This window comes from Camelus ferus, chromosome X (assembly GCF_009834535.1).
Source record: "Camelus ferus isolate YT-003-E chromosome X, BCGSAC_Cfer_1.0, whole genome shotgun sequence".
NCBI classification, from domain to species: Eukaryota; Metazoa; Chordata; class Mammalia; order Artiodactyla; family Camelidae; genus Camelus; species Camelus ferus.
Window position 1 is genome coordinate 91,810,925 of NC_045732.1, and position 54,129 is coordinate 91,865,053.

Here is a 54,129-nt window from a genome sequence, read left to right on the forward strand (position 1 = left end):
TATCCCCAGCATCTATAATAGACACACAATGAATGTTTGTCAAACAAATGAATGAATGGATAAAGATGAAGAACTAAACTATTCATTTCACAAATATTTGCCTACAATATGGTAGTCACTGTTCTAGTACAAGAAAGTAGCCAGAACTTTTTGCCTGTAAGACAATTAGAACCCTGGACACAGGATTCTATTTTAAGCCTCTTTCAGCATTTCATCTGTGGAAACTTCCAAATGTGCCTAGTTTGTTTATTCATTCTTTAGGAAAGAACCACTTGTCTGATGTTTACGAGCAAGTGGCACTGTGACAACGAATGGCAGTGGGAAAGCACAATGTACTTAGTCTATTCCCATAAATGCGCTTCAAGAGTCCAAACTCAATTTCATAGTCACCTTCTTTTTTCCCAGTAAATATTTGTTGAATGAATGAACAACTCAATCTAAAGCAAAAACTTATTATAAATTTGATAAAAATTGAAGAAATAGTGACGGTAGTTGTTCAAAATATCATTCAAAGTGTAGGCAGACCAATAAGGCAAAAGAGAAACATTGATGGAAGTTTAAAATAATATAATTATTGTAAATGATAATATTCCTTTGCAGATACCTTTAATTCTTTCATTCCCCCCCTTTTTTTAATGTATTTACCCAAAACAACCACACATGGCATTTTCACGTGCTCTTTTGAATGAAGTTTGTAAGAATACTGTATAATGAATAAATTAATATAATAAATTGATACAAATTAAATATTTTACTTTGCAAGAAAAGTATATATTTATAAACATTTACCAGGCTAAACTTATTGAATACTTCAGTAAGCTCCTAAAATCATAGTCACCTTCTCTATTGCTTTCCAGAGAACATAACGTAAATTAAAGAGTTGGCAAATGAGAAAATAGTAAATGAAGACAAAGCCAAAGTGATTTTGGCAATAAATACTTTAATGAGAACCGATGTCTGTAACATACATATCAGTAACTGCTCTGGCTTATGCCTTCTGCTCTAGCCCAAGTCTGGGGCTAACAAACTACATTTAACCCACATTTGAAGAGAAGGCCATTTTGAGTGTCATCCATCAGTATCCATCTTCACAGAAGATACCAATCTGGGGCCAGAGTCTCAATGTTAATACCTCCTCTCAGGGAAAAGTTCCCATGGCAACACAAACACATGAGCAATTTTGAACCATCCTATCATTCTTTCATCAGGAGGGCCTTGGGAGACCAGTGGTTCAGTAAACACTTACAACTTTGTCAAAATACATTAGAACACAGAAAAAGGGAAAAGAAACAAGTAGAAAGGTTGGAAGAACTTGGCTCACATATAATTCAGTCCTTAGATTTGAAGCCTCTTGAGCTGCTCGTATGTAATGAAAAACTGAGGTGTAAGTCATGGAAGATCACGGGGTTGATACTGAAAGCCACATTCAGTTCTAAAATTGTACATTGCATTCTCTTAAACTGAGGTACTTAGTCTGTGCTATTCTAAGTTGCACTTGCTTAAAATCTTTTTAAAAATATATCTGGCAGATCACACACTGAGTACTCATTTTGATCATTGGCATTTAGCAATATAAACAGATTAAAACTCTAACATACTTATAGTCTTCAGGGGCAAAGAGCACACACACACACACACACACACACACACACACACACATCCAAGAACATCAACAACATATAATTCAATGCTAGAGTAACTGTTACAGACATTAGGTGATCAGAGCAATCCCAAAGAGGGAGAGAGATATTATCTCCCTCAACTTTTAGACTCCAGAAGGGTAGGGAATTACTCAACCCTGCAGTACTCAGGGTTACAAATGCCACCACACGCTACCCAACTCATGGTTCTCCATAGAGGAGGCTCTCAAACACAGCTAAAGGGAAGAGATTCACCTATGAGGAAATGGCCCTACTTGGCTCTGGATTCCATTACCCTAAGAGTGTTTTCTGTCTTATTATTTCCCAAGTTATTTTGGTCCTATAGTCAGGAGTGGGAAATACGGACCACCTCACCATGGACCTTCCTGTGGGCATCTCCCAGCAGGGTTTCCAAAAACTTCCTAGCCCCTTCCAGATTAGGCTGTTTGTTGCTGTTTTGTTTTGAAGAAGAAACGTTGGCATATCTTTTCTACTCCCTTTAGTTTGTATTAGACTCCAACTGAAAGCCATTTCTGTACTTAGTTCTTATGGTCACCATGAGAACACCTGAGTAGATTCTTACCTGCCTAAAGGCTTTAATAATCAAAATTTCCTTCCCACAGCCTACAGTTACCTGGGAGATTTGCTTTCATTCTCATGTTCTAAAAGGATACAATGATGTTCCAGGGTCCAAGTCGAAGCCAGTTGGGCCAAAATCCTTTATAGAGTGCAAAAAACCCCTCATGTTTCCACATCTAAGGGAAAGATAAAATGAAAAATAGAGTGAATTCCTCTTACACTTTACAGCTGACAATTACTTTTATCTTAGTACTCATCTTCCATGCCCCTCCCCAACAACTTAGGCTCCATGAATGGTCCTTTTTTTCTAAAGACATACATTTTGAATTCATATGTATTCTAAATCCATTACCCCACTCATTCAACTCAAAATATTTACTATGCACCTACAATATGTAAGGTACTTTTCTCAATGTTGGGATAATACTAATAATAATAAACAAGAGAGACAAAGTGTCTACGGTAGCCAGCCTCCAAGATGGCCCCCTATGAAAGCCACCTCCCACCACTCACACCCTTGTGTAGCCCCTCCCAACACATATCAAGATCAGTCTGTGTCACCAATAGAGTACGGCAGTAGTGAATGTATGTCACCTCCAGTGCTGTGCTATAAAGGACATTTTGTATATAATAAGGCTTTGACTTATGCTCTCTTGGATCTTTCGCTCTGGAGGAAGCCAGCTGCCATGTCATGAAGAGAGGCCCATGTGTTGAGAAACTAAGCCCTCCAGCCAACAGTCAGAGAGGAACAGAGGCTTCCTGCTAACAACCACGTGAGTGATCTTTGAAGCAGATGCCCCAGCCCCAGTCAAGTCTTCAGATGATTACAGCCCTAGCTGACATCTGGACTACTACCCCATGAGGTTAGGAATTAGGTCTACAATCTCCACCTGGAAGCCAAAGCAATCTTTTAAAATTATAAATTGGATAGTGTCACTTTCCTGTTTAAAGCTCTCCAATGGGGTCCCAGTGAATTTCCTTTTAATTGCAAAATTTCCTCCATGATCTACAGGATCCTACATGATTTAGCCCCTGCCTCCCTCTCCAGTTCCATTTCCTACTACTTTTTCCTTCTACTTTTTCACCACACTCAGCCACACCAGCTTTGTTTTTAACCCCTGAACATGTGTAGCTCATTCCCAATTCAGGGCCTTTATATCTGTTCCCTCTTTCCGAAATGTTTTTCTCTTAGATCTTCATGTGGCTACCTTCTCATCATCCAGACCTCTTCTCAAATGTCACCTCCTCACAGCCTTTTCCTGGCCATCCTAGCTGAAGTAGTTCCCCACCACCATCACCAAGCCACTGTCTCATTATGCTGTGTTATGTAGCATTTACTTCCATCTGAAATTACACTGTTTATTATCTCTGTGTTTGCCTGTCTCTCTCAACTAGAATGTAACCTCCAGGAGAGCAGGGACCACGTTAGTCTTCTTCACCATTATATCCCACTACCTAACACTGTCTAGCAGAGTAAAGTTTCTACTAGTATCTATATAAATATTTATTGAGTAAATGAACACAAACTTTTACACACACACACACACACACACACACACACACAGGGTCTCTGACACTCTCATGAGCCATCTGAATCCTTATAAAGCTCCAAAACAGGGACCAACTTCTTCAGAACATTAGAAGTGGGAGGTACACTTTTTGGCTGGAGGCAGTTGAGTGAAAACAAACAGGAACTTCTATAGATAAACAGAGATAACAGGCTACTTCATGAAGTTATACATTCATTCAATAAATGATTTGCTGTGGATAAAGTGATAAGCAAGATGCACATCATGACCCTGCCTTCATGGAACTTATAGTCTACTGGGACATACAAGTATTAAAAGCAATTACAGTTGACTCTTGAATGACATTAGTGTTAGGGACACTGACCCTCCATGCAGTCAAAATCTATGTATAACTTATGTTGGCCCTCCACATCCTCAGATTCAACCAACTGCAGGTTGTGTAGTACCATACTATTAACCACTAAAAAAATCTGCATATAAGTGGACCCATTCAAACTTGCATTGTTCAAGGGTCAACTGTACAATAAAATGTAACAAATGTGAATAAATTTGATACAGCCATACAACAGAATGTTATCCAGCCATAAAAAGGAGTGAAGTACAGGCATACCTCGTTTAATTGCACTTCACCTTACTACACTTTGCAGATACTGTGTTTTTCACAAATTGAAGATTTGTGGCAACCCTGCATTGAGCAAGTCTATCAGCACCATTTTCCCAACAGCATTTGCTCATTTGTTTCTGTCACTTTTGGTAATTCTCATCATATTTAAAACTTCTTCATTACCATTATATTTGTTATGGTGATCTGTGATCAGTGATCTTTGATGCTACTATTGCAAAGAGATTAGGACTCACTCAAGGCTCAGATGATGGTTAGCATTTTTAGCAATCATACCTTGATTTTTTTAATCAAGGTCTGTACGTTGCTTTTTTAGACAATACTATTATACATTTCATAGACTACAGTATAGTGCAAACATAATTTTTATATGCACTGGAAAATTAAAAATTCATGTGGCTCGCTTTATTGTGATATTTGCATTATTGTGGTGGTCTGGAACCAAACCTGCAATATCTCCGAGGTATGCCTGTACTGATATACGCCACAGCATGGAGGAACCTTGAAACATTATGGTAAGTGAAAGGAGCTAGTCAAAAAGGTCACATATTGTATAATTCCATTTATATGAGATGTCCAGAATAGGCAAATCTATACAGATAAAAAGCAAATTTGTGGTTTCTTAGGGCTGGGGGGCTAAGGAAGTTATAGCTTAAAGAGCATAGGATTTCTTTCTGAGGTCATGAAAATGTTCTAAAATTGACTGTAGTGATAATGGTTGCACATGTCTGTTAATATACCAAAAACCACTTTGACTAGGTGAATTTTATGATACATGAATTAGTCATAAAAAAGACGTTTTTAAAAGTATAATAAATGCTATGACAGAGTAAGTACACGAAATCATGCATACATAACATAGTTTAACAGTCAAGAAGTCCTTTATGAAAAAAATAACATGATCTGAAGAATGGGTAGGAACCAAGAGAAAAGGATATTGGGGGTGGGGTGTCTAACAAAGTATATGGCACAGGTGAAAACTTGGGAATGAAAGACAATCTAGTACTAGAAATTGTTCAGTATATTTGGAATGTAGAATAAAGGTAGCAGAGATAAGGCTGTAGAATTAAAAAGGGGTCAAATATGGAGCCTTGAGTCAATGAGAAGACACTCAAGGGTTTTAAATGGAGGTAAAAGGATGGGTTTGCAGCTTTTCATTTCTATGTCAGAGATGAATGCACAATTCCATTCACCAAAGTGTTTTGGCACTCTGAAAATGAAATAATAAAGTATAATGACAATATAGAACAAAGTTGTTCTAAAGAACTTTAACAGCAAGTAAGTGAATGAGTGAGTAAATGTAAGTACTAAGAGGTTACTGCCAACATGAAAATATGTTTCTGACAATATCACACAACACAGTGGCTATGAGCATAAACTGCAATCAGACAGACCCTGGTTTAAATCCCAGATCTCCCACTATACACTTGGGTAAGTACGTAGCTACTCTGAACCTAAGTTCTCTCATCTAAGTTTCCCCATCTTTTGAACTGTTATCTTTTAGTGTCTTTCCTGGGTTCCTTATCTGCCAAGTCCTTAAAAACTGGTATTTCCCCAGAGTTCTTTCCTTGGGTCTACTCTTCTCTCTACACCACTCAAGCGGAAGGGTTAGCATGTCAGAAATAGCAAGAGGGGTGCTTTTGCCATCTCCTCTCCACAGAGGATGAGAATCACCACTTCTGTGAATCACCATTAATGGAAAGAGCTTTATAATACTCCAGTGTGCTAGGAAAGCAAAAAAGTTGTGAACACCTCTACCTGCTCTCCCTGGTCCCCTGCTCCACAGTTATGTAACACCTGTACTCTACTGCTTCCCCAGGTTCTTATCTACACCCCCGAACTCATCCCTGAGTTAAGACTAAGATATCCAAATATATTCACTGGGTGTTCCTCATGCACCTCAAACTAAGTATCCCAAACTGTGATGTCTCCCATAAAGCCTGTTCTTCTTCCTGTAATGCCTCCATCAATGAATGTCACCACATAATCACCAAGACCAAAAACTGGTAAGTTATCTTTGATACCTCCTTTCTCTCACACCTCTCCACACCCAGTCAACCGATCCTGTTGACTTTATCAACGAAATTACTCTCAACTCTATCCCCACTATCCATGCTCAGGTTCAGGCTCTTATCACCTCTTGCTCAGATTACTGTAAGAGCCTTCTAACTACTAACTACTATATATAAAATAAACAGCAAGGTGATACAATATAGTACAAGAAACTATATTCAATACCTTGTAATAGCCTATAATAACAAAGAGTATGAAAAGGAATATATATATACGTATAACTGAATCACTATGCTGTACACCAGAAATTGACACAACATTGTAAACTGACTATATTTCAATTAAAAAAAAAGAGCCTTCTAATCAGTTTCCCTATCTTTAGATCAGTGGTTCTCAAAGTGTGGTCTAAAACTAACCTGGGAACTGATTAGAAATGCAAATTCTCAGGTCCTACTCCAAACTTATTGAATCAGAATCTGGTGATGGGCCTAGCCACCGGATTTTAACAAGTGCTCCAGGTGATTCAGGTGCATATTAAAGTTTTAAGAACCATTGTTCCAGGCTCATCCCCTTATATTAATGGTTTTCAATATTATGTGAACATTGCAATCACCTGAGGAGTTTTAAAAATACTGACAACCTGGCCCCTACCTCAGACGTTCTGAGATCATTTGTCTAAGGAGGATGCAGAAGCTGTGAAAGTTCCCCAGGTGATTACAATGTGCACCTAAGATTGAGAACCACTGTCTTAGATCCATTCTCCACAAAGCCATAGTGACCTATTTAAAATGCAAATCTGACCTGATTAAAATCTTTCAATAGCTCCTCATCAAGTGAAAAAAAAAAAGAGTCCAAACATCTCAGCATAGCATTCAATATCCTTTATAACCTAACTAACCCTCCACCAACATGAGGAAGGCACCATAGTGTAGAGTTAAGAATGTTGGTTTGAAGCCAATGGTCTGAGTTGAAATCCCAGCTCTCCCACTTACTAGCTGTGAAACCTTGGAAAGGTTAATCTCTCAGTGTTCCAGTATGTTTTAATAGTGAAGATTAAATGAATGAATACATATGTCTCATTACGACAGTTCCTGATACACAATAAAGCACTCAACTGATTTGAGTTATTATTATTCAAGATGCCTCCATCTCCAGGAAATCTACCCCAAATTTCCAAATTGGACTAAAATTTCCTCCCATAGATCCCTGAGTTTATCACTTACCAAGATGTGTTGATTATCTGTTTATATATCTGCAGTATGCTGTAATTTCTCTGTACCTGCTAAAATGGTTCCTGATAGATAAGTTAACTAAACTGATAACAGCAGAGAAACCATATGGTATTATCATATTTTAGCCTCAAATTTGTTTTTTGTAGAAGTATTATCACCAGTGATTATATAATACATAATACATGTATGATATTCAGCTTCCAACAAACATAACATAGCAGAAACTTTCAAAGTGTGAACAATAGCACAATGCTGAACTGAAATTGAGTACCAGATTTTCTATTAAAACATCTCTGCCTTGTCTGAAATGAGCAAGTGTGGGATATGCTAAGTCCTTTCTATCAGTAATTCTACATGGTGCTATTGATAAAAGTATCCTACAGTCTTAAGCATTCAAATTGGAATAATAATCTTAAGGACCATGGTGCACCAGCAGATTGCCAAGGAGACAGCACTCCTATCTGGGAATTACTCTGAGAGATTACTAAAAATAGACATAATGACTCTTCCATCTTCAGAATGAAATGTACCAACTAAGAATAAGCACTGCAGGAAGGTTTAAGACATCAAAGAAAATTAAAAATATAATCCAAGTTCATAGTGTGCATACCTTTAAAATGCCATCCAAAGTGCCCTTGTAGAGGTCCACATGTCCCACAATTGCCCTTTGGTTCATCATGCGAGTTCGAACCACATCAACTGGATTGGAAGCCAGAGCCCCAGCCAAGCCACAGGTAAAGCTAGAACTACAGGTGAAAACTTTAAGAAGATAGTCTGCCCCACTTCCACCTCTGCCCACTTAAACAGAAATTAGGCTAAACATAAATGTACAATGAGTCAGACTCATCAGATAAAACCTGGCCTTTCATTACAATCTAAAGAGAAAGGAAATCTTAAGAGACATAATTCAAAAGCTGTCCGCTTTACTTTTCAATCTAAAACTCAGACAGTCTTTTTTTTTTTTAAAGGAAATAGTTTAAAAGTCTAGTAAGTTCCCTAAGCAGGAAGTACTACACATTATATATTGGTTATGTAAATTTTTCAAACCACAGCATCATATGTCAAATGTATTTGAGCAGTAAAGTATCATAAAAGGTGCAAGATGAAGAAAATGCAGAATGAGACTAGCAACAGTCTTTAGCCCCAAACTGTGGTTTCGTTTCATAGGCCCTAAAATTTCACACTTTTTTTTCTGTTTTTCCTTGAGAAAATCTGCTTTCTGATCCAAAATTGACCAAAGCAAATAACACAAGCTTATCAGATACAGAGGCTGTGTATGAACAAATGCAAATCCTGCAGACATCTGATAGGCTACTGTATTAGACACTGCCCCCAAGTACCAAAGTGCCCATAGTATCTGGAATCTCTATACATGTGTCAGAAGTCTTGAAGTTCTGGTGATGAGAGAGAAAAAGGTATTTAGGCCATATGTACCTGTTATCAATTCTACATGAGGACTGCAGTGAAAGATGCTTTCTGTGCTTTAAGTATTAAAACTATGGAATGAATACAACCTATCATACTTACACAAAGTGAGTCAAGATTGTGTCTCCCATCACCCCTGACAATATTAAGTGCTTCTTCGTAATATCATAGACTGGTAGCTCTACACCCACAACAATGGCAGCCCGCTGAGCAGTTGGGACAACACCCTGTAAAACATAAGCGACATTAGACACCAAGGAAATACACTGGTAGTGACATAAGTCTAAAAGTGAATAAAATAGACTGAGAGTTTTAAAAATCACAGAAAAATCCAAGTTTAAAGTACAGAGGTCACTCCTTCAAATCAATGGCTAATGCTGGAACACTTATAAATTCCCAATTCACTTACTACACTAAAAATAAAATCATTGATATGACACCCAAAGTACAAGCAACAAAAGAAAAAATAGATAAAGGGACTTCATCACAATTAAACATTTTTGTGATTCAAAGGGTACCATCAAGAAAGTAAAAAGACAGCCCACACAATGAGAGAAAGTATTTGCAAAATCATGTCTGGACTAGTATATACCATATATCATATATGGACTAGTATCCAAAATACATAAAGAACCTTACAACACAAGAATAAAAAGACAAACAACCAAATTTAAAAATGGGCAAATCTAAATAGACATTTCCCCAAAGAAGATATATACTTATAGACTGCTGGTGGGAATGTAATATAGGGCAGCCACTGTGATAAACACTGGCAGTCCCTCAAAAAGTTAAACATAGAATTACTATATGACACAGCGATTTCACATCTAGATATATACCCAAGAGAATTATAAACACATATTTATGCAAAAACCTGTACATGAATGCTCATAACAGCATTATTCATAACAGCCAAAAAGTACAAACAACCCAAATGCTTATTAACTGATGAAGGGATAAACAAAATGTGATATGTACATACAATGGAATTATTATTCAGCCACAAATAGAAAAGAAGTACTGATAAATGCTAAAACATTTAGATGAAACTAAACAGTATGCTAAACCAAAGAAGCCAGTCACAGATGCCACATATTATATAATTCCATTTACATGAAATGCCAGAATTGGTAAATCTATAGAGACAAAAAGTAAATTAGGGATTGTCTAGATTTGGGAGGGTTAGTAGTCACGGGAAGTGACTGTTAATGAGTATGGGGTTTCTTTTTGTAGTGATGAAAATGTTCTAAACTGAGATAAGTGGTGACGGTTGCACAAGTCTATGGATATCCAAAAACATTAAATTGCATACTTTAAGACAGTAAATTTTATAGTATATATATTATCTCAATAAAGATGCTATTAAAAATAAAATAAACCCATGAAGCAAAGTCAAGTTTAATTCACAGAATTTAGGCTGTGCTTGCTGGAAGGACACACTAGGATGACAGCAAAGGTATGATGCAGCTAGGGAGAAAGCCAAGTCAAAGTCCTCCTGGGGTAACACTACCAGCTTTTCACTCACTAGCACAACAGTCCTATCCCAGCTCACGTTACAACATAGGACTGTTAGAGCACCAAAAGTCATGTTTTTGAAGAATATTAATGACACAAGAAAATGCCTATAACATTAAAGAAGGCAAGACATAAAATTACATATAGTATTATTCTAACTTTAGGAGAAAAGGTATAAACACATGTGCCAAATTTTTATTTAAAAAATTCATAATCAATGTTTTACTTTTATCATTGTGTTTAAATATCATTTAAAATTGAAAATAACATACCATGGGGACAACCGCTTTCTGGGATACCTGTTATAATAAAGAGTTTGATCATGTCTTAATTCCCAAACTCAGTTTATAAAGTGGAACTGATGTACCTGTGCTGTCATCAGGAAATGTTTGATTCTGCTGATCAGGCTGGCTGGCCCAGCAGTGCCTTCTGACCCTTCTACCTGCTTGACTCTGTTAGAAGATGGCCTCAGAAGACTAACTTGGTGAACAGTAAGGACCCACGGGCTGAATTCAGGTTGTAGACATGTTTTGTGTGGCCTACACAGTGTTTCTTAGAAGGCCGAACTAGCTGTCAACATACTAAAACAAACAAAAAACCACAGGAATGGACACTTCACACAGGGATGCAGATTTTCAGCTTCTCTTAAACGTCCAGAAAATTTGGCCAAACTGGACTCATGTGGTGCATGGCAGCAATGAACAGGGCAAGTGCTCTCCAGTTCACCACAGTCCCCACCATTCTATTGTCTCTCCAACTCTGACATTAAGTGCCAGTTACTCTCTGCTACAATACTTGTGCTGCCATTTCTTACAATGGAGTTAGCAAGAAAGTGAAATATTTCCAGGACCCATGTTATAATCAAAGCAGGAAAGAGGACCACGTGTTTAAAGAAAAATGCAAACATATTTCCTTGTTGAAATAAAAGAAATATTCCTATATTTTAATATATAAAAAATACATGTCTGTGTCAAAGGAATATGTAACACAATGTACTTCACGTCTCTACCTTACATGTCTAGATGAAGTAAATAGCTTGGATCATAAAAGTAGCTATGTCCAGTTCCTCAAAACATTAAACACAGAATTACCATACAATCCAGCAATCCCACTTCTGGGTACATACACAAAAGAACTGAAATCAGTCTTGAAGAGATGCCTGCACATCTATGTTCACAGCAGCATTATTCACAAGAGCCCAGATACAGAAAAAACCTAATTGTCCATTAAAGGATGAATGGATTAACAAAATGTGGTATATGCATATAATGGAATATTATCAGCCTTAAAAAGGAAATTCTGACACATGTGACAGCATGAATGAATTGAGGACATTATGCTAAGGGAAATAAACCAGTAATAAAAAGATACTGTATGATTCCACTTATATGAGTTACCCAAAACTGTCAAATTTATAGAGACAGAACATAAAATATTGGTTGCCAGGGGCTGGTGGGAGGAGGAAATGGGAAGTTGTTGTTTAATGGGTACAGAGTTCTAGTTTTGCAAGATGAGAAGAATTCTGGAGACTGGTTGTACAACAACATAAATGCACTTAACACTACTAAACTGTACATTTAAAAATAGGTAAGCTGGTAAATTTTATGTTATGTGTATTTTACCACAATTTAAAAATTATTTTAATTAAAAATAAAATAGCTATTATAAAGTACCCTGACAAAATCTCCAATTCTATACATCGCTTTGTCTTTGTCTTTCCCTTAGCATTAGTCTGTGAAAAAGTTCTAGTTAGTCCCATTTTCTGGTTTTAAATTCAACTAATCAAGAAAGTGTACCTCAAAGTACCTTTTATCAAAAAGCAAACCTCAAGGATCATTAATGGATGCTAAGACCATTTGGTGAAAGGTCATTAATAGGATATGTGCGTGTTGTTAGAAGAATATCACTCTACAACTTACTTACTATTCATCAAATTGTATATCTGAAATATGTGTAGTTGACTGTACAGGAACCATACCACAATAAAGGTGTTTTAAAAAATAAATAAATAAAATCTAAAAAAAAATTACTTGCTAATTGCAAAGGGGAAAAAACTTATCTTTTATGACGGTAAGATCTGGTGGACATCATCTTACTAAGTAATCAAACTTGGTGTCACTAATTGTGGGACAACCTAACAGTTTGTGCCTCTTCCTGTGATGCAATATGAAACACACAGTGTCATCTTTTAAATTCTCTTACCAAAAATGTTTAACATGAATCTAATCAAGCTAACATACCTAACTTCCAGCTTACAGGAACTACAGGGGAAATACAAGGAAACATTCTTTAAGAAAACTCACCTCAGCTCATCAATAAAGGAAATTTGAATATGGACTAGATGTTAGCTCTTAGGGACTTGTTATTAATTTTCTTAGGTGTGTGTGACAATGGAATTGTTACGTAGGAGAATGTCCTTATTCTTAGGAGAGACATAATGAAGTACTTAGGAGAGTTACCATGATGTCTGCAACTTCCTTTCAAATAGTTTAGCAGAAAAAGAAAAGAAGCAGTGTGTGTATGTATGTGTATGTGTGTATATACACATAAATAGGTAAAGAAAATATGGCCAAACTTCAAGAGTTATTTAATCCAGGTATGTAGGTGTTCGTTGTTCTGTTATTTCAACCTTTCTGTATGTTTGAAATTTTTTTACAGTAAGTAGTTAGGGAAAATTATAAAGAAAGGAGAAAAGCAAAACTTTCTTTTTTAAGAGTCTATTAATGGAGTTCCCATTCTACTCTCCTCTACTAGTAGTCTTATTTAATATTACAAACTTAAGTGATTAAAATAGGATTAAAAAGTTATAGGAACAAAAAAAAACCCCAAAGTATAGCTAGAAGACTAACAGTGATTATGTCTAGCTAGTGGACTACTGGATGTTTTTCTCTTTTATATATTGTCCCAATATTTTACAGTACACTATCTTTTACCTTTTATAGTATTTTAAAAAGTTGTTTTAGGTAACAACTTTTGATCATAAGCACTACAGAGACCATAAACATACACTGCTGTGTTAGTGCAAAACTGGCAAAAATATACATTGAAGAACTAAATTCACTGTGAATTTGAACAAACCAAAATGACTATCTCAAATAATGTAATAATGTCTCTCACACATACAATCCCCAAACATTAAGCAGAAATAAAGACAACTGATAAATTTTGGTCCTTTCATAGGTGATAAGGAGCCTCTTACCTTATTTTTTGGGTTATCAAGCATCTTATATAGTATAAGATGACAATTCACAATTTTATGGCTTTATACAAAAGGCATTCTTTGCAAATTCTAGGAACTGTGTATAGAACAATACCAGGAAAAGAATACTCACCCTCCAGAGACCCCTGGTACCTTCTTGTTGGTATATATCAATGAAGCTGCCAATCATGCTGCCTTGGAACAAGCTTCCTTGAGCCTGCATTCGAATCTAAAATCGGAAGAGGTAAGCATTTTGTTTTGACAGAGAGAACCAAAATGAGATGTTTCACTCATTTAAAATTAAGAACAGTATTTGGGAATTATCAGAAAAATCAGCCTGCTATTATGATGAAATTAATGACAAACTACATACAGAAAGAATGTAATTTGTGTCAAAGTATATTTTATAAAGGTGATTTTCACCAGCCTCACATTCCTCATATTAAGTCCATCATTTCTGGAGTTGGAAGAAAATTTGGGAAAAAGAAAGAACAAGTAATCAGTGGGGGTAGAAAATAATCCATTTAAAATATGACTAGTGTAGTGAAAAATTAGAAATAACCTATATGTCCAAAACAACAACAAAGAATTCGTTACATAAATTATGATACATCCATTTAAGGGAATACTATGCAGCCATGTAATTTTTTTGTAGAATAATATCTGTGGATATTAGAAATTGTCAACAATTAAATTGTTAAATAGAAAAAGCAGGTTGCAAAGCAGTATGTATGGTGTATCATTTTAATTAAAAATATGTAAACTTAAAAATAATCATACGCACAGCAAAGAAACTGGATGAACATATACACCCAAGTGTTGCCAGTGGCTTAAGTCTAAGTGCTGAAGCTGCAAGTGAGCATTTTTATTTTTTGTGTTTTTTCCTGCCTTCCATTTTTCTACATTGAACATGCATTGCTTATGTAATTATAAAAAGAAAAAAATGTTTAAAATATAATTTTTTGTTTATGAGACTTTAAATTGAGTTTTGTCATTTGTAAGAAGAAGTTGTGAGGCAAGTGTGGCACTTTCCTCAGGCACAAAATGTAGTAGGGGGAATGTAAAAAGTCTCAGTAATCCAGATAAATATTATCTTAGTGCAAAATTTTTTAAAATCAAAATTAATGCATAAAAATCCACAATGAACCAAGTATCAAAATTGAAACTGAAGACAGGATCCAACAGGGCAGAATTAGGGTGAGTGAGATGATTGTACAACAACACAACTATTTTGCTCATCAAGAATTTTTTATATTCATTTTAATTTTTGAAAAACATTACATAAAAATGTTATCTCTCTTGATTACTGAGCTTTTGCTATACCCTTACATTTTGCACCCAGGGGGAATACCTCATTCCTCGGGTCCTAGTCCTGGTCCTATTCCTGGGTAGTTTTGAAGAATAAATTCATGAGGGAAGGGGGAAAAGGCACTGCAGGCAAAAAGAAAACTATATGCACAAAGGCAAGGAAGCAGCACATAGTTCAGAGAAAGAGCTATCCAAGGCTAAGTAAAAGGATTAAACAGCCCAATTGTGATTAAAAATCCTACATAAGATTGTGACTACCCCCGGCTCCCTAACACCACTCATCACTCAGCCCTACCTAAGTGTAAGAAAGGAAAAGGTAGATTATAGCATTGGTCAATGGTTGTAATCATCTAGTCAGAGGGATGGGAAAGTGAAGCAAATCACCCAGGTGATTAAGTCTAGGATCCACCAGGATAACAAAAGAAGTTTTTGGGAGTTAAGTATTATTTTTCTTGACAAGCACATTCTAATAAGTGTGATTATACTGAAAATATTTTAGAGTTTTAGGATACAGTCAATTCTCTTCATAAATACTTTTTCTGTAAATCTAAAATGATATAAAATTTCTGTAGCTAAGTTATTATCAATTTAATCCAGAAATAACATTTCATATCTTTTCTTCATCAACCACCACTGGTTTCTCTCGTATGTTATTTTTCAAGTCACTCTCTCAGTTCTCAAAACTCTCTTAATTGCAACAGATCTCCCCTTCACTAACCTAGCCACCTGTGGTTTCAATAAATAAAGCATATGTTCTCTCACTTTTTTTGGTCATATTCCCCCTAAAATAATTTTTAAAAACTTGGGATCCTCTTACACATTTTAATCATATATTTAGTGCTTTTAACTAATCGTAAGTTTAAATAAATTAATAAGGAGGAAATATTTACTATTCTGAGATAAAATAAGCTGAAGATTGGTATTATTGTTTCATTCTGTGTTTTAATAAAATCTGAAAGAAATCTAATTATATTTTAAAAACTCAGCACCACTAACCCATATTGTTCTGGTTTTGAATTCAGAATATTCCAACGCAGGCTAAAATATACCACTTTAAGGCCAAATCTCATTCTTAATAGAAATATGGATAAGACAGGAAAAGACAGAGACATTATAGACATAATCAGTTATTAAAGGAGGCTTCTCCAAAAACTGTATTTCAATTTACCCCTTTGATACTTCAAGTTACACCACAGGTCAATATACCATACTAAGATTTGAAATGCATGGGGGAATATACCTTTCTTTTGTAAAGTGGGGAAAGGGCTATTATAAAGACAAGTTCATTCTCAGATCTGTTTCTGAAGAGAGTACAAATGAAAGTAAGGGATCTGGAAATTGATTCCCTTAACATTGTACAGCACTTGGGAAGAAACAAAGAGGTTGGCATACTCTAGTTTGAAGACCAATGGATTAATGCACATCCTAATACATTTACTATTTATTGAACATCAACTACCTACCAAGTATAATGATAGACAGTTTACATATATTATCTTTAATCCTTAACAATCCTATGGGATAAATACTAAATTATCTTCATTTCATACATGAGGAAACTGAGAATTAAAGCAGTTAAGTGATTTGCCCAAGTTTTTATATCTGGCAAGTGACAGAGTAGGGATCTGAACCCAAATCTGACTCAAAGCTCTTCACTTCACACTGGATATATCCAACGCTGCCAGATTTCTCTTACCTTTAGCACGTCGGTGGGATTGGCTATAGTGGAAGATATCACCCCTGACACTACCCCACATATCATATTAATTAAAAGCGTTTCATCTGTAAAAAGGAACAAAAAAGAAAGAAAGAAAGAAAGGTCTGCTTGTATGAGGTATCAGTTTCTGAGAACACGGTACTGAGTTATCAGAGGAAAGGAAGCTTGTTCAGAAAAATGACTATAGAAATGAACTACATCACAGTGAAAAAGAATGTGACAATGAATATATGTATGTTCATGTATAACTGAAAAAATGTGCTCTACACTGGAAATTGACACAAGATTGTAAACTGATTGTAACTCAATAAAAAATGAACTACAAAGCTTATAAAAATAAAGAAACTCAAATATTTCAAGATCCCAAATCAGTGCTGAAATATATAAAATTTGTAAAACATAAATCATTATTTTAAATACTTCTAAGAGACACTGGAACATATCTTATTTTTTGATATAACTGCCAATACTCCACATAAATTCAGAATGTGCTATTTCCCCTTCAATCACTTCAAACATGTAGAGAAGTTTTAAAGTCTTTTTCTGGAGAATCATCAACTCTAAAGACACAAGAACTGAATGTTAAAAGATAAAATCTCATCACTAATAGAAAAAAATTATCTAAGCATTAAATTTAACTGGCCTTGATATCTACTAGCCTCTATTTATATAAGACTTCTACTGTTAAATGTGAAAAACTAGACATTTGGAAATAAATCCTCTCAGGTAGGAAAAAGAAAACAAAGAAAACACAGAGCATATGTATTGTCCTAAAACTCAATTTTCACCACACCTCCTCACCATGAAAAGCCTGCAAATAGTAACCAGGTAAACCCAAGTGAAGAATCTGTAAAAAGAAACTATTTTAGGAAGAGAATCCTTCAGGATCCTCAAAGAAGAGGCTCCAGAAAAAGTTGATTTAGGACAATAAAGTGATTCAAAAGACATTTCCAACCGAAAGGCTCTCCAGCTGTCCCTAACTATGCAGTAGTCTCAAGCCTGAGGTAAATTTTTAGCACACTATCCAGTTGGAAATGCTGCAGCCACAAGCAGAGAGACATACAATAATGCTGAATATGAGTTAAGGTGGACATATGTACACTAGAATCCAGGTTATAACAACCTAAAACTACACCACCTAACAAAATCTTATCAAAATTGGCAGCTAGAGGATTCCTTACAATTGAAGTCCTCTTCTCGATGAGGACAGCATTAATTTTCTCAAGAAACTTGTTCCATGTTCCCTCTGTGATGACCAGAAGCCTTTTTCGTTTGTTTGATAGTAAAAGGGACAAACTTGAAAAGCAGGTCCCTCTAACCTATATATCATCTCTGCAAGGATTAACCCCAAATCAGTATAAGCTCATTTTGCCCTTGCAATGACTGTCACCCACTCTTAGGCACCCTGTGAGGAGCACTTCTCACTAAGCATGATTTCAACAATCTCTTTGAGTATTACCCCAAAAGAGAATGAGGAGTTGATACTGACCTTCTAAACGTTCTACAAATAATCTCTTCAAGCTTTGGTAAATGCCAATTTTAATGGTGCCATATGATGCCTGTCTTAGTAAAGCAGGAGCGATTCTGAAAAAAAAAAAGAAAGAAAAATTAAGTCAATTATACTCAACATGCACTTGCAGATTATACATATCTAGACAGCCTACTCCCTTCCATTACCTACCTCACGCCACAAAAACAGCAAAATATGCATTTTTTTAAGCACCTATGGAACATTTGCCAAGAGAGAGTGCATTTGAGTCATAAAACAAACCTCAACAAATTTAAAATAATTGAAATCACATAGTGTGTCTTCTCTGACCATAACGGACTTTAACTAGAAATCAATAAGGAAAATCTGCAAACACTTGGAAATTAAATAACACACTTCTATACAATCCATAGCTCCCAGGAAGTCGCAAAATATTTTTTAGATACATAGAACTGAGTGAAAATGAAAATTAAACCCATTAAAATATGTGGGATGCAACCAAAGCAGTGTTGAGAGGGAAATTTATAGCACAAAATACTTACATTAGAAAAGAGAGAAAGTCTCAAAATCAATAATCTAAGTTCGTACCTCAAGAAACTAGAAAAAGATGAGCAAAATGAACCCAAAGCAAGTAGAAGGAAATAAATAATAAAGAGCATAAATTAATAAAATTAAAAACAGGAAAATACAGAAAAACCAATGAAACAAAAAGTCAGCTATTTTGAAAAAAATAAAATTAATAAAACTCTAGCAAGGCTCATAGTAGCAAAAAGAGAGAAGATATAAGTCACTAATATCAGGAATGCAACAGGGACTAGCACTACAATTCTGCAGTCATTAAAAGGATAATAAAGGAATACTATAAACAACTTTATGCTCATAAATTCAACAACTTAGAAGAAATGAATAGTTACTTAAAAACAACAAACTGCCAAAACTTAAGATGAAATAGATAGTACAAAAAGAAATAAATGAATTAAAATTAATTAATTTTTAAAAATTTTTAAAAAGATGAAATAGATAATCTGAGTAGTCTCATAACCACTGAATTTTTTAAATTTATAATTTAAAAGTTCCCAAAAAGGAACTCTTCAGGCCCAGATAATTTCACTGGGGAATTCTAGCAAATACTTAATAAATTAACACCAGTTTTACACAATCTCTTCCAGAAAACAGAAGAGGGAACAGTTATCAACTCATTTTATAAAACTAGTATTACTCTGATAACAAAACCAGACAAAAACAGTTACAAAAAAGGAAAACTAACTGTATAGGCCAATATCTCTCATGAACTTAGATGAAAAAATCCTTCACAAAATATGAGCAAATTGAATCAGTAATGTAGAAAAAGCATGCATCATAACCCACTTCACAGATTTAAGAAAAAAATCAACCTTACTTCCCAGAAATTGTTGATACATCTTTAATCCTATCAAGAAGGAGGTACCAGAGTCAAAATTTTACCCTATTTAAGTTCTGCTTATGAACTGGAGACATTCTCACTCATACCTCCTTTGAGATTCTTTCAAATCGCAGAACTATACTTTAGTAGTTATAAATAGAAAGACAGCAGCAGCTCAGATGGTTAAGATTAAAAAATGATGACAAAACATGCATATTTCTGAGTTTATTGCTTGCTATCAGAAAAAAAATCTTGTGATTATCCATGTTGATGTAAGAACAAGGTGTAACATGATCCATGATTTACTTGCTTCAGGATGTAATACTTGATTCTTTCCCCAAGTAAATTATCTTTGAAATTAAGTTTAACATAGGTTAATAATAAAATGATGTCCATTCTCTAAGCAATAAACTGGTACACTAGATGCAGATGTGAACTAGTAAAATGACAAAATGGACAATAAACCACCAACCTATGGCTAATCAAAAGTTGACCCCCCAAAAAGATGGGTCTCCTTCTCCCTTATTCTGCATTTTCTGTTTAAACTACCAGAATAATATTTCTATAAAGAGGAAAATTCTTTTAGAAGTCAGTATTTGGCAACTCAGGAAGAATATCACAGAAATATATTGTGTTAATTGGCATGACTATTCATGGTAGCTATAGATGACTCTCGGGAAAAAAGGAGAAAGCCAATGCTGCAATGAGATATCCATTTTAAACTGTATCACTTATAGCCAAATGAACACAAAATCCAAAGCTCAAGACTACAAGCAAATGAAATATAAACTGGCACATCAATACTGAATTATAAGTTAAAATGGTGACTATGAAGGGCACAAACCATCCGACAGCCTGAAATACATGGCTTCTTGAAAAAGTATTTGTATTTGTGATGTAAGGAAAGAATCCAGTCTTACCCTGAATACAGAGCCAATATGCCTTCTTCTTTATAGATTCGGAACAAGGCATGAAACATTCCTCGGTATTTTATCTCTTTGAAACGGACATCAATGCTTTGGCCTTGAACTTGAAGTCGCGTTTTGGTCAGGTCCACAGGGAACGTTCCTGTGAAGGAATACACTCATTTCTAAATTTTTCCAAAGAATCACAGTTAAATTTTGGCTGAATTTAAGGCAATGATAATTTCTAAGACGTAAGACAAAGTCCTTTTTGTAGCACCTAGATCTCTACTAAAATATCATGACTAGAGGACAAGAGTTGTATGTGATAAAGTGAAATGCACTGTAGGTAGCAGGATTTGACCCATAGTATAGTTGAAACTGTGATACAATAAAATGCTTTAAGATAGTCCTAATATACTGTAAATGCAAGATAATTTAAATGTTGTTTTAATTTTATCTGTAACACACAATCTGGCTTTTGTCTCTTCTTTCTGTCCCCTGCCACTTCAAGTCTCCCCATATTTCCCTTATAAAAATCTTTGCAAATTTTCACAAAGAAGATAGGAAAACATGGGGTTGCTGCTCCACATACTCTTATATAGTATTACAAAGTTTTGTGGGTTTTCTTTCTTTTATCTGTTTGTAAGAAACAGTTTCCTAGTATTAAGAAAGATAATGGGAAAGTCCTATTTGGTGTACTTATCTGGTTCCTTAGGTAATTCAGGACCAATAGCAGCACAGTGTTGGGTGGAAAAATTTCTTCAACCAAATTTATTATATCAACACACAGAAGTGGTCATTACATTGACAATATATGTTTCGAGGACTATTTCAAGGTCTAAAACTAACAAGGTGATTATACAGCTCTGGTCACTGACAACCTTGAAATCACACCACCAGAATATATGCCAATAAAGTCAACAAATTGACTGGATTCAGGTCACTTATGAATAGTTTAGGAAAGAGAAAATTTGGAAGATAATAAAAACATAATCTAAAAGTATTTCAAAATTAAAATTAAATAGAGAAGAATCTAGTTTGACCTTTTAGTCAATTTTCTTCTAAAATGGGAAAGAGGTTTGAAAAAAAAGAAGTCTAGATACTTACTAAGAAATTCATAAACAATTTAGCATAAAGGAAAGACCATTAGTATAGGAATAGAGCAGAAACCCCTATCTTATCTAACTCCCTCTATATTTTCATGTATATTTCTTATGCCAAGCAAATTAACAAATCATTAAACTATCAAAAAAGCTTCCTAAATTTGACTTTTCTTAACTTTACTTGCCATACCATTAGCGGTACTTTCTCAGAAAATATTACTTGATGGCTTTGAGACAAGTTTTTAAAAAAAATAGAGCAAGCTTCTTTTACCAAAAATAATGCTGCCATCTATACCATAAGGAGCAGAGCTCTCAGTTTTGACACTCTTACCAAACTCAGCAACGATAGAGGCAAGGCCGCCATATACAAAGGGTTTCCAGTTCAGACCAGACATCTCATGACTTACAGTGGCACTTTTCTGGTGCTAAAAATAAACACAAATCAGAACAAGGCACAAGAGTGAGGAGCATTTGTTAGTGTATGATCACATAATTTATATCAACAAAATTTGCAAATAAAACAGATGGAGAGAAAAAAACCTACAAAGTGGAATGACACAAAATGAAGTATCCTGTTTCATGTGACAGATGATCATGAACATGTTCTTTACTGCCACTCTGTAGGGGTAATTGTGCAATTCGCTCAAAGATCAACCCGTGCCCTTCATTTTCTCTAGTTTCTTTAATGTTACCCCCATCCCCACCCAAAGAAAAGGCTTCAGTACATTCAGCACACCCAACTTAGATATTGAACCAGACAATTATAAGTGAAGGAACCCAGAGTTTAAATTGTATAGGCTGAGGCATCTCATAAAAGCAGTTCATGGTATTCAGCTAGCTTGAATCAGGTACAAAGGATACATTGACATTGCTACCGTCTCATATTCTTAGCCTTCTCATCTCTCCACTAAACTTTAGGGTTTTATTTCACCTAGCTACTTTTCAGCTACACACAACCTCCTCCTACTAGGCCTAGGCTGAGTTAAGCACCTTTTCACTTTCCTTCTGGTTCCCAGAGAAATGACAGCAAATGGATGATGTCCCTCTTCTCTCTGACATTCCATCTATTGACTCTGCTTTTCCCTGGCCTTTTAAAGCACATACATACAAATATTTTTTGTATGTTTTCTTTGATGATTGGGTTCTTTAACCATGTATTCTACTCCCCGCCCCCCTTTCCTTCTTCCCCATCCCACCCCCATTAGACCTGTCATTTTCAATCTTTTCAGCCTTTTTTTTCTTGCCACTCCCAGCTATTTCTCTCTCAGATTTTATTTTTGTACAGTTCTGCCCTCAAGGTTGGTGGTTTTCAAATTTTAATGTACACTAGAATCATCTAGAAGCCAGATTAAAACATAGATTGCTGGACCTTTCCCTCAGAGTTTCTGACTGGTGGTTTGGGTCTGACTTGAGAATTTGCAAATCTGCAAACAATGATAATAACACCCACACTTTAAGAACTACTGCTCTAAGCACTGCCTACTAAATCCTAGTCCAGCTGGAAGCAATCTCTTTTCTCAGGATGGACTCTCAGATTTCTTTTAAATATTCCTTTTTCAGTTCTTCATGGTATGTATACTATTGAATTTCAAAAGCAACTTCAAGTGGTTTATGGTCAGGAATGACGACTCTAAAGTCAGGTTGCCTAGGTTTAAATCCTGATACCACCACTTACTAGTTCTATGAGCTTGGGCAAGTTATTTAACCACTCTGTCCCTGGGTCTTCTGAACTGTAAAATGGGTTAATAAATATTATACTAAGGGTTGTTGTGAAAATTAAATAATACATGTAAAACACTTAGAAAAGTATCTGGCACTTAGTCCAACAACTAATAGCTATTATTATATTTTGAAAAGTTAAGTAGTCAAATTTACATTTTAACAGATAATACTTACTGCCCACCTCCCCCACTGCCCAGTCTGGGGTTAATATCATTGAATCAGTCTCTTTTTAAGGGAGACAAAATTCTGCTTTGCTTCCACATAAGGAATTCTCTGTAACTAAGCAGAGAACAATTTTCCAGAAAGGACATCAAACATGCAGACCAATGTTTTAGTTAGAGGCCACAAAAATAATTATGGACCCTTTCCAGCATAGTGTGATCAGTCAGTCCATCTGACATAGTCTGCAGTAGATAGCTCCTTTGGAGGAAAATTGTTGAAGAGAATTCTAAAAAGCAAAGTAGGAATAAGCACTTCAATTATCAGCTGCAGCTTGAAATAGGAGTCTTGAGTACTAAATACTACCTCATCATCATTTTCACCTATGCCCTCATTTTAAGATTACAATTGATAGTAAAATATGACACACACGGTGAGAGGGTAGGCATGGAAAACAAGGACCACAGCATATCCCTTCTCTAAGTTTGTTGGGGGGGAAATGCCCTCTCCATGGGTATGGAGAAAAGGGAATCCTCCTACACTGTTGGTGGGAATGAAGTTTGGTGCAGCCACTATGGAAAACAGTATGGAGAGTCCTTGAAAACTAAAAACAGTTACCATATGATCCAGTAATCCCACTCCTGGGCATATATCCAGAGAAAACTCTAATTCAAAAAGATACATGCACCCCAATGTTCATAGCAGCACTATTTACAATAGTCAAGACATGGAAGCAACCTAAATGTCCATCAACGATGACTCGATAAAGAAGCTGTGGTATATATATATATATACATACATACATACATACATACATACATATATATATATATAAATGGAATATATAATATATATAACGAAATACTACTCAGCCATAAAAAAATAATAAAATAATGCCATTTGCAGCAACATGGATGGACCTAGAGATTATCATACTAAGTGAAGTCAGACAGAGAAAGACAAGTGTCATATGATATCACTTATATGTGGCAGCTAAAAAATGATAAATGTAGTTATTTACAAAACAGAAACAGACTCATAGACATTGAAAACAAACTTACGGTTACCAAAGGGGAAAAGGGGAGGGGAGGGATAAATTAGGAGTTTGGGATCAGCAGATATAAACTACTACATATAAAATAGACAAACAACAAGGTCCTACTGTATAGCACAGGGAACTATATTCAATATCTTGTAATAACCTATAATGAAAAAGAATGTGAAAAAGAATATATATATGTATAATGAATCACTATGCTGTACACCAGAAACTAACACAGCACTGTAAATCAACTATACTTCAGTTTTTAAAAAAGCCCTCTCCATTCACCAATTTAGAGCATTCCCCAAATAGTGAAACATTTCAAATGGCTGCTATGCTTCTCTCCAAAGCTTTCTCTTTGCAACTTCTTTCGACTCCTTTCAGTACAGAAGCCTGACTTTCCTACGTGCTAACCAGGCTTTTAATAAAGATGTGCTCAGGGTTCAGGGAGCAATAATAAGCAGTTAAAGGCAGGGGGCAAAGCCACAGTAGGGAGCAGAAAGATCAGTCACAATCTTAGATCAGTTAGCCCAGTAGTTCCTTAATGAAATTTTCACAATTCTGAGTTGAAATGAAGAAAATAAGGGTACCTAGTACCTTTTTCTCAGCTAGATGTATTTAATTTAAAGAACCATTAGAAGATCATGTTCTTCCTACTCTTGGAGCATTTTTTAAAAATCACCTTTCTTGTATGGAATGATAATAGTAGTTGATAGTTGATTCTGTTCAGTGTTCTTATTTGGCAAAATAAGATTGGCTACCCTAATTTGTGCCCTGTCCCCACACTTTCACTTAAATTTTATCGGCCCATGAAATCTAGAAGTCTGGGGACCACTGGCTGAGTTCAACCCCTATTTCCATCTAACAGTAAAATCCCTTTCCCTCTAATGTTAGGAAAGAATCTTGTTTGTTATGAAGTCCTGTATCATCTTTGATTAAGTCTGATTTTAGATATTCCTACCTCATACTGAACCAAAAAGTATGCCTTCCTCTAGTTCTCACCCATATTTTGAAGGTAATATTGAACAATTTATTCTCTTTCCCTAAGGGACTCCATCAAATATTTAAAGACAGCTATCACGTTCTCCTACATCTTATCTTCTTTAAGTTAAATATTTATGTTCATTTTTGTCATTCTCTGTATTATACTTCAATTACTACAACTGAAAACTGCAGTTTCTTTTGTGGGGGCCATCTCACACTACTGAATCTTTAAAATGTCAGCTAATATCTGCAAGTCTTTTACATAAGGCTGTATATACACATGCATGTTATGTCATACCTATTCTACAGCTGTGTAATGGTCTTTTAGCCTTTATTTATGTCTTCTATACCTTAAATCTCAGGCATACAAATAATGGCTAGCATGAGGTTTATCTTCTCATTGCCTCCATGTTATCTCTCTTAACTAGGTAAGATCCCTGAAGGCAGATACTATGCCTCACATTACTTTTTATAACTCCTAGCATATTTTGCAGAATTGGGTTCACATCCACTAAATGCCTGGTTGGTTCCAGTTTGATGTCTTTTATCTATGTATACAGCCTGTATGTAAAAGGTTACAGGGAAAATCAGACAGTTAACTTGATGGACCTGACCAGTGCTAGACACTCTGTACATAACACTTCGCTGATTCTCAGAGGTTCTCTCCATACTAATTCTCTTCCCTGGCTTCTATTGCAGAAAATTACTTGTGTAAAATACCCCAGGCACCCTAAAAATGATTTATGATTTGTTGGGGCTATCCCCAGATATGGGTAAAAGAAGAGAAGTCATATCTGAGTTAAAATAGAAATACAGTACCTTAAATATTTTTATTGTATAAAGAAGCCAATGAAAAATGTCTTCAAAATGCAGGCATGTATTTTGAAGTCTGACTAGGGAAAATCTGATAGCCTAAACAGCGAGAAGAACGTCCCAGAATACAAGTTACATAACCCTGTTACACTACTCCAAAGATCTGGTCAGAAAAATCTAGGTGCCTTTCTTGCTTTCTCCTTTAAGAAAGAGTACACATTAGAGATTCTCAGATTCAGAAGGTAATAATGGAGACTCAAACAAATGTTTATCGAAGGCACTAAATGCCCAAATCTGTAATGTGCTATGGGTATAAATGTCACGTCAAAAAAAACCACACACATAACATATGCTCTAACACCATGACAATATTTGTATTTCCTGGATAATCTAGGAGATGGGCGTGGGGATACAAGTTGTATGAAATACAGTATTTGCCTTTCAAGAGCTTATAATCTGGTAGAAGTAGTCAAACTAGTTCATTTAGAAAAAAATAAGTGCTAAATTATATAGTACAAACTATAAGAGCAGGAGAAGCATGGAAAAGGAGACAATCCACATGGGCTGGAATAATCTGAAAAGATTTATGGAGGTGAGAGAACTTAGAGTGGGACTTGACAGAGGGCAGGTAGACTCTGGACAGGTGTAGGTAAGGGAGAGGGTACGAGGAAAATAGGATGGACAGACACAAATGTAGGGGAAAGCACAGCATGTAGATGCAAGCATTAGTGTGGTTTGTTCTGAGACAGAATATGCAACCTAACTGGAACAGAGAATTATCGTATCTGGTCGAAATAATATCAGACAAGAAGTATGACATGGAACACGTTAAGTTGAAAAGCTTGAAACCAAAGTGTGTGTGGCAGGGTGGGAGGGATACTGTAAATTTCTCAATAGGAAAGTGACTTGGGGAAATCCACCACATTTAGTTAACTTGCTAGATCTGCAGCAGCAGTGAATTACAATAGGGAGAGGCAGGGAAAGTAGCTTAGGATGATGTGAAGTAAAGCAGACAAGATGTTTGTTGGCAGCGAGATTAGAGATAAACTTCTAAAATGGAGATACAAAGGAACTTGATGATGTAGGGAGTGAAGGCGAAGGAAGAGTTCATGATGACTCTAAGAATCCCTAACCTGAGAAAAAAAAAAAGAGGAAACACTGACAGAAAACTACAAATGTCCCCTCTGTTACCTTGTCTGATAAACTAATTCATGTTGATAATGGCTGTCATCCCAATTAGTTAGCTGAACTGCATTTTAATAGATGCCTTCAAGGCCTTGACCTCAAGGAGTGGCAGGGGCTAGAAACTGAATGGGGAGCATCTTTCAACAGCATCCCTCACACTAATACAATGGAGGTGTTTGCTTACTCCGCTTACAATCACGGCCGCCGTTGCAAACTTCACCCTTAGAAAAATTAGGATTATTCCGGGAAAGATACCCATTCACCCTCTGGGTAGCAGGATCTTGCCAGTTCCTCAGCTGTCAGAGCGAGTTCGTGGAGAGAAGGGAGGCGCCTGAAGGAGGCGGCCTCCCAGGGGGGTCGAGGAAGCAGGGTTCAATCGAAGAAGAAGTAAAACCACCGATGCCAGAAGAGTGAAAGACAGGGAAGGGACTCAGCTGAGGGGAGAGAGAGACCAAAGGACCGTTAAGCCCCTCCCAGGCCGGGAACCAGGCCAGCCCGGCCCCGCGCGGCCTGGCGCGGCCCAGCCCCGCTCCCCAGCCTGGAAGTCCAGGAGCTCCCCCTCACCTGCTCAGGCTCATCGGACGACTGGGAAGCCGAGGCTCCCACTTTCGGAAACAACACCGCAGCGCCAACCCGGAAGCATTGAGACCAACGGAAGTAACCAAGTCGTCGCCTCGGCAACGGTGGTGGCGCAGACATTCCAACCCCGCCCCCTTCAAGCCTAAAAAAGAAGGCGCGAAATAAGAGGCGGAAACAATGGGGGTCCTAACACGGGAGTCAGGCGGGCTGCAGGCTCAAAGGCCCAGAGGGGGCAACCTGACTTTAGGGAGGGCAGGGAGAGGGAGCTAAGGTGTGAGAATCTGGCCGCTTCTGCAGCTAACGCGGGCGCAGAGATGTCGCCCCGTCACCGCGTCAACCCCCATCTCACGCGTACCACGGCTAGGGTAAGGAGGGGGCGGGGGGAGAGGGGCGGGGCCAGCGGAGTGAAGGGGCGGAGCGGGGCGCGTGCGCGATAAGCACCAAAAGGGAGGGAAAGTGGGGGGGGTGCCAAAGGACTTAAAAGTGGGAAAATGAGGGAAAGACGGTGAGCAGTAGTATTTCCAGAGGTGTCTGAGCTCAAGGGGGTAAAAAAAAAAGACTGATCTTTGATTGTAAGCAAATAAACCTCAGCCCCTCCTGGGCGCCAGACGCTGAAAGCACACGGTTGAGAAAAACCAAGTTGGAAACAGAAAAGGGGACCATAGAAAGTTGCAGATAAACAATCTGAAGAGTAGAAATACCAACTAGGGGGTCTGAGTTAATCTGTACCTCACAATCAGCCAGCAAATGACGAGAGGGCCCGGTGCCCGGCTTCCAGCTCTAGCCCCCGAGAGCGGAGAGCCGGAAAGGATAACTGAAAAGCACCCTGGGTGATTACTTTAGCCAATGGGCTACACGTAATTTTTAAGCCTCTCGCGTGAAGTTTCCGTAATCACGCAAGAATACAGACTATTATGGTTTATATGTTGAGTATAAGTAAAAGTAACTCAATGCAAAGCATACGGCCCTAAATGATTATTCGTTAAATGAATTAATGCTCGGAATACCTTTGTTCCGAAAGGATCTTTCCCATTTTAGTTCACATCTTAGTTTTTTCCCCCATTAAAAAATTTCTTCAGGCGGCACAAATAATGTTAGCTGACGTTATGGAATACTTACCAAGGGTGTCCGGAGCTTCATGTGCGCACAACTACTCTATGAGACAGGCGCTGTAGCACTGTTTTGTTTTTGTTTTTGTTTTTTTTTTTTTTTTGAAGTTTACAATGTTGTGTCAATTTCTGGTGTACAGCATGTTTCAGTCATACATACATTCATTTTCATTATAGGCTGCTACATAGTTCCCTGTGCTATACAGTATAAATGCATTGTTTATCTATTTTATATATAGTAGTCAGTACCTGCAAATCTTGTATTTCCCCTTTTTGACATATGAGAAAACTGAGGTCTTAAGAAGTTAAGAGAGTAACTTGGTAAGTGGCAAAACTGGGATTCAAGTTCAGCTCTGACTTCAGAGCCCAGACATTTAACCACAATACTATATTGTTACCTTCAGAAACTTCCGTACCAAAAACAGAGATAATGTGAGAAACCTGTACATGCATTCCAAAATGTGAATACCCTTCAATTTACAGCTCAGCAAAGTACTCCCTTCCAGCCAGACTAAGGGGGTTGTAGCTTAGAGTCTTGCTTATTTGGAAGGACTACACTCTCTCCAGTGACATAAACTGTATGTCCAGCTGTGGCTGTGGCCTGGGACTGTCCCTCACATCCAGATTGCCAAACCTTGTAGAATTATGGCCTTCTATGTGAGCAAATCACTATCTTAAAATTTCTACAAGAGTGCACTGCAATTTTGCCTCCTAAGCCACTGCCACCACAAGCTAATCTCACCAACCACCTAGGTAGACTTTGTTGAAAGGAGCTGTGCTTTCAAATGACTTATTTTGCAAGTTCTACAATAGATGAATTTTAAAATATAATTTGTAGAAAAAACATTAAAAACACATAGCACGTGTTATTTAACACATTTACAGTTTGCTTAGTTTGTTTCCAACATTGTTCTAAAACTATAAGATAAAAAAATCTAGTTTATCAAGATTGGCCATTTTACTTTTATTTTTTTAAATAAAGTATAGTTGATTTACAATGATGTGTTAATTTCTGGTGTACAGCATAATGATTCGGTTATACACATATATATTCAACCATTTTACTTTTCAATCACCTTCTATTTGTAGTCTCTACCACACAGACCTGTATTTGATTATACTCTGTCTTTTGTTATGCTCAAATTCTGATCTCTCCAAAAGATAACGTATTCAAGAGAATAGAGTCCTTGAATCTTCAAGCTGGAAGGAGATTTAGAGGTCCCTTCTATAATACTCATTACAGACATTTGTCTAATCTCTGCTAAAATCCTTCCAGTATAAGTATAGATCACAAGTCAGCCCATTACACTATTTGATAACTCTGTTAGAAAATTCTCACTTATGTTGAACTAAAACGTTCTTTCCTCTTTCTACTCTCCCAAGAGAAACATCTAGTCTTAGAGAATGAAAAGATCATTGTATTTAGAGTCAGAAGGCCTTTTTTATTAAGGTGAAGTTCACGTCACTAATACAACATTATGTCAAATATATCTCAATAAAACTGGGGGGGGGACAAATAAATAAAAAAATAAAACTGAGAACATTTTTATTTTCATTAAAAGACACAATTAAGAGAGTGAAAATGCAAGTTCCAGGGTGGGAGAGGAGATTTTTAATCCACGTATCCTACAAAAATCTCATATCCAGTATAAAGAAAGAATTCCTACATTCAGCAGTCAAAAAGATAGGCAACTCATTTTTTAATGGGAAAAATACTTGAAAGGCACTTCACGAAAAAGTATATCCAAATGACCAATAAGCATACGAAAAAGTGCTCAAAATTATTTGTCATCTAAAAAATTAAAATTAGAATCACAACACATACCCACCAGCATGGCCAAAGTAAAAAGGACTGTCAATACAAGGGGTTTGGTGGAGAGTATCTCAAATTCTCATACACAGCTGGTGGAAGGATGTATTAGTTTTCTAACACTGCATAAGAAACATTGCCACACATTTGCAGCTTAAAACACCACACATTTACTGCCTCCCAGTTTCTGCAGGTCAGGAGTCCAGGCATGACTTAAAATGGGTCCTGGGCTCTGGGTCTCACAAGGCTGCAATCAATGTGTCAGCCAGATTGTGTTTTTATCTTGAGGCTTGACTAGAGAAGAATTCACTTACAACCTCACTCAAGGTGTTGCAGAATTCACTTCCATGTAGCTGTACCACAAAGGCTTCAGTGTCTCGCTGGCTGTTGGCCAGAGGCCACTCTCAGCCTCTGAAGCTGTCCCCAGTTTCCCGAGATGTGGTCCTCTCCATAGGCAGTTCACAATGTGGCCACTTGCTTCTTCCGGGGCAGGAGACAAGAGGCTAAGGTGTGGTTTTATCAACACAGAATGTAGTGGGATTATTATTTTCTGTGATGAAAACTATACTTATTTTTCAAAAATACAATAGATTCTTTTTTCTGGCTATAAAAAAAACTTCATAGTCATTATAAGACATTTAAAGCATACACAAAAGTGGAAAGAAGAAGGTAAAAATTACCCAAAATACAATCATCCAAAAACTACCACTCTTAACAGTGTGGAGCACCTCATCCTGGACTAGGCATCTTTCTATGCATACACATATGCTTACCCTAGCATTCCTGTGATTTGCATATTCCTGTCACATGTTCCTGCAGGGTGGCCTCACGTCAGTTTGGGGGTAAAATTGTAACAAAGTTAACAGGCAAAAGGCTCTTTAATACACAACGAGCTTCGTAACTTAAAAAATACAAACACTTAAAGGTATTTTCCTAGAAAAACAGGCAAAAGATATAAACAGCAAAGCAAGACAGTCTGATGTGGCCAGTTTATCTGTGGGGACATTTTGATAAGCCTGTGGACTCAGCTGCTCTAATGCAGCCGCGGTTCCCCGGCTTCCCCGGCCCACCCCGACACAGAGCCCAGGATGCTCTCCCCGCCTCGCTCCCCTCCCTCTCCCTCGCCTCCAGTCCAGAGGGCTTTCACGGTCTACTATAGTCCTTTCTGCGTTGTTCAGTTTCTTTTACAGAAGTGTTCATTCTAATCAGCAAAGAAAGAAAGAAACCAAAATCATCTATAAAATTTATAAAAGAAATGTTATGATATTAGATACATTTGCATACTTCAATCCTGAAAGAAAAATTAAGAATTTAGTTGAGCATTTTTCCTCTACAGTCTGGAGCTGAGATGAAAGAATCTTACAGTGTTCCCAAAAACCTTCCTTCTCTATATCTGTCTCTATCTATTTATCTATCTACACACACATATGTGTGTATATATATATATATATATATATATATACACACACACACACACACACACACATACACACACACACATCTATCTATGTATGTATAGGTGTCTGTATCTAGATCATGGTCATTCATTCATTCACTGATAGGCCCCTATGGAGCACCCATCGTGTGCCAGGCACCGTGCTACTAGAGACAGCAGTGAGCTAGAGACAGTCCAGGCCCCCACGGAGCACACAGTCTGGATAGGGGAGGGGCAGGCAAAAAGGAAGACATATTCAGGTTGATGACATATTGTCAAATGTGAAGAAGAATGAAGCAGGAAAAGGAGAGAGAATGGCAGCAGTTGCTGTTTCAGATTAAAGGGTCAGGAAGGCCTCCTTCATGAGGTGATACTTGAGAGAAACATTAAAGAGGTGAGGGAGTGAGTCAGAGGGATCTCTGAGAACATTCCAGGCAAAGAGAGCAGCAACAGCAAAGGCAGGGTGGCTGGAGCAGAGGGATGAAGGGGGACAGCAGTTGGAGATGAGGTCAGAAAGGTAGCGAGGGTTGGGGAGATCAGGTAGGGCTGTAATATCATGGTAAAGACTTTGTATTTTATTCTAAGAGTCTGGGAAAGCTGACATAATCTGGAAAAAGCAAGCCTATGAAAAGCAGGGGTATCTATTCACATTTTTAAATGAAAAAGAGAGTAATTTCCATCAAAATAGATGGCTCCTGGTTATATGTGATTATAGGCCAAATGGTGCCTAATCCCTAACCATCCTTCACTGCTCCATCACTGAGACCTGTACCTCAAGTTGGCAGGAGACAGCAATAGGGAAATCTCATGTTTGGGTGTTATGAGGAAAGAGTTCACACAGCAGGCTCGGTGACTTACTCCTTGCATGTGTCCAAGAGAACTATGACTGACCCTTAGCCAGCCCTTAAGAATGTGTCTGTCACAGTATTCTTTTTATCATCAATGGATTGATGATTTTGTTGTGTACACCTGGAGTAACACACATTGTTGTACTATCTTGTTAGGGTTGCTTTGTACAAATATCAAGACTGATGATGTGAACCTGTTTTCATTGTTGGAGTCAACAAGAATGTTGGGGTCCTGAGTTTTCTGGTCATGGCCAGTTGTTAACAAGATGTGCATATGTGACCAGCCCTCCCATCTGTGCCTAAGACCCTGAGACTCAAAATGGGCTTTACTGGGCATAGATATTCCACACATGGCCCTGGAGTTCACTGCTACAAGAAATCAAAAGGGAAAATAGAAAATATTTTGAACTAAATGAAAAGTGAAAACACAACATAACTAAAGCTCAAGCAGTACTCAGAAGGGAATTTATAGCACGAAATCTCTATATACGAAAGGAGGAAAGGCCTCAAACCAATGACCCTAGCTTTGATCTTAGGGACCTAGAAAAATAAGAACAAATTAAATGCAGAATAAGCAGAAGGGAAATAATAAAGGTAACGGCAGAAATCAGTGAAAAAGAGAACAGGAAAAAATAGAGAAAAATCAATGAACCAAAAGCTGGTTCTTTGAGAAGATCAATAATACATATAAACCTGTATCCAGTCTGATCAGAAAAAAAAAAGAGAAGCCATAAACTACCAATGTCAGAAATGAGAGAGGGGATATTACCACAGATCCTCCAGACAGCAAAACAATAATAAGGAACTATTAGGAGCAGCAAACAATAAAAAAAAATTTAGATAAACTGAACGTCATCAGAATTTTTTAAAATTGTGCCTCAGAGGACACTACCAAAAATTGTTTTAAAAAGAGGGAGAGAGAAAATACCTGCAAATCATATATCTGATAACAGGTTAGTATCTAGAAAAAGAACACTCACAATTCAACAAAATTTAATATATCCAATTAAAAAGTGTGTATTACCAGGGACATTATGTGATTATAAAAAGGGGGATGAATTTTACAAGAGGACATATAATACTAAACATCTAGTAACAGAACTTCAAAAGACATGAAGCAAAAACTGATAGAATTGAAATGAAAAATAAATAAAAATGCACAGCGATTTCAACACACCTGTCAATAATTGACAGTGTAAGTGGACAGAAAGTCAGTAAGGCTATAGAAGACTTAACACTATATGTCAACTTGACCTAATTGGCTTTTATAAAACACTCCAACCAACAACAGAATATACATTCTTTTCATGGCCATGGAACATTTACCAAAATAGACCATTTTCTGGGCCATAAAACAACTCAGAACACATTTAAGAGTATTAAAATTACACAAAGTATGTTCTCTGAACACAATAAAACTAAATAAGATTTTACTTCATTAGTTTAAGTTACATCAATAAAAGAAAGATTTCTGGAAAATCCCCCAAATATTTGGAACCCGAATAACACACTTCTAAATAACACATGGGTCAAGAAAGACATCAAAAGGCACTTTGAACTGAATGAAAATGAAAACACAGATAACTAGACTTAATGTGGTGAACATTTTACAATATATACAAATGTCAAGCTGATTCTAAAATTCATAATTGATATGCAAACCTAGAATAGAGAAAACAGTTTTCAAAAAGAATGTCAAAGTTAAAAGACTGACACTACCTGATTTCAAGATTTATCACAAAGGTACACTAAGCAAGACACAATAGTATTGCCAGAAGGATATACACGCAGATCAATGGAACAGAAGTTCACCCATACATATATGGTCAACTGATTTTCGACCAAGGTGACAAGGATAATATTTTCAACAAATGATGCTGTCAAAATTGGATAACCTTATGCAAAAAAAAAAAATCAAGTTTGACTCTTATTTCATGCCATTTATAAAAATAAACTCGCAATGAATCATAGATCTAAAGGTAAGTGTCAAAATATTTCTTGAAACTGTTATGTAACAGTTAGTTTCTAACTGATACAGAAGGAATCTATGGTGTAAAAAAAAGTGAATAATTATATTCCTTTCTTAAAGATTTAGAATTTACAATATCCAGTTAAAAGCTGAGAAATTCAACAATAAACAGATCTGTTTAATTTTGTTCAACTCAGTAATACTCAAATGTATATGACCATGAAGCTCTTTATTTGCACATTAATAATATTCTATGAAACACACTTTGGAAATCATGATCTTGTTCAAAATTTTTACTTTACACGTGAGGAATCTGATTTCAGAGAGAGTAACTCACTTGACCAAGACCATTTGTCTAATGAGAGATGTCTCCAGGCATAAATCCTCTGCTCTTTATATTACACAACAGATTGTTATTTTCATTTGGTATGGTAGATGCCTTGAAGGTTTCATACACAAGTGTTGCTTCTATTTCTGTGTTTCCACTACTCCATGGGCTGTCCGTATTATAGCACTCATTATCATACAGTGCAATAACCTGTCTTCCCCACGAGACTGAGCACTCCTTCTGTCCAGGGAATATGGACTAATCATTTTTGTTTTGCCTAGTTAGTTCCAGTGACTAGAATACAGCAGAATCTCAATAAACATCTCATGAATGAAATGAGTAGTGAGGGTGGATTTCCAGGAACCAGAGTACAGACATCCAAGAGAAGAGTACAAGACTCTAAAGTGGGAAGAAAGATACTCAGGAAAAGTAATCTAAGGGAGGGAGACAGGATTGGTGGGAAATTAAGAACAGTATTTGCACAGCAAGGAATCAGAAAAGAAGACCCAATGAGATATAGTAGTATCACCAATGCAGAGAAGATATTTGGTTCAGAAAAGCTGGTACATTACTGCATAATCTCTAAAAAACTAGCTATCCTAAACACCAAGAAAATGCTCTACTCCATGCAAAAAATTTGCACATTATGACATAACCTCACTAAAATAATTCTTACAGTTATATTAACATTGGATATATATCATAAATATCAGTTCAATATATCAGTTCAGTTGAGGGAAATCACTTCAAGCTTGTTACTCTCAACATTAAAAATATTAGAATATATGAAAACAAAGGTACGTCACAAAAGGAACTAGAATTTATTGAGCATGACAAGCTCAACATACATACACCATTTAGGTCTCATAACTATCCTATGAGGTAAATATTTTCTGTTCCTTTTTAAAAGATTTGAGAAACTGAATCATCCTCTCCTCTAAGAATCTCCATTGTCATAAAAATCTGGGTTGCCCGAGTCTTCTTCCCAATTATTTCCAAAACCAAAGATTTTTTTTAATGTAATGAGTTTCTCCAATGACTCCAATTTTATAAACAGAATTTAATTTTCCTGACTTACAGAACCTCTTGTTGAGCATTTAACAACAGTAACAGGTCTATCATCCTGCTCAGGACAAACTGTAGGAATTCTAAACAGCTGCCTCTCTAAGGAGCATCCAAGACTTGTAAGAGTTCCTAACATGGTTTGGTAGCAAAATCAATTTGCAACTTTTCATGGGAACAGAAGTAAAAAGAGGAATGAATGCTTATAGAGTGCTTAATAAATTTCAGATATTGTGCTAAAACAATTTATGAAGTTTCCTCTAAGTAATTCTCACACCCTCCTTATGAGATAAAACGGACCTTGCTTCTGGAATGTTTATTAAATCATGAGTTTTAAAACTTAGAAAAACAAAGTACATAAATTGGATAAGTGTTTAGTAATGGAGATAAGTTATACATACACAGAAAGTAAACTTAAAGAGAGCACTACTGTAGGAATAAGAACTCATTTAACTTTAAATCTAAACTTCTATTCATTTATAGCATTTGTTTCATTAACACTTTAAATAGTAGTCCACAAATATATGGCAAATACATTGCATGATGCTATTTCTGAACACTATTTGGAAATGTTGGTTATGTTGTTTTGAAACACCAGTCACTTACATGAGAGATTTTAAGATTATTAAGTTTAAATTGTACATTTTTGTCTCTGATCATCATTTTGGAACGAAGTGAATCTCACTACATTTACTCTACATTCACACACATGCAGTTAAAAGTGTGTCCAATGACACTACCACAAACGGTACATCACAGTTCCATAGAACAGGTGTTGGTCCTGCCTCCTACCCAGCAGTTAACAACAAAATTCAACCCGTTAAAAGGGCTGTGGCCCTTTAGTTTCAGCTGATTTTTTTTAAAGTTCTTAAATTAGTCCCCATGTCAAAAAAAAAAAAAAAGCCAAAACAGCCTTAAAATAAAGGTGCCCAGTTCAAACGGCTGGAGATTCTAGCCTTGTACTGGCTTTCTTATAACTGACATCTTTCAGGTGTCATAAACTACATTAATCTGATTCTAGAGAAGAAAATGGAAAGGGCTATTTTGAAGAAAAATTAATGTAACTTTTTTCATATAAGATCCCAAATACCTAAATTCCTAATAAACATCAGGGTCAGAGAGTGATTCACGACTACACTGTTCTCCTTTTAACTGGTTAAATCAAATGATCCCTTTGGCATTCAAGTTTTAAATCTGCAAGTCTAGACATTACATCAAAATTCAGATGTCCAAGTCGAGGAAGCTGGACTCCAGCCCCGAGAACTAGTGCACAAAACAGAGAGGTCAAACTGCCTAATCTCCACATCGCCTTTTTCTTTGTCTTTCCTTTCTTTTTTTGTAAACCTCGGCAGCACTCCAAGATGCTGCGGCAAGTTCTCAAACCGCACTCAAGTCCAGCAGGTCGCTCAGCTCTTTATTGGTCCCTATAGCACTGTTGCTGGGATTCATCTTAGGACCACTTCCAGCAGGTCCTAAGACTGGGGAAAGAGGTTCGGATGAGAGACCACCGAAGCCAAACTGGGGAGTGGGCAGATAGGACAGGGGTGTTGGGAAGGAGGAAGAAGTTTGGGGGCGCCGGGCTGACTTCCAGTGTCCCATACTGGTTCCCAAAGTGGTGCGGGCAGGAGGCGGGAGAGCCCAGGGTCAATTAGGCATCCCGCCAGCAGGGCGGCGGCTGCAGCGAGGAGAGATGTAAAGTGACAGGCTCGCCCCGCAAAGACAGATTTGACAAGCTGCAGGGAACGCGCCTCTGGCAGCGCCGGGTCCGAGCGCCCGCCAGATGTCCCCAGTAGAATCCTGGGGTGGGAAAGCAGGTCCAAGGAGCGCTGTTTAAAAAAAAAAAAAAAGTCTCGCTGTCGTCTGGCATCCTCCTCCCTTGGCTTGACCTCCTACCACTTTTGCGGTCCAGCCCGCAGCCGACCAGCCCCGGACCAGCGGAGACTGTGAGATTCGCTGGGTAAAAGCCGCGCGCTCTCCCACGTGCCCCGGAGCCCAGGCGCCCGCCCCAGCCCAGCGAGCCTCCCGCGGGCTCGCGATCCGGGACTCGCGCCCCGCTCGGCTCCCCAGTGTAGAGCGGACTAAGGGCTCGGCGCGCTACCGAGGAGTGCAGGAGTTGGGGCGCGAGCCAAGGGTACTCCTCTCCCCGCCGCCCGCCCGAAATTGCCGACCGCCCCACGGGATTCAAGTTCCTTTGGTGGGGAGAGCGTCTCGGTTCACTTTGCCCCGCACGGGCTCTGGGTCCCGGCGTGGGAAGCGGCTCTCGGTCCTGGCCGCCCCTTCCTCCCGGGACGAGGTGGCCGTCCCCCAGAATAGACTTGGGGGATCGCCTCTGACAGACATTTTTTCTTTGGGGTGGTGTCAGCACTGGCTTGGCCCCAGCTCCAGCTCTGGCGCGCCCCCTATGCCTCGAAGAGCCCCTAATTAACCCCTTAGTCCCTGGCTCGCAGGCGCCACCTGTGCGGAGGAAGGCGGGGCCCGCGGGTGGCTGAGAGGCGGGGGGCGCCAAAGAGCAGGCGGGAATCTGGGTGAGGGGGACACTGCGCAGCGGGAGGACAAAGCTCTCAGTGGCGGAAGGCCGGGCAGACGGAGAGGAATGCAGGCTCCCTGGGGAGCGCAGGGCCAAAGGCACCGTGGCGCCTCCTGCCTTCCGCTCTTCTCGCTCCTTCCTCCGCCCTGATTGGAGCCAGGAGATGCTGCTGCGGACGCATCTGGATACGCTGCTCAGGCCATTGATGGCTGCCGTCCCCTAGCCAGACGCGCTGGATGCTGGCGACACAGGCCTGGGGAGGCTGCGCTGCGCTTGGCGCTGAAGATGGGCGCGTGAGCAAAGGGAGGCCAGGGTACCTTGGCCCACACTTGGAGTAGATTTAGGTTGGTCAAAGTCGGTGCGGAGCTTAATGTAGAATAAAGGGCAAAACCTCCCTAAGACTCTAGAAAGCAGTGTGGGCTTCAGGTTTCCCAACACTACACTCACTGAACCCTTCACGTCGACAATCATTTCCTCCCACCAGAATCCAACTTTTCAGCCTTCGAATAACAACTGATTTAGAGGGAGAAATAGCTATCTGCCCAAATTCTCAGTCATGGTGCCTCCTGTGGGGGAACTGACTGGTAGAATTTTTCGTATCTATTATGGCCCATGATGTTTTATTTTGTACTTTCTTTTCCTCGCTAGACTGCAAATTCCATGAGGGTTGCAGCTGCCAGGCACCTTTCTACAACATACAACAAAGTAGACCCTCGAAAAATGGGGGCTGGAGTGAAATCTGTCAATCATTTGACATTATAACAGAAAATAATTTATGCTGTAATATAGTATTTGTGTGTGTCATTTTTAATGACTTTTAATGACACATTTTGTTATTCTCACCAGTGAATTTCCTATAATAGTTCTGTCCACTTGGGACTAGGGGAAACAATATGAAAAAAATTAGTTTAATAACAATCAAACCCTTCAGTTCACCACATGTCAATTATTATTGAACTAAAATCCAAGATTTAAATCTAGTTTATCATAAGCCAGGTTTCAGCATTTATCAACAGTTCATTCCAGCTCTTCTCCTCTATCAGCCAGCAAGAAAATCTTTATTTACATTTACTCTCTGAACATTGGTAGATACAAAGGTTTCTCTGAAACTTGCTGGCATTCTTGTTTTTTATTAAGGTAAAATTCACATCACATACAATTAGCCATTTTAAAGTGTTCAGTTCAGTGGCATCTAGTACATTCACAATGTTGTGCAACCATCACCTCCATCCAGTTTCAGATCCTTTCATTATCCCAGAAGAACACTCCATATCCAGTAAGTAATCACTCCCCATTTTCCCCTCCACCCATGCCTTGACAACCACTAATCTGCTATCTATCTTTATGCATTTGACTGTTCTGATATTTCATATTTAACAAGTCATACAATATGTGACCTTTTGTGTCTGGCTTCTTTCACGTACATCATTATGTTTTCAAGTTTCATCAATGTTATAGCATGCATCAGTACTCCATTCCTTTTTAGGGCTGAATAATTTTCCATTTTATGATTACACCATATTTTGTTTAGCCTTTCATCCATTGATGGACTTCTACGTTGTTTCCACCTTTTGGCTATTATGAATATTCCACCTTTTTGATATTATGACTATTGCTATTGTGAATACTGCTGCTACAAACATTACTCATGTACAAGTTTTTATTTGGATATGTTTTCATTTCCCTCAAGAATAAGTGCTGGCAAAAATGTAGAGAAATTGGAACCATCATATATATTGTGGGTGGGAATATAAAATGGAACAGTACCTGTGGAAGACGTTTGGCAGTTCCTCATAAAGTTATAGAGTTACCATTTGACCAAACAACCCACTTCGAGGTATATACCCCAAAGAATTAAAAATATATATTTACACAATAACTTATCTATGAATGATCATAGCAGCATTATTCTTAATACAGAAAAAGTAGATGCAACCCAGATATCCATCAGCTGACGAATGGATAAGCAAGTGAGATAAACTCATAAAATAAAATAGTATACAGCCATAAAAGGAAATTAACTACTGCTCTGTGCTACCACATGGAGGTACCCTGGATACATTTTGCTAAGGGAAAGAAGCCAGACCCAAAGGGCCATATATTGTATGATTACATTTGTATGAAATATCCAGAATAGAAAAATTTATAGAGACAGCAAGTAGCTTGTGTTTAATTAGGGCTGAAAGAACATGGGGTGAGGGTGATGATAATTAAAGTACAAGGAGTTTCTTCTTGAAGTGATGAAAATATACTATAATCAACTATGGTAAAGACATGTGAATGGCCAATATGCATATGAAAAGATGCTCAACATCATTAGTCATTAGGGAAACACACATCACAACCACAATGTGATACCACTACAATTTAACAATACAATATTATACAGTCATAAAAAAGAATGAAGTACCACTGCATGGTGCCACATGGATGAACCTGGAAAACCTTATGCTTTGTCAATAAGCCAGACACAAAAGGCTATATATTGTGTGATTCCATTTATATGAAATTTTCAGAATAGGCCAATCTATAGAGACATCAAGTAGAATGGTGGTTGTTTATGGCTGAGGTAGAAAAGGAGGTTAGTGACTGTCTGCTTAATGGATATGGGTTTGCTTTACAGAGTGATAAAGATGTGCTGGCATTATATTGCTGATAGCTGCACATTATTTTGAATATACTAAAAACCATTGAATTGTACACTTTAATAAGGTTAATTTTATGGTATGCAAACTACAACTCATTTAATAGTATATTTTCTATAAATGAACAATACAGAAACAAATAAAAATTATATTTCACTTCTAATCTCACCAAACAGATAGCCAATAAGGACTTTGTGGTACATTTTCTTTTCATTCTAATCTATGTATGTGTACAAACATATATAATATATATTTCAAAATTAAAAGTAATATCTCCTTCTAAATACAACTTTATAACCTAATTATATTTTATGAAAAATTCATACTCTTATAAAATGGATAGAACAGTATAACAAACCCCTGAATCTACCATCTGAGTCAACAAATATTCGACTCATGGCCAATCCTGCTTCATCCTTATTTCTTGACTAATTTGAAACAAATCCCAGATATCAGTCCATTATATCCATAAATATATCGGCATACATATTTAAAAGATAAGGATACTTCTTAAAAACATTACCATAATATCAATGTTATATTTATAATTTTTATAATAATTTTAATAACATCAACCTTTCAGTCAGTGATCAGATTTCCCCCAATTGTATCATGAATATTTTTGTTACAGTTCTTTTGCTCCAACTTGGATCCAAGTAAGTTCTACACACTACAATTGTTTAATATATCTTAAATATCTTTTAATCTAGAGCATCTCTCTCCTTCTTTTTCAATGCTTGAAGCAATATTGGGTTGTCTGTCCTACAGAAGTTTTCCATAATCTGGGTTTTCTGACTCTGTCATTTCATGTGTTATTTATCCTCTGTATTTTCCATAAATTATTATTTAGACTTAGAGGCTTAGTTAAGTTTTAGTTTGATTTTTCACAAGAATATTTCATATGTGGTGTTGTATACATGTCATCAGGAGGCAAACAATGTCTACTTGTCTCTGTTTTTATGAAGTTAACAGCCACTTAAGATCCTTTCCTAGCTGTATTATTTCATTAAAGATAATAAAATGACGACCTTTATCATTTCTTCTCCATTTATTAGCTGGAATATGTTTGTAAAGAGAAATATCCCCTTATTAACTCTGTGGTTATCCTGAGGAACAATATGCATATCAAAAGTAGGATAAATACATCCTTCATTCTCTTTTATTTTCTAGTTTTTAAAATGAGTTGGTTCCCTATTGTTGTTTAGAGTATCAACCTGACCTAACATACTGAAATAGATTTGATATGTTTCAATCCATTACAGTTATTATTCTCATTGATACTCAAATTTCTCTTCTCTTTGAGCAGCAGGAGGATCTTGAAGTTGGCTCCTGAGTCCTTTTTACCATGACCCGGTGGTTTGTGATACTTAACTATTGATATGACAAGATGTTCCAGGATCATCTTGTAATTTCCTGTTCCAATCCTAGAGTCAGCTATATCTCCAAGGAGACCTGGAAAAAATGATTTTAATGGCTGCACCTTATGGATGTACGAATACTTATTTAACCAGTCCACTATTTGGAGGGAAAGAGCTTTAGGAAGTTTCTAACTATTCTTTATTATAAATTAAACACTGAGATATTTTATAGAAATAAATGTATATAATTGACTGATGGTGAGCTTATGTTTTCTTTATTATTTAATATTTAACAAAAAGCCTAGTTAGTTGACCCATTTATGGCCTGACCCATAAACTAGTATGCATCATTCACCTATTACAGACATCTGTTTCTAGAGGGTGGCTTGCAAGTAATGAATTAAAAGGGGGCAGCAAAAAAAAAATTAAGAAAATAAAAGGTGGCAGCAAACACGAAATAAAACCTCTGGAGGGAAAAGTATGTATTTTTAGTCCCTAATACTCACTAGCCCTTAAGGATACTCTGCTTCCTAGAATTATAATCCCTCTGACAGTCCCTGGACACTTCATCACTAGCCAAGAGGATAATACTTGGTGAGAATATGATAACTGAGAGGTGTTTGTTGCTAGCCTTCATTGGAGGTGGCTAACTTCTTGTTCACCTGTGCAAGAAGCTTTTATCTAGAAAACTTATCCTTTATTCCTAAGAGTTATAAACAGAAAGCACTCTCCCAATCATGCAAAATTCTCTATCTGGTTGCTTGGCAATGGGTGTAGTGTCTGAAATATTAGAGTGAGTTAAACCATTTTATACTTGGTGTATATACCAAAACAACTGGTATATATTTTGGAGTACTAAAAGTTTTCTTTAATTTTTTAACATGATGCTTCTAATTCCAATTGATACATCATACACTCTGTCTCTTTCTCAGACAGAATGTTTGAAAACTATTTTTCTAAGACTCCTGGACATGGGCAACAACTCTCTCTTTTAGGGAAAATTCTCCAGAGGGAAGCCAGCACATGCTTTCAATTTTTTTTACCACGCTGTTTTCTTTATTTACTTTAAGCCTCATTTTATCTATAGTTTGAAAGAAATATGAGTCAGGTTCTATAGGATAAAGGTGTTGTTGGTCAAGTTCATTAAGCAAAAGTAGTTGCAATTCATAGGTGTATTTGAAAAAATTTTTTTTATTCTATGGAACAGTTAATAGAGAAGCCACTCACCCTTCAAATTACAAAGACCTCAGGTATGGAATGCTTATACGGAACTCAGTATGCTTGAAACTGCATGGAGTTTACATGTTCTGCTGTCATGTTATTTATAATCTACTGTGTCAAAACAGAAATCTGATGTACATGCATTCCTCTAGGCTATTAGGTTACTTTTTCTTTTTGTTGATTTTCTTAATTGTAGAGAGAGTAGAGTTGTCAGATAGAACACAGGACATACTTATACTAAAAAAAGCATTCACTGTTTATCTTGAAATTCAAATTTAACTGGAAGCCCTGTATTTTTATTTGTTAAATCTGATACCGCTATGGATGAGTAGAAAGTAACAGTGACTAACCTTTGGAAATTAAAAAGGACTCTCTATTGTATAATGTAGAGCAGCAATTCTAAACTTTAATATTTTGTACAAATGAATAATCTGGAGTGGTCGTTAAAAAACAGATTCTGATTCTGAGGCTCTGGAGCAAGACCAGAGGTTCTGCATTTCTAATGGTTGATGCCAATAACGCCGGTTTTGGGAGCACAGTTTGAGTATGGCTGTAGTGGAAATTTGAGTGTGTGTGTGTTTGTGTGTGTATTTGTTTTGGCTGCCCAGCATCTGAACTTGCTTTCTGTGCATAGGGAATTCACCAATGTATGATTCTTGGAGGAAAGCAGAGCCTGGCTCTCACTATGGAAGAAGAAAGGTGTCAAATACTCATTTTACCAGTCTGCCTTTCAGCCTGGATTTAGCTCGATGATCTACACTGGGCCAATCAGAAGCACCTGCATAGGAATTTGAGTTAAGAACTAGTAACACATATGAACTTTGATGGCAGTGAGTTTTCTCTCTTTTGCAACAGCTGCAGTTGTGGCTAAATTGCATTCCCAGGGCAGTAGCGGTGGTGGAGGGAAGGGGCAGAGACCAGCATGCCTGGGAGCATCAAGAACAGCAGTTTTCTCACTAGGCTGAATCTGCAGCGTGATTTTAGGCATTGTTCCTAGCTGCACAGCCTTGGGTCTGGTTCTCAGTCCTCATAATGATTCTGTGAACTGCTCAATGCCTTTCCTACCCTAATCACTCAGAACTGATATCTGTTGCTTGAAACTAAGCTCTCTGATCAAGCCAAAGGGTCTGCCAGTGGGTAGCTGGCTTGCACAGCCCCATCAGCTGGCAGCATATGTGTGAGATGCCATGTAGGTCACCACCCAGTGTGATCTTTGTTTCACAGGGTGAGGACCATTCTGAGAAAGGGGCAACCTCCACTTGTGGGAAGGGTACCTGTTTCCTAACAAGTACCTCTATATCCCTTCTTTTATTAGTACCTCTAGTGATGACTGGTCTTGGTTTAATAGGACTAGATTCATATGCTAACCTTAACACTAACTAGTTATGTGATTTGGGGCCAATCACTTAAGTCTCTACTTCCTTGGCTTTTAAAGGGGGACAAGACTACATGATTTTACTATTGCATGTATTCACATTATTTTACAATTACTATTTACAACTTTTTTGAGGTAAAAACTGCACATTCTAAAATTCACCCATTTCAAATGTACAATTTAATGACTTTTAGTAAATTTACCAAGCTGTGCAGCCATCACCATAATCAAGCTTTAGAACATTTCATCTCCCCACTAAGATCACTTAGGCCTATTTACAGTTAGTTCATCCCCATATCCACCCTCAGGCCTGGGAAACCACTAATTTTCTTTCTCTCTCCATAGATTTGCTTTTCCTAGTCATTTCAAATAAACAGGATCATACAATCATAATTATTTGTTACACAAGCTTTTTTCCCCAAAAGCCTGTGTCTAAGAGCAGAAATTAGTGCAACTGAAAACAGAAAAACAATGAACAAAATCCAAAAAACAAAGAGCTTGATCTTTTAAAAGATTAGTAAAATTGACAAACCTCTGGCAAGTCTGACAAAGGGGAAAAAAAAGACACAATTACCAATATCAGGAATGAAGCAGGTAATATCACTACAGATCCTACAGACATTAAAAGGATAGAAAGAAAATATTACACATAATTCTACACTCATATATTTTAGAATTGAGATGAAGTAGACCAATTACTTGAAAACCACAAACAAAATTCACTAAAGACAAAGCAGTTACTCTGAATACTCCTATAACTATTAAAGAGTGTTCATTTATAATTTAAAACCTTCTCAGAAAGAAATTTCCAGGCTGAGATAGTTTCACTGAATAATTATACCAAACATTTAAACAGAAATAATACCTATTCTACCCAACCTCCTCCAGAAAAGAGAATAGGAGGAAACACTTCCCAAGTTATTATGAAGCCAGTATCACCTTGATACTAAAACCAGACAAAGTACAAACACAAAGAACTACAGACATATCTCCCATGAACTTAGAAAAATCCTCAACAAATTGCCTAACAATATATAAAAAGAATTATAAACCACAACCATGTGGGATTTATTCCATGTACGAAAGGCTGGTTCAACATTTAAAAATCATTCAGTGTAACTAACCATAACGACAGGCTAAAGAAAAATCCTATGACACTGAAAAGCATTCGGCAAAATTCAACCTCCATTCATATAAAAAGGAAAAGAGGGGAACTTTCTCAACTTGGTAAAGAACATCTACAAAAGCCTACAGCTAACATTATGTTTAACAATGAGAGAGCATCATACTTAACCGTAGAGGAATGAATGCTTTTCCTAGGGGAGTGCAATCCACCCGTGTGGCCCTGGGAGAAGAGCTGCGGTTCAGACCACTTGCCTCCCTTCGCGCCAGCCTCTGGGCAGGCGAGCAGCCCCTAAAGGAGGAACTATTTATCCTTCCGCTTGGTCCCGCGCAGAGGGAGGTCCGACGGACTGCGGCCCCAGCGCAGTTGTCTGCTCGGATGAGTGGCAGGAGATTAGCCTGGGGCTAATCCAGAATCACTTCACACCAGCAGCCTCAACCCCCACGCACACTGCCTTTCCTACCCGCTTGCTTGCTTGCTTTTTTTTCTTTCTCTTTTTTTCTCTCTTTCTTTCTTCTCCAGCGCTTCTCCTTTAAAACTTTAAGGTTCTGTTCCCTGTCTTCTGAACACCTTTATGCTTCTCTCTAAAGTGAAAGTGAATGAAGAAAAAGAGTGTTTGTTAGAGTAGTAATTTAGCATGTTTTCAAGGTTTATGCTAAACATTCTACCACCGTCCAGGCTTTCTTAACAGACGGCACGTAGAGATGCCATGGAGACTTCTCCGTGAGGAGAAAGAGTACATCCCTCCTGATTCTATAGAGACTCCTTGGAGAACTCTTTGAATATTCGTTAGTGTTCTCTTTTAAGAGAATCTTAAACTGGTGAATTTCTCACTTGGTTTTTAGCTATGGTTCATTCAGAGCACTTGCTATATTTTTATATCTGAAGGAAAAAAACCCAGCAGCACACGCTCCTGCACACATTTTCAGATTTATGAGGCAATTGATACACACTTTTGAAGGAGAAAGATACTAAATTGTGCCTTGTTTATTCACTTGCGTTACATTGTCCTGGAACTGTGGCGTTCCTGAATATGATTGGCATGGGGAATTAGCAGGCTAATAACAGAGAACCAAGAAAGTGCTATCAAAGCAAGTACATACAGGGACATCAGAACAATGGCTTTAGAGCCTGAGGACTTAGTGGGCCATCCCAGCTCTGCTACAGACACCTTCTGGGACCTTGGCCAAGTTAGGTCAACTCTGTGTCTTCACCTCTTCCTGGTAGATTAAATGAACCTCTTCTTATTCCCTATGTATGTCATAAAAATAAACAGATAATTGATGTGAAAATGTTGAAGGTTTCTTTTTGGGGGAGAGAAGGAAGTGGCAGGTGGAAGGTACTCTCTGAATGGAAGATTCAGTAGAAGGAAGCCATTTGACCTTCAGTTTAGAAACCAGTCACTTCAAATACACTCAACACACATCTGTTGAGCACTAACTCTGTATATGCAGCATTTGAGCTGTGTGCTATGTGGCCTTCATAGGATTTATAATCTAATGGAGCAATGTTAATTCCTGCATACTCTGACCTTCTCCCATGCCCATGCCACTTCCCAACCCTGAGTCTGGGCCATTTCCATTCTCTATGTATGCGCAAAGGCAGCAGACCATTCTAGATACATGCACAAAATGATGCTGAAGTTAGGGCCCCCACTTGAGCCTAAGCTGTAACTTGGGGCTCAGACATGTCCAATGACTCCAGTGACTGAGGAGTCTCCTGACAGAGGATGTGTCCTCAAGGAAGAAGGAGTCAAGCACCATAACCTTGTGCCAAAAACAAAGACCAGGTCATCAGGAGGGAGAGATCCTCCGAGTCCAGTTCTGTGTCTCCTAGCCCTTGTCTGAGTCCAGTGGGAGGTGGGGTAGGGATGGGGTGAGGGGGACAAAGAGGGAGAGGGCTACAGGTGAAAGCTAAATTACCTGTTCCAAACTTTTCAAATTCCACGCTTCATTTTTATCACACATGCTCTCACTTCTTACTCTACTCGAAAGGATCAAGGCATCAACACAAGTGCAACAGGATACCTGACCAGAAGTGACTTATTTTAATAAGAAATTTATTATCTCATAAAATAAGTTTTGGAGAAGATGGTGCCAATATTGGTTAATTGAGTTGCTCCAGTATGTCATCAAAGACCCAGGTGGATTTCTTCTTTCTGCTCTGCCATCCTCAGCATGATAGTAATATCTCCTGTCACCTCCTGGCAAAGCTACACCAGGGATGTCAGATGCAAATGGGGGCATCCAGCAAAGAAGAGGGATGTTGCCTCCTGTACCTATGATGTATTCATTTCCTCTCTCTCTCTCTTTCTCTTTCTCCAAAGGAAGGAAAGCCCTCTCAGGAGACCTTTAGCAGACAACTAATGACATCAAGTATTTTTTCATGACCTTATTGGCCATTTATATATATATCTTCTTTTCACCAAGTGTATGTTCAAATCTTTTGCCCATTATTGTTTTGTCTTCTTATTACTGAGTGTGTGTATGTGTATGATGGATATAAGTTTTTTGTTTGACATATGTGTTGTGAATACTCTTTGCCAGTATCTCGCTTGCCTTTTCTTTTTCCCAATGGTGTTTTTAGACATTAATAAAAAGCTTGCTGGAGTTTAGTTTGTGTTTGTGTTATACCTATAGATCATTTGGGGAGAATTATCACATTAACAATAATGAGTTATGATCAGGTATATTTCTCTATTTAGGTATTCTTTAATTTCTCTCAGCTTTGTTTTATAATTTCCATGTAGAGAAATTTAATTAGATTTATTTATAAATACTTGATATTTTAATGTTATTGTAAATAGACTTCTTTTTTGAGTTTCATTTTCCAATTGTTTGCTGTTGGTAAATAAGGATGCAATTGATTTTCTACATTAGCCCTCTATCCTGTGACCTTGCTAAATTCGCTTATTGGTTTTAATATTTGTTTTCTAGGTTGTCTAGAGTTTTTTATATTAATAATCATATCCTCTACAAATAGGGATTTTTTAAAAAAAATCTTAATGCCTTCTATTTCTTTTTCTTCCTTTTTGCAATGGCTATGACCTCCAGTACAATGGTGAATAGACGTGATGATAGTGGCATCCTTGCCTTGTTCCTATATTAAGAAAGAACAGTTCAATCTTTCACCATTAATTATGGATGCCAGCTATAAGTGTTTTGTAGATGCCTTTTATTTATTTGAGGACATTCTTTACAATTTCTAATTTTCTGAAAATTTTAATCAAGAATGGACATTGGATTTTGTCATGTGCTCTTTCTACATCTACTGAAATGATTGTATAGATTTTATCCTTTATCCTGTTAATATGGTGAATTACATTAATTGATTTTTGGCTCCTGGTAATGGATATTTATTATGAGTGGGGATTTCTAGAGAAAATACCCCCTTCAGAACACTAGTGAATGGAAGAAATTGAGTGCAGGAAAGAAAGGAGAGGCAGCAGTGGAAACATTGGGTATACAGTAATGATTACAATTGTAACTAAAAATTATATAGCACTTATTGTGTGACAAGCACTGTTCTCAGTACTTTATAAATATTAATTATTCAATACAACAACTCTATCAGGAAAGTACTCTTTTTATCATCCCCATTTACAGATGGCGCAGAGATGGAAAGTACTTTGTTTGCAGTCACACAACTATAAAGTGATAAAGTCAGGATTTGAACCCAGACATTCTGGCTCTAGAATCTGTAATCTTAGCCATTATACTATCTTTTCTTTTCAGATGTTCAATAAATATGTGTTGAATGAATGAATGAATGAATAGATAGTATGAGATACTAGGATCAGAGATTCTTAGGAACATATCAAATTACAGGGGATATTGAACAATGCTGCCTTGGTGTAGAATAAGTGCAATAGAGCAAGTAGAATAAATGTCTTATTAAGAAAAAGTCACTTGTCATAAACTTTGGTGGAAAAAAACATGTTGAATCTCCTAGGCCTCTAAGATGCCAGTTAAGCCTTTATATGTCCCTCACATTTCTGATTAAACCAATTAGCAGTAGAGGGCTCTTGAACAAGTCTCAAGAATGATCAGTTCACGTGTATAATTTCTAGGAAAAGAATTTTCACTCATCTCTGACAACTGTATATAGATATTGACTTAGCCCTTCAAAGTTGAGAGTTTTAAAATTTTGTAATCAGTACTTTGCATAATTGCAATATATTAAAGGGGAGCACAAGGAAGCATACAACATAGACCCTTCCTTTATGACTTTAACATTTGATTGGCAAGCTAGGCTCAACACCCCAGAAATGATTAGTGAGTAACGCAAGAACACTTATAATCAAATATGTGATTCAGACTGTTAAGTGCAGTGAGAATTCAGAGAAATGGAAAATTAGAGAAGATGGAAATAAATGTGGAAAGCCTGGTCTTAAGCTGAGTTTAGACGAAATAGGGTCTTGAAGGATGAACACAACTTAATAAGGCAAAGAAGAGGCATTTGAGGTAAGAGGAAAGACATGAAGGAAAGGAAACAAGGAAACAAATAAAAATAATCTTCCTATGACTATCAATGGACCAGTTTGATTTGAGCAGATATTGTGTATCAGAGGTAAGGGAGCTGAGTTTGGGTACTTATTCATTTACTCATTCACTCATGGAGAAAATACTTATTGAGCACAATGATAGGTCTTGGGAATACTGTGATAAATGGGACCCAGTTCTTGCTTTCAAGGTGCTTATATTCAAGTGGTAGAAATGGTTCATAAGCATGAAAGTGTTATAATAGAGGTATGCTCTAAGTGGGCTCCTGACTCAGCTTGGGTGTGTCAGGGAAGGCTTTCTGGAGGAAGTTACAGCTGAGCTTAAATTACTGGTAGGAGTCAACCAATCAAAAAGGGTGTGGACAGAGTGATAGAGACAGTAGCATGGGCAAATACTATAGGAGTAGGATCATGTAGCAGCCATGACAGTACTCCATTCTTATCTTCCTATGAGAGAACCTTCTGTGCACAACCACTCTTTAAGATCAACTCTAGTTCATTACCCCAGGTCAGTTAGTTGTAATAGCTACCTAGCGAAGAACAAGTCCCTGAGATAACTTATGCTAGGGGTAGGTAAGTTTTCAGAGAAAAATTAGGGCAAGAGGTAAGAACTAAAAGACATAACAAGCCACTCTCTGGAGAAGGCAAGCTCAGGTGGGTGTCATGAGCTTCCAGAGTACTTGTCTGTGTTGGCAGTAGAGGAGGAGGCATGGAAAGTGAAGAAGGGAAAGAAGTACCAGAGAAACTTCTTTCACAATGTCATCATTCTGCTTGGAAAAGGTTTTTTTAACCAGTGAAGGGAAGGGAATCAAGGATATCTCCCAAAACATGTAACACTCATATGCTTTTCTACTTGAGTTTGGAATTATTTTTAATTTTCATCTGAATATACATCTGTAGGAGTCCTCTTCAAAGTAAATACGACATGACTCAGGAAATGTTGAGAAACTAGTTTTCTTATCCTGCTTTTCTATTCAACTACTTGCTGCAACTCTGCTCCCTGTTTTCGTGGGACCATGCTTTCTCAACATGATATATGGGCTTCCCTCGCAATTTCAGTGACCAAAAGATAACTTAAGATGGGATGATATTTAATTTTTCCATAATCTCCATCAACCCACCTATTAGCCACCACCCCTCTATTGGTATGGACAACCTACCGTTTCTCATTCTTATGTAGAGTGCAAGATCTAAAACCTACTTCCAACTAATCGTGTTAGGTAAGCCTCTCCTATATAGAAACAGAACCTCAACTGGTCACTGACCTTTCTTAGTAGAGGAAAGAGGGTAATTTGAGTTTGAAAGGACTTCTCTGTAGACAAACTCAATGCAAGGTGTAAAGATGTCCATGAGGTTGTGGATTAGGTGATTTTAGCATCAACTCTCAGTAGTCTTCTAATACTGAGGCAGCAGGTACTCAATAACGTCATTGATTGCAGTAAATAAATTAAAAAGAATTAGCACTTAAGCATTGCTCCATTGGCCTGATTTCTCCATTCCCACACTCTCAGTGTCCTGATATTTCACCTCACAATAAAGTGCTGGTCCTCAAGTTTGCTCAGGCTCTGTTTTTCTAGACCTCTGTTTTCTTAGCCCAGGGTAAGACATTTGCTGTCATACAGGAATGTGAATCACTTGGAAAACTAAGAATTCTTGGCAAAAAAAGAGCCTGAAGAATTATGATTTTTAAAACGAGCATTTAAATGCTTATAACATTAACCAGAAAAGGCAAAATACAGATTTGTATATGCAATCTAATCTTAATTTTGTAAAAATAGAAAAAAATAATTGAAGGAAATAAAAATTAACAGTTGCCTCTGGGAGGTGGCATTATGCATTTGGTTTTTCTGTAAACTTTCTTATACACTCAATTTTCTATAAGGAAACTGTATTTCTTTAATAATCAAAAATATATTAACAAATCAATTTAAAGGGGTAGGGGTATAGTTTAGTGGTAGAGTGCGTGCATAGCATGCATGAGGTCCTGGGTTCAATCCTCAGTACTTCCATTTGAAAAAAAAACTTTTAAGTAAACTTCTAAAAAAAGAAATCAATTAAAAACTCCAAAATAATACTATGTAATCTCAATCAACAAAAAACATTTTATGTATGTATGTATGTGTATATATATGTATATATGTAGCAATTTATCCCATTTGCTTTGTCATTTGATCTATCTATTCATCTGTGGTGGACTGAATGTTTCTGTTCCCTCTAAATTCATATATTGAAATCCTAACTCCCAATATGATGGTATTAGGTGGTAGGACTTTGGGAGGTAATTAGGTCATTAGGGTGGATCATGAATGGGATTAGTGTCCCTATAGATGATACCTCAAAGAACTCTCAGGTCCCTTTCACTATGTAAGAACACAGCAAAAAGACTTCAGTCTATGAACAATGAAATGGGCCCTCACCAGAGCTCAATCTGCCAATTTCTTGATCCTGTACTCCCCAGCCTCCAGAACTATAAGAAATAAACACTTGTTGTTTAAGCCACACAGTCTATGGTATTTTTGTTACAGCAACCCAAAATGAATAAGACACTATCTATTTACCTATCTATTGACACACACAAACACATACACACACACACATATACGTATGTTACATTTTTCTGAAACATTTGAGAATAAGCTGAATGTATCATGACCTT

At 37.3% G+C, this 54,129-nt stretch overlaps 1 protein-coding gene and 1 long non-coding RNA gene across 4 annotated transcripts; one reads left to right on the forward strand and one right to left on the reverse strand.

Annotated features, from left to right (window-relative positions):
• Window positions 1-923: 923 nt before the first annotated feature.
• Window positions 924-28,509, reverse strand: SLC25A14 (solute carrier family 25 member 14). 3 transcript variants are annotated; one of them, XM_032475110.1, is made up of 11 exons: window positions 28,148-28,203; window positions 27,768-28,017; window positions 22,010-22,103; window positions 20,591-20,738; window positions 18,269-18,363; window positions 16,759-16,844; window positions 13,888-13,983; window positions 9,143-9,267; window positions 8,226-8,361; window positions 2,315-2,395; window positions 924-1,377 (listed from the first exon to the last, which is right to left on the reverse strand). In XM_032475110.1, exons 2-11 carry the CDS (start codon window positions 27,840-27,842, stop codon window positions 1,336-1,338), a joined length of 978 nt encoding a protein of 325 aa, XP_032331001.1. In that variant the 5' UTR covers window positions 27,843-28,017; window positions 28,148-28,203; the 3' UTR covers window positions 924-1,335. The 3 variants fall into 3 exon arrangements, with proteins under 3 accessions (XP_032331001.1, XP_032331000.1, XP_032331002.1); XM_032475109.1 differs by lacking the exon at window positions 27,768-28,017 and having other exon boundaries at window positions 28,148-28,503; XM_032475111.1 differs by lacking the exons at window positions 924-1,377; window positions 2,315-2,395; window positions 27,768-28,017 and adding an exon at window positions 2,421-5,580 and having other exon boundaries at window positions 28,148-28,509.
• Window positions 20,893-37,977, forward strand: LOC116662004. Its single transcript, XR_004317977.1, has 4 exons — window positions 20,893-21,150; window positions 26,366-26,372; window positions 30,132-30,136; window positions 37,967-37,977. It is a non-coding gene; the product is annotated as an uncharacterized LOC116662004 (long non-coding RNA).
• The last annotated feature ends 16,152 nt before the right edge of the window (window positions 37,978-54,129 follow it).

Excerpts from the sequence above, each read along its gene's own strand:
- SLC25A14 (XM_032475109.1), bottom strand. The coding sequence starts at position 28,282 with ATGTCTGCGCCACCACCGTTGCCGAGGCGACGACTTGGTTACTTCCGT. Across the intron at positions 20,739-22,009 it reads CTCTATCGTTGCTGAGTTTG|GAACGTTCCCTGTGGACCTG; the intron begins GTAAGAGTGTCA and ends ATTCCTTCACAG. Across the intron at positions 1,378-2,314 it reads TTGGACCCTGGAACATCATT|TTTTTCATTACATACGAGCA; the intron begins GTATCCTTTTAG and ends CTTACACCTCAG.